Below are 70,169 nucleotides of genomic sequence, written 5' to 3' on the forward strand. Positions count from 1 at the left end.
TCTGCTTTGATACAGGCAGTGTTGGGCAGGTTACTCAATAAGTGTAATAAGTTACTTTTGACTTATTACTCCGTTAAAAAGTAATATTACTTTACTTATTATTTGGTATCAAAAGTAATTTGTTATGTTACGCGTTATATTACTTTAACATCTCCTCCACGAACAAGCTTCTTCAGATCTCGACCACTTAAGGTCCCTCCACAACAGTGTCCTGCTCTGAAATCAAATGTATCAGATGCTTCAGTAAATAACATGTTGTTTTTTTCGCGGTTAAGCATTTTGCTGCTCGCACAAACAACAATGTTCTTTGCATGTTTGACTGGGACAAACTCACTGAGACATACCTCTCTCCCTCATCCTCCAGCCGCCATTCAGCTTTTTTGGCTAGTAGCTGACTTGACCTGCCCTGACCTGCCACGCATACACCTTGTCATAAGACAGCCTACCTAGGACAAAAAACTAATTGCATTCTGGTGACCTAGTAATGCAGCGTTACTTAATATAGAAACTGTAATAAAAAAGCTGATTTTCGAAATTGTAATCCCTTACATTACTCTACTGCTGCGGAAAGTAACACATTACTCAGTAACTGCCCAACACTGGATATGGGGGAATAAAAGGCAAAAAAAAAAAAAAGACTGAAGAAGTTACATGTTGAGGATATTTGATACCACTTTTACTTCTGTGGATGTGTAGATCAACTAAAAAATACTACAAATCATGGTGAGCTATTACGATACACAGTCTGTTTCACATTTCCATTAAAAATGCACATCTGGAGATGGAGAAATGTTGATAAGTCTGTGAGCGTGTACAGTACGAGGAGTACCTGAAGTCAAGTTTCTTTAAGTGGCTGGTGATAATATTTGGTACAATCAGTTTTTGGTCAAGGTGCATGTACATCTCATCAGTATCTTCACAGTAGGTCTGTGAGTGCTCTCCTAACACAAACACCAACAGCTAGTCGTCTCTGTGAAGTTTATTTATCTCCTCCATTTTCTGGCTGTCAGCAGGATGAGGTGTGTTTCTGGCACTTGTCCGGAGGTTTCGCCTCGGACGGTGCTCTGAGAACCAGTTGGAGACGGTCATGGCGAGGCGGAGGAGACCCAGGCTGATGCAGTGCACCTCCGAGGTGATGGGGATGTCAGAAAAGAGGGCGTGGTCCCGGCACATGAGGGCATTGCTGCATTCAAAGTCTTTGACGATGTTGAGGATCTCCTGGCGCTCCGCCTGCCGCATCATCCCCCGTATGTTCAGCAGGGTGGAGACATGCTTCTTCCTGTGGGGAGGAAGGATACAGGGAGGAAGGGGGGCAGACGGGTGTTAATGGAATTTGGGTCTGTTTGGTGTCGTCAAAGTTCTGCCATGACTTTGAGTAACAGTCACATCTCTCTGAGTCATATCATCTGTTTCTGGGAAGGACAGAAATTTGGTGCCTTTTTCTATAAAAAGGCACATTCATAAGAGTTTAATATATCTAACTAAATAACAGTTAATAAATCATTACTAATGCTTTATAGATACTGTTTTTGTATATGTGCATATAATGATAATGCTTTATATTTAGGTCTTTGTATTAAGGGTTAGCTAATAGGTAATAACACATCCTAAAATTTGTATTAACATTAATAAATCTACGTGTTATTAATAGTATCATTAAAACATTTTTGTTAGATTAGAAGGTATTTATGAGCACTTCCACTTCCAGCTTTGTGCTATTGTACTAAATACAAAAGTATAAAATACTGTTATTAGAGTAATAAAAAATCTCTCTAAAGAAATTATTGTAATCTGTCCATAATAAAGAATTGATTCGCTTTAATGAAGTATTGTTATCCCTTTAGATCCAGTAGCTGCAAAAAGCATAGTTAATGTTTTATAGATGCACGATAAAGTATGTATTAATCTTGTCAAGTTTGAAAAAAATGCTTTGCAAAAGTCTAACAATGACATAAATGGTTAGTTAAACTCAATAAATGTTTCTAATGCTATTAAAGACAATTATAACAAACTCATAAAGCTTTTATTAACATTCTTAAACTGTCTATAAACTGTTAATGCGTCATAAGTTCTTATAACTGTCTATAAGTACAATAAAATACAATAAATGTGTGATGCTATTAACACTTAAATAGTCTTATTATAGTTAATAAACATCTTATATAAATTTATAAGGGCCTTATTACTATTAACTTATGCTTTTCACAAGGACCTTAATGTGAATTTGTTACCCATTTGGTAATAACGCACTTGTTGGTAATACTGCATGCATTTCTCACTGTCTAATAAGCCACCCAGTCTGCAGGTGGAAATAGTTGGTCTTATTAATGGCTTCTAATTACAGATGCAAGATATTATCAGCATGTTAACAGTATCGACCAAAAACAGCTTCAAAATTAACATTTCTGCTGATAAGACAGGTCGATAAGATGATGCTTTAAATAAGCATATATGACACGAATCATCGACAAAGTAGTTTTTCTTATTTTTCCCAGTGAATAGGTACATTTTGTATTCAAGTTTTTAAGTGTCCCTCAGAATAGAGTTACAGGGTTAGTGGTTGAAATCTCCTCCTGTGAAGTGGAACAACCATTCAAGACCATCATGTTATCAGTAGACGTTAACAGTGTTTACACTGAACAGATGTGACCGCACATTTGCAATATGTTGTCTTCAGCTCTCTTGCGTTGAGTCATCAATTAAAAAAGAACACTGCTTCATTAGCTAGTCACTATAAGTGCTTTATAGGCCAACATTAGCAACCAGTGCTCCTACCCTGCCAGTCTAGTATGCTAAAGTACTTCACTGGTGGACTTTCTAAAGTCCAAATTTCAGGCATCATTTACCATCAAAGGGGGGGAATGCAACTTTGAAATACATAAATGTAATTCACAAATCAACAGTGATAATGTAACTTTAGCTAGCTAGCTATCTAGTTTGCTATTAGACATTAACAAACTAGTAGTGACTATTTTATGCTTGATATAAAGAAAAGGACCATAGTTTATTGAAACAACAGGAAAGTTCTCATAACCCTCCCCTGATAGCAAAATTGTACCAGACACCTGCATTCGGCCCACACCGCGTGGAATGATGGCATTGGGTGGTCCTCTGAAAAACCTCCATTTGGAGGGCCTAAGCTAACCCTATCCCAACAAGAATCAGAACAACACACAAAACAGAAGCACAGGGCTAAGTTGTAGGAGCATGGGGTGTAATGGGATTGGGCCTTGGTGTTCTCTGCAACATAACATTGGCATTTAGGTACATGTTTGAATAAGGAGGGAAGATCTGTTGTCAAGGACTGACGTGTTTGACCATGTGTAGGCACAGTCACGTGTGCATGAATGGACTCTGCCGGGGTTAAATGAAGCACCCAGAAAACTCAAGGAAGGCCGGCAGCCTTTGATCTCTTAAAATACCAGCAGGGGATGCCATACAGTAAACAAAAGGGTTGAGTCAAGCAGTCAGTTAGCATGTCTCCAGGTCTCAACTACTATGTTTTGCTCTCCTCTTCCACACCTCTCCCTCTTTGATTCCAAGTGGGGCACCAGTCTGTCTCCTGCAGGGTGGCAGGAACAGGAAGTACTCGGCAGCAGCTTCCTGTCTGCTCCGCAGAGGCTTATGCGTCACACGCGGTCGTAGGTTGCCAACCGTCACCTGAGTCTTAATCTGTTCACAAACAGCCTCAGCGGCGGGGACGCCCCCCTAGGCCTCTCAGCCTCATCCATTCTCAAAACAGAGCCGCACACCTCTCCAAAAATAGCAAAGTTAATGTAGATATGTTTCCGTGCCTCTTTTCCTTGTTTTGATCCATTGTGACAAAAAAACAACAAAAAAAACCATACACAGTCTTACATTTTCCTTGCTTTGGCTAAGAGCCAAAAACAGCACTGTGAATGTGTAGCCGTAAGCATAAAAGAATATAGGACCTTCGGGGGTACAGTACAGAGAATATCTGTTTTTGTAGACGCTTCCTGGTTGTAATAGAAATGTTCCAACCCTGTTAATTTGTTAAAGCCCTCACCGTATATCTGGGAACTCTTTCACCAGGACAGCAACCTCCATCTGGATAGAGGGAGTGTCCTCCAGGAGAATGATGTCAGCTAGGTGACTGATGATGCTGTCCAACCAGGATGAGCTCGATTCCTGAGGTAGAGAGAAGACAAAGATGATAGCAACATTTTAATTATTGTTTAATCAAGTATTCGTTAAAATAGCAAAACTTCAAACTTTCTTTGTTCAACTAAATGTAATGTTAACTGCTCTTATTCAAACGGCTTCTTCTCCTTCGTCTTCTTCTTCTTCCCTGTGTTTCTCAGATGAGGCACAGCCAACAGATTAATACCTCTGAGGGCCAGAGGCCAAACATTTAGGTCATTTATTAAGTGAATAACAAACTCCACCCCTGTTTTTCTAGGTCCTGTTTTTCAGTTAAACACTCAGGAAAAAGAAAGCAGAATTCTTGGCTTGGCATTCACTAAAAATAACGACGTCGTTTTTAGACAGCCATTAAAAACTCACCCCCACCCCCATGTTCCCAGTTTCCACAGACACTTCATCCCGCTCCTCGGCGAAAAAGGCCATCAAGGCCATCCCAGAGCCACATCAAAGCCAGCCAGCTGACAGGAACAGGAAGTTCCTTCTGAACACAGCGGCTTCCTGTTGTCAGCCGAGGTGACGGACACTTGTTTGAACTCGCGCACAGAAAGGGGGCAAATGCCTCGCTGTCAGGCCCAGTTGTTTTACACCCTCTTCCCCCCTCTGGCAAGTGCTAACGTAAGCCCGGTTCATCCATCTCCATCTCACTGACAGCAGCCATTTTTCAGAGCTCACTGTATCAACACTGTCTGAGTTATTCCTGACCTAGGAAGTTCGAGGGTCAGGCTCCATTCACAGCCACCAGACGTACGCCAGCTCTGCTCAGTGTTTTTAAGAATCAGCATTTTGGAATTATTTATAATACTGAGGTTCTCCTGAAAGCCAATTATTATTTCTGTTTTGGATGCTCTGGATTTCATTCTCCTTCTAAGGGTCTGAACAGTTTTTTGTCACACTAAAGAGCATTATGTCCAGGTTAAATCAGACTAAATGGCTCCTCTTTAAAGTCTAATACAAGTACAGACTTACCAGATCCTTAAAGAGTCCTTTAAGCTGTTTAGCCTCATCTTGCAGGCGGAAGGCCATCCTCTTCCTCATCTTGGAGGATGTGCAGATGACCCGTCCCCGCATGATGGCTCGGACGTACTCCACCAGGACCCGCCGGTGTACTTCACCCACCAGCGTCTGTCAGTCATTCATACAATGAATCACCCATCCACTATATATATATGACCTTCAAGCAAATGCTGTAGAGTACTTTAACATGTTTGATCAAACAAGTGTTACCTGATATGGTGGAGGGTCCATCCTTCTGAACTTCTTGAAGTGTTGTTTTATGCTGGCTTCAATGGCCTCAAAGGCCTCAGTGTTGTTCAGCCATTTTCTCTTTATCAGTTTGTCGAAAAAAGGCTGGAACGACAACAACAGACCAAGTTCTGATTAACATTTAATCAAATACTGCACTTAAGTGCAATGTTGAGATTTTTTGCTAAATCTATGAGTAAATCTTGTACTTTTTCACTGCACTACATTTATTTGATGGCTGCAGTTACTGGTTACTATGACGATTTTACATGTAAAACATATTATCTTATAAAATATGATGACTTGTGAAGATTAAATTAGTTTAAAGTAGTAACAATTAGTTTGACCTTGAGTTACAACAAAAAAATGCTCCTTACACATTTATGTATCAGTAATATTGATCAAATGAATTTGAACAGGTGGTGCCTTGCATGGTAGCCTCTGGCACCAGTGTAGGAATGTGTGTGTGAATGTTGACTTGTGTTGTAAAGTGCATTTACCATTGATGGAATAAGGAAATGAGTAACATTAAAACTCTGACAGGGCTCATTAGGCAGCATAATGAGTACTTTTAACTTAAGTAAATTGAACAGATGGTACTTTTTCACATGTACTTAAAGCAGCTACATAAAAACTTCTTAGTGAAGGATCTGAATACTTATGTCACCACTATACAGCTGACTATACAGCTGACATGCTCCATGGATGTGAAACTGAAACTTACATAGATAACTGTGTTTCAAGGCAGTGCATTTGATGGCATTTTCCAATGACTCATCTTTTTTGTACTAGACAACTTGTTTAAAAGTATGGCTCAACTAATTCTGTTTCCGCAGTGAGCCCTTCTGTGGAAACCCGTTTGATTGTCTTTTAGAATTTTGATCCAAGAAAACCAGGAAAGGAAGTTTTGAGGTGACGGAAAAGTCCATTCTGGTCATTTACAGTCACACAGTCAAAATTCAATTAATCATGTATCCTGCACATTGTGGGACTTTTTGGTAAGGGAAACAAGATTTAGGATATGTTCTGAGATGGGACTTGCCCATTGACTTACTCACCCTGATGTGCTCAAACAGTCTGTCAGTCAGCACCCTCACTGACTGGTTGATGATCCTGTCCAGAGAGGAGTTGGCTCTCTGTGCCGACTCCTCGCTGCCCTGTGGGTCACACTGCCTGCAGCGCTCCACCAAGGACCTAAAGGATACACAGGTGCTCAACCTTCAGCCAATCACCAAATCCTTTCAAAAAATGTGAAATGAATGAATGAATTGTTATTTACCTGAGAGGAGGGCAGCAGTTGACCAGAGCTATGGTCCTGGAAACATATCCATCCCCTCGGTCTCCAAATTCTGCCTGAGTGTCATGAAACATCTCCACCTTCCTCTGGAAACTGGTCACATAAAGGTTTTATGAGAACCTACAGACTGTACAGACTATGTTAATACAGTCTACAATTGAACAATCCTGTACTGTCCTGCAGCTTGGCCAAAAAATGTGCTCTGTATTCAAGACATCCTTAAATTAAAAAAAACACCAGCACATTCAAAAGAATATATTCTAACATCAGGAGTTATCAACTTTGCACCTGCTGAAGTAAATTTTTATCTTTTTTTTCACTTACTGTCTAGGTTAAGGTTGAATTTTTATTATAAGTTTGTTAAATCGCCTGGTTTTTGGCCTCTCTGATAGCATATACTCACTTGTAGAGAAAGTCAGCCAGTCCGATCAGACTACAGCGGGCCACTCTTGCCCCAAGAAACTGGTTCACAGATGTGGATCTGTCCAAGTCCACCTTCAGCCTCTGAAAATGTGAAAGACATGAGAGATTAGACAGCTGTATGTTACGTGATAAACATCTTTTCATTAATAAATCCCTGATTGGATCCCTAATTCACCATCTATACTGGATTGGACAACAGGATGCTTTCAAACTCATTCTACTAACTGTCTTATGCTTCAAGTCCTGCGGGTTTATTCTGAACTTGAGTTTTTGTGCACCGAGCACATGGTGGTATCTACAAAACATTCCTGAGATGGACACTCTCAGTAGCACTCCTGAGCAATTCAAGACCATGATCTCAACCACTTAGACTCAGTGTGCAATTGTTTTTACTGAGTATTGTTCTTTGCAATGCATATTGTTGTCTCTTGATCTGTCTCTTGATTTGTCTCTTTATCTCAATATCATTGCAAATAAGGGAAACCTCAAAGATGTTTGAGGCTTAAATAAAGGTTTGAATTGAACTGAATGATAAAAAAGTCAGTTTTCAAAGTGCAGATGACATGAGACAATGTACCTGGATGACTGAGCGTGCCAGGTGGGACTGATACTCTTCTATGTGCAGAGTCTGGGCCCATCGTCTCTCTTCTTCATCCAGAACCTGAATGAGCTCTGTTGTCACCTTCTCCTGAAAATCACAACATATAATTAAAAAGTGTCAACCATCCAGATATTTTAAGAAGCAGTCGTGCAAAAGTAAGATCTCTTACCCTGACGATACTGATGCAGTCTTGCTCCAGTCTGTCCACAGTGTCTTGAGGCAGAATGGGTTCCAGTGAAGCATAGCTGATTGGTGTGGTGGTGCCAATGGTTCCAAGGACATCCCTGATAAAAAAATTTATAAATCATTACTGAAGAAGTTAATTTTTTTAGTTTTGTTATACAGGAGAGCCTGGTTGGCTGTCAAATAAGAAACCCTACCTGTTGTAGATGTTGTAGAACCAGTCAAGCAGTGAGTAGACGTCAGTGACCTGCAGCGGGCCGCTGGTAATGGTTCGAAGACGTTTGGCGACCCCTCGATGGTAACTTTCCACGTACACCTGGAAGGCAGTGAACTCCTCTGGGTAAATAGACACAGCGTTCCTCCTCGCTGCATCCAGGTCATCAACCATCCGGTTCCTCAGGCGCTCAAGGTAAGAGGCCAGCTGGCCTGCCTGGGTGTCTACCTGATGTGGCAGGCTCCAGTCTGCAGCCTCCGCCACTGCCTGCCTCCACTTCGTCTTCAGCCGCCGGGGACGGTGGCTGGGATGGATCTGAGGGCTCTCTCGCTCTGGCTTGGTGTGCTCTTTCTGGGCCCAGGCAGCATCAGCATGCTCCTCCTGTTGGATCACCAGCACTACCAGACCAAGGTTGGGACCAGCGCTGGGCTGGCGGAGGGACTCCCGGACTACGTCCCACATCTCCCTCTGCAGGGCCTCATACAGCAGCTCCACGTCCTTCGCCTTCCGCCTGCTCGAGTCCAGTGTTGCATTGGAGCTGAGGGCTTCATCTAAGGATGAGGATGATAAGGTGATCACGGTGGGAGGGGGGCTGGGGCAGAGGGTAGGAGTGTGGATGGGACTAGTTGTAGTCGGCAGGAGGGACAGCAGCTCACACTCTCGCTCCAGCTCCTGAATGTGTGTGTCGGCCAGGAGAAGGTCCCTGTTGTTGACCAGCTGTAGGATCTCCAGTACTGTGGAGAGCAAGGAGAGAAAAACAATATGTTTATTTCACAAAGCGAATGGTTGACCAACAAATAGTGAAAGGGTTTTCTATATTTATGGTTATTGAGTAGTTGTGCGTGTGCCTGACTGACAAACTGGGTTATTTGTTGCTCTTTCTGCACACTCTTCTATTCCTAGCAAGGTTCCCTGTGGAGTCTGTGAACAGTAGCTTGGTAGAACTTCTATCTAGAGGAACCTGGGGTTGGAGGAAGTGCGGTCATTTCCTGATTTCACAGTCTGGTGGTGATTGAACCCAGTGACTCAGGGATCTGGGGACCTCTCAGCTTCATCAGAGAGTTGTCTAGGATTGGGAGGAAGTACTGCTGAAGCTTGACCAGGAGGAGTAAAGTTCTCAAACTTAAAGGAAAGTCCTCGTGGGAGACAGATTTTTCTAGGTCAGTGTAGTTTTTGGATTTTTTTTTTGCACCTGATGTTTCCCTGATTTTTACCTGAGAGGGGCTCTCTGGTTTTCACCACTGGCTCCTCCTCCACTGTTTCCTCCTCAGTCTCTTGGGATGCCTTGTCTGACATGGATTCCCTCTTCAGCTTGCCCAGACTGACCATCCTGAGGAAGGAGGGCCGCCTGGAAGCCTCCGCCTCGCTGTCCGTGCACAGGTTTCCGCAGGGCAGGCTCTCTCTGCGCTCCTCCTTACGTCGACCTGTGAAGCTGCAGAGCATCCACAGCAGCAACAAAGAACATGAATGCCACAGGACTGAACAAGATACACTATCAGACTGCATGATTTGCATGAACCAGTACAATAGGAACGACAATTATGAGACGTGAGCTTTGTATTGTTCTGTACAGTATGGCTCAGTAGCAGCTATGTTTGGAATGCCACATATTCTCACATCTGTTAAGCTGCTGTAAGCACGACTGCCTCAGTTAAAAATAGTCCCATTCAGTGAGCACAGCAAGTACACAACATGTCAGTGACAAACAAAAGAGACTTCCGTAGATCAACAAATTGCTATAGCTTATTACATAACTCGTCAGGAAATAAGCACACTATATGCTGTTCTATTACTGACCAGAGACGTAACAGCTTCTCCTCTGGGACTCTAATTTGTCACACGCTCAGATGTCAGCTGTTCACACAGGCCTTGACTCACACATTTGGGTAACAGTCTTTCTGTGATAGCTGCACTACTGTAGTGTTTGGCATCCTTTTGACTTTCTGTTGATATTATGGGATGTTATTTGCTGCCTATTTCTTTAGATATTCATTTGCAGTTGATTCCTGAAAATGTGTAATTTAGTAAGTAGCAAAGATTTATTTTTATCTTACAAGCTTTTTTGCACTTTTTTATTCTATTTTTTTTTTTTTAATTTTACTTCATAGAGCTCCTGAAAAAGGCTTTCTACCATCATGGTTCTATTAAAATGTAAAAATGCACTACATTTTTTCCTATCTTTGGGTTTAAACAGCACTCAACATGACTGTCATCCACAACTGCTGGAGCATTTAAGATCTTCATAACAGAAATCCAAATTCTTCACAGTTCAGTGAAGCTAAAATCTTCTAAGATCTGAACTCTTCTTCCTCCCCACCCCTCCTCACCGGAGCAGGGTCATAATTCCTTCGGAGCCTCTGCGCAGTCCTTTCCTTTTCTCCCTCTCTGGTGGGAGAGTATTTGAGTCTCCAGGACTGTAGTGAGGAGTGTTGTTCCCCCAAACATTGCGTCCTGATATGCGCAGCCCCTTCCCCAGTTTTCCAAGGGTTTTGAGGGGCGACACTCCACAGATCCTCTCCAGGGTCCCCCTGAGGGGCCTCCCTTTAGGATTCCCTGCCCCGTGTCTCTCTGCGTTCACCTCGTTTTCCTCCTCTTCACCATCACGGGAGGACCTGAGCTGGAGGTTACCCCTGACCTCCCCCATGATGAGGCCCATGTCACCTCCCTTTCTCTCATCCTCATCCAGGTCCACGTCCTCAAAGGGGTTAAGGTTCTTGTTCAGATCTTTCAGGTCGTTCAGCTCCTTCAGATCATTGAGATGATTCAAGTCCCTGAGGTCCAAGTCCAGCCGGGGCAGGATCAGTTCACCGTTCACTCTGGGGAACTCATGGCAGCTCTTGGACCTTCCCGGGAGCTTCTTCAGAATGGGCATGGTTACACTTGAGATTCTAACAAACTGCAATACAAGAGCAATGTCAGCTTTAGTCAGAATGTTCAACCAAACAGCAAATATATGACCATCTGATTATCAAATCAACTTCAGAATGAATTACTTTATTTGGCTACATTTACTTGAATTCTATTCAGTACTCCTTTAAAAATTAAACACAACGCATAGGAATCTGGTATGATAACATTGACACACACAGATAATTAATAACTAATCTAATGTGGGAAACTGTTTTTCTGCTGTAAGCCATCTGAGTGTTTATACAACAGGAATCAAAAACATCCTTTCACATGCTGCTTACGCAACGCACCTCACTACACAAGTAGGAAATATGTTCCCAGAATATTGCTGCAGTTACACGTGCTGAACTACTCTTATATAAATATTTTACAATTGAGAAACAAAAAGTCAATCTTCAGCTTGTTGAGAAAAAAAGAGTAGCAGGAGAATTATATAAAGCAAAATATTCACTGTGAAGAGACTCTGATCCAATCATCTGTTTCTTTGAAAATAATCTGGCTCCTTGTTTGAACATTTCTGATCTGTGGTTAATTTTTCTTATCCTGCAAATTTAGGGAATATGTCTAAAAACATATATCTTTTCTTACTGAATCCAACTATAAGAGCAGTTTTTTAAGATTTTGATCCGGCATCTGTGTTGTTTTCTTTTCTTTCTTTTTTTTGTTGTCATTTTTCAACTCCGTCCTAAAACAACTCTCGTGTATTGACCATATTGACGTTAAAGAGCTTTTGTTGGCTGCAAGCTCCAACAAAATCCACATTTATTTATTGCTTCCTAAATCAACCAAAGCTAACATGAGACACTAGCAGTCTGAGTAAGCCAAATCAAGTGGACTGTTAACTATGAAACTTTGTGCCATTATCCTCTGCAGCTCACTGAGGAAACTGTTCAGGGAAAGACAAAGAGGAAATTTCACTAAAAATACTGCAACTGTGGCTGACAGCTGACTGAGACTGCTGAAGTCTCACATTAAATCCAAACGTAACTTAGAACGCATATTTTCATTGTTACTTCAAAAGTGATCACTTCACAGTAAGTGTTGGCAGGAGGAATAATAACGGACATCAATAAGTGTTTCAAAGTACTTATGAGCATGTGAATATTGTTTTGAGATAGACTTGAAAATGTGAACCTATCCTTAAACACTGTTTTTTTTATATATATATGTGGTCTTTAACAGAATTAAAGCATTTTTTAAAAAGAAAAACTGTTTTTAAAACACCTGTATATTATACAAAAATCAATTCTACTATAGTTTTAAACATTTTTACAATTTCTCAATACATTTGCTTTGTAATAATCCAAACCATGATGTCATTTAAGGTCGTGGAAACTAAATTATGTTATGTTAAGTGTATGCAAAAGTACATATTTAGACTTTAATTGTTCCTTGAGTTTAACACATCTAGGGGTATCTTGAAATAAATTTAAAAAAAAAAGAAGTTATTTCTAAAGCAAATTAACTGCCACATTCCGGATGTTGAATGTCTAAAATCCACATTTTCTTTGTCCACAGCGGGGTTGTGTTCTTCCCTCAGCACCATATATGTGCACACCTGGAAGCTTCCTTGTATAACTACAATCCTCAGCTGCTGCCCAGCTCCAGCCCAGACAGTGGAGATACTCTGTTTTTAGTGGATTCAAAATAATGACTGGTAAAAAGCTGGCTTCTATACTGGAAACAATTAATTTCTTGCCGTTTGAATCATTTATCCACCATATGGAAAGGCTGATCCTTAAAGAAACCATCAGTTCATACAGTCACAGTATTTTTCATAAAAACTTTTCTTTTTCATAAGAACTCTACTGTGAATCAGACTTCTAAATTTATGTCCATGTATTTCTGGTTTGAGTTGTTTTGTTCTAGTTCAACTTCCTGCTTATTTATGGTCTATTTGTTAATACTCAAGTGTTTGTAGTAATTAAAAGAGCAAAGTGGACACTAGCAGTGTTGCATTATAGTTTAAAAATGATAAAACATGAAGCAATTATGAAATGTAACCATGGCTGTCTCACATTATGTAGTGCCACATAATAGGAGAGTAAAGAAGGTATATACTCTGTAATGCTTTCCATTCTTTGTTCAGCTTTTATGCAGTTTGCCTTAGTGGCATGCGTGTGTCATTTTTTACTTCTTCAAAGTCTGTGCCGAAACTACTTAGTTCATCTGTACTGTTCATCAGATATCTCAGAAGAGTGAAGGGCAGGATAACATCTGCAAAAGGCTGTAAAGTAGTTATCAACCAGTACAGGGAACAATAGGTGATATGAAGAGAGCAGACATCATTAAGAGGTCTTCATACAATAGGTCAAAGAATTCAGTCCTCATTAGGTTCACATATAATCATGTGAACTAAAGTCAAACCAGGATGGAGAGAATCTACTTCAAATGTGACTTTTCTTACTTTAACATTACAAGAATACTGAGCAACAAAAACACATCTTCACTTTCTAGTGACAGTAACTATTTCAAACCTATTCCACAAACACAAAAAGGCACCAATTTATGCAGAGGTCAGCTGGAAAATGTGTCCTCTAGAGAGAAACAATCATTTTAACATTTGATCTTAATCATCAATGGATGCATGAATGAACAAAACAGTTCTTTCTATTGACCCAGATTAAAGTTAAAGCACCAGACTCCAAACTCCAACACTGTGCGTGAACACAGAGAATGGGACTTACCTGGTGAGATTGCCTTGCAGTGTTTCAGTACAATGTCATCCTGGAGTGTGCTGGCTGTGCGGGCTGCCAGGCTGTGGAGTGTGTGCATGTGTGTGTGACTGATGAGTGTGAGAGCGTGTCCGAGAGTACTCGGTGACTCAAGAGAGCAATGTGGCTGCCTGTGGTTTCCTGACAGGCTCTATTGTGGTGGAAGGTGATATGTTTTCCTGAGGAAAGGCCCGTCCCGTCCTTTCTCCCCCTCCTACGCCACAGACCCTCCACCCCCACACCCGCACCCTGGGGACCCTTCTAATTACACTAATTGCATTAACTGTACAGTGAAGTAGGACAGAGTAAGACAGAGCATTCCTCTGCAGTGGCTATTTTACTGTTTTATTCAGCTCTGGACACCCTGTCTGTGTGTTTGCATGTGTGTGCGTGTGCATCGTGCCCTGACTGATTTCTGTTGGAAGTACAGAATGAACTATGAGGATGATTCAGTGTCCGTGGCCTTGAGACCAAATTCCATTCCTACACCATCAGCAGAGTATCTTTCCTCTGCGGAAGACTTTAAGTGGACTGACCTGAGCAAAGATGACAATCAACACTGGTGCTGCTGCTATATTGTCTTTGCTTTACAACACAGCTCCAAGGTCACTGTAGTCATGGCAGGACTCGAGTGTCACATAAAGAACAGAGCAGTAAGACAAAACAGCTGAGGGATATATGAGTGTGTGCGAATGGCTCTGTGTTGTATTGTGAAAATTAAAAAATAACCAAACAAAGAAACAAACAGGTCAGCAAGGGAAGAAACCCTGTTTAAACATTCCTGTCCTAACTGCAGCTCCCTCCTGCCACCCAGTGTACAGTCTGGTGTAGGACAAGAGGTCGTGTCCCGCTCTAGAACACCTGACTGCTCAGACATGACCACAACAGGGTGAATGGACTTGAACCAGTTAGTCACCTAACTCACTTTACCAGTCCGTCTCATCATGTGTTGTGTCTTATTCAACAATTGGGGTCTGTAAATTCACACTTATCCACACTTAAAGGAAAAGTTCTACCAAAAATTAAAATTCAGTAATTATTTACTCGCCCAAGTTTTCGTAGTTCACAAAACATTTCTGGAGCTTCACAGCAAAACAGCATTGCAGCATTCTCCTAAACTGAAGTAGATGGGGACTTGGCTCCATACAGCTGGTCCGGCGTAATCCAGGTCTCCAGATGCCTCAGGATCCTAAATTGATGCCCAATGTGACCTTTAATGGTATGTTGAAGAGTCACACTTGGAAGCTGTGTATAAATAAGTGAAGGGTACCTTTAGGCAAAGTCTAGGTCCCATTTTTTAGAAGAATTTATTGACTTATAGGTCAAAGTTTAGGACCATTCTTGAGACCATTTCTAAGAAGTTTTACACATACCAGCCCAGATGAAAAGTGCCATCACCTATCACCTCGGGGTTCTTCTGTGGTGGGGAGGGTGAAGTGTGGGTGGTGCATGTTGGGGCCCAGGGTCAAGTGGTATTTGGTTTTGCTTAAAAACTGTTTTCATGCATAATTGAAGGAAATTGTATTTTTGTGTATGTGATGCCAGTTGTGTGAATATACTGATTTGTGTTCCTGTGTCTCTCCTGCAAAGTATGTGAACAAACATTGGAAGTGGACACTATAGTATGTATGGAGGATGATGCATCATTGGAGTTGCTATTTACTTTACCATACATAAAAAGGATTGTGAAGAAACAACAGTGTTGACATTATGTCAAAGACGTTCATGTTCTGTGTTGCAGAGATGTCTACTGAAGTTAGCATGCTAACCAGCTAGCCCTGGCCCGTCCTGTGTCCTAATACCACTTTGTACCTCAACAGGGATAGTCTGACAGGTCCTGTAGTTTCAGCTGGGAGATTTATTCCAGCAGCAATCACTACTTACAAAGTAAACAAAATAAACTCACAAAATGTCAAGAAAGCAGATACTTCACACCAATGTTTACTTACTAAACAGAAAAATACAACCGTACACCATCTGAACTCAAGTTTCTCTCTTTTACCAAAATAAGATGAGTTCAACTGGAGTTGTTCGCACATTATAAAACAATGCTAGCTAGCTATTCAGCTAGCCCTGGCCCATAATACCACTTTGTACTGGCAAGAAGTGATAATCTGATAGCCCCCGTAGTTTCAGCTGGGAGATACATAGTATGCCAGCTGTTGGTATAATAAACTCACAAAATGTAAAGAAGGGAAATATTCTTTTACTGAACTAAGATGAGGTTAATTGTCTCGTTAACCTATTGTAAAAATACACTTAATTCAAACTGTACATATACGGAATAAAACTCACCAAAGCGGTATTTGTCTTTCCACAATCACCTCTGGTTTGGTTGAAGTAAATCCTCAGTTCAAAGAGTAAGATGTAAAAATATTCCAGCTGTATACATTATTTTTTGCCCGCTGCTGATCCCCAGACTTGTAGTCACGGCCAGAGCAGCTGTAAATCACCTCCATACTGTATCCCCCGTCTTCAAACTGGCATCCGTCTGTGTGCAGCTGTGTTCAGTCCAGGTTCACTGGGAGGTGGCTGAGCCTGGTTGAGCCTGGTGACCCCCCTCCCATCTGAGGTCGTGGTGCAGGCAGACTCCCTACAGCTAAAAGGGCCACTAACCTCTAAGGCTAACTGAGCTACTTGCTAATGGCAGCTAGTTAGAGAAGAGGACAGTAAGGAGCAGTCAGTAAACTAGTATTTCAGAGTTTCTTTCAGACTGTTCAGATAATTTGCTCATTTATACATTTTTATACATATTTTTTGTATATATATACATTTTTTATATTACATTTTATATTGTTATGTTAATATGTCTAGGTTGTTCTTTTTATTTCACTGTGTTGTCATTCGTCTCTGTGTGCTATGCTGCTGCTACACCTTAATTTCCCAGCTTGGGATCAATAAAGTATATCTATTCTATCTATTCTACTCTATTCTAATTAACATATTGTAAGTTCATCCTGCCCTGGAAAAACATTACATGCTGAGGCATTACATGAAACATAAAAGATGCATCCATAGTGAAATAAATTGTTTAATTAGCAACTGCTGCAAAAGACTGCTGTTTCTGACACTCAACATGTAGTAAAAATGTAGTAAAAACACAAGTCTAAAACAGAGGGGATGAATGACAGATATTAAAAAGTGATAGTAAGAGGATTATTTCCAGTGTAATCATGACAATAAATCACATTCATGACCATCGTACTTTTACAGATGTTAAATAAGTGCATCTAATCTAGCACTGTTATCTAAAATGTGGTAAAGCTAAAATGCTAATTTGTTCAGTGGAAGGTGGAACGTACTGTAACTAGTGTCACAGTACAGTTCGGTGTTGATAGTGATGTTTTTAGTGTGAAATCCACCAGTGGACGATCTAATTGTGATGTTGAATGCATAGCAGGATGTTATTTTTAACGTAAGAGTCGTCTATTCTATTTTTTGTTGATGCTACTTTCCTTCATCGAGTTTTATCAGGTACTTTATCGTTAGTGCCAGAAACTATTACATCCAACTATATGTACATGGAGAGTAAGAGTAATTGTAAGCACAAGGTGATGACTCATATTTCCAGTCAAGTAAAGTTGAGTGCTAATGTTTTCATGCTAAATTAAAGTAATTTGGGGGATTCTTTGAGTGGAAAAATGTTCACACTTTCAATTTGAAAAAGTATTTGTACTATGTTTTGGCCATGTCTTTGCCAATCACCACCCATGTGAGCTGTCACAAATAGATGTTTTGGTTTTTTTTGGTTAAGGTGAGGTTTTGAGGAAAGAGAAGACTGATACCACTGACATCTGTCTAACATAATGCCGTGTTCAGACCAAACGTGAAGAGAATATCCGTGCTAGTTTGATCGCGGGGTTATACTTTTTTTTTTAGTTGCGTCTACTCGCAAGTAACGTGAATAAAAATAACCGCGAACCACATCAGGATGAACCCAAAGCGAAGAGATTCCTCTGTGATCCGACTGCAATAAATGGATCAGTAGGAGATTGAAATAACAACATCATAATGCTGTCTGTAAAAAGCCTGAATTCATGTGTCGTCAGCTCTGTCGGCAAGACAACAAGCAAACAAATTTTAAAATGCTTGTTCCCTGAATGGAGTTGTGCTATGCTGTGCAGTGCTGAGACATAATTACAAAACTTATCAGGTAGCCTGACATTCTCACTCACATCCCTCCACGGCAGCTCCTTCTTTTTCCTGTCTCAGTACGAGTAGATGTGTTAATGTACAGGTCTGGGTGTCCACAAACAGCCACGATTACTGATTATTATCCTCTCCTCCATTGTTGTTCATGAATAACCGGACATCAGCAATATTAACATCATGACATTAGTGTGAACGCCGACACCGATAGGCTTTCGGGACACAGCGTCACGCGATTGTCAGTTGACGCAATTTTTCGAGTCATCGCTCCAATCGCGTCGTGCCATTCGCGGCCATTAATCATTGACTTTGTAATTTAGTTGCGAAAAATTTGCGTCGCTTTGGTCTGAACACAGCATTAGACTACCGCCAACAGCAGTTAGCTTAGCTCCACATAAAGACTAAAAGTAGGAGGAAACAGCTCGCCTAAGTCTGTCCAACGGTAACAAAATCTGCCGGCCGTCTTGTTAACATCATTACAAAAACTAAATTGTAAAAATGACACGTTGTGGTTTTATGGCAGGTTATGTGCAGACTATTTCTTGGCCAGGCTCAGTGACTTCCTGCAGTCTTGTCATCACAGCTACACAAGATAAAATGTGTTAATTAATGAGCTTTAAAAAGGTGCTGGTAGGTGGAGCTGTTTTCAAACCTGTCCAGTCTATGCTAAGCTAGGTAAACTGTCCCCTGGCTGTAGCTTCATATTAAGTGCACAGATGGAGAACAGTGGTATCAATCTACTCCTCTTACTAGCAAAAAAAAAAAAAAAGCTGGCAAATTTCAGCTTAAATTTTTACTTCCTTGACATTTTTGTGTTTATGTCATTAGTGTGTATGTGTGTGTGAGTGTGTCTTGGTTGTCAGAGGGTCTGGTTTTGGCCTCGGGTGTGCACGTGTTGCTGTTGGTGTGGGTTGTTAAAGTGGTAGGGCTCATGGCGGTAGTGGCTGTGGCAGATGACCGGATGCTCGATGCCTTCACTCTGCAGCTCCTCCTGCTTGTGAACTCCCTCCAGCTTTTCCACCAGCTCTCTGATGAAGGTCTGAGGAGGAGGAGCAAAATTTGAAGCAAAAAGTGTTTCCAATATGACTCTTTGTCAATACAACTACTACCTGTTATTTGACAAGTATTTTTCAGTCACCCATGTAGTTTCCAAAAAACAAACAATGAATCCTACGAGTGAGTATTTTCTGTATCAAAGCCTGATATATCCTATTCTTCTGTGCTATAGAGCTCCATTGTTGCCTAAAAAAATAATACACCAACGAGCCACACTGTCCCATCATTGCCATGAAGCTAGCTGGCTCTTTGGCAGACACAGACGATGTGAGGCGACACAGTTGGCCTTTGTCACTGCTAGTTCTCTGATGTCAGTTTGGTGTGCCTTGGCTCTACCACGCTGTGGTTTTGAATCTTTTCATGGGATTTGTTGACATTCAGAAAAAAAATAGGACATTAAAAATCTGTTTTTTAATTAGGTCTCTAATGAGGTTCTCTTTGTGTGCTCATTTCTCTAAGATAAACACATCAGAAATTATTACTTTTCCGCATTAGCTTCAAATGATACATTGTTGATTTCAACTGAGACAGTTTACATTAAAGTGACATAATGTAGAAATTGGTGTTTTGTGCAATTTGGCACCCCCCACAGTTTACACCACTGTTGTAAATACACAACAAGTGATAGGGGTGGAGTGGCTGAGACAGAGACACCATTCAGCCTTTTACAAGACACTGTACCATCAAAATGATTTAGAAGCTGTTATTTTAAGGTAAACAAGTTACATAAGGTTGCTTTAACTTAGCACTCTGCAGCTGAGTAAGGATTCTGCCGTTTGTTCCAAGACCAGGGTCAAATTACTAAAACAATAAACCTACAGTCCTTATCAGAACATTAAATAAATAGTAATTATGAGTGAAGTAGCAGAGATGGTGCCAAATACATGTAGTGTTTAGTCCTTATTCACTCTCTTGTTATTGAGTATTTGTATGTCCATAGATGGAAAAAGGCCTTGGTGAAATCCCAGGACAATGACCCAAAGGTCACTGAGGAGGGAGTTTCCACTAAGTCTAAGTGTTGTGCTGTAAATGTGTTGCTCATGAGTTACTGCAGAAAATGGTCAAACAAGACTCCAAAATCTAAATAAGTTACCAGACCAGAATACAGATGCATATGCCTGACGAGAACATATTTTTAAGTATGACATCCAATTCTCCTCTTCTGCTGGTTATTTTGTATAATAATGTGTCTGAGCTTCTACTGTAGACAGATGTAGATGAGAAACACAGTACTGAGATATGTTGTGTTATGACAACAGTACAAGTAGAGGTGGGCAAAACAACCAGCCCCACTCGTTACCAGATGCTGACTGTAAGCATTTCTTTGACTCTGGATTAATGCGGTTTTCTTTTCTTTCTGTGTAGACACAGATCAGCATTAGTAATGGTAATCCTAGTCTTGGCTGTGGCTGTGTTAGAACCTCACTCCAGCTCTGAGCATGTCTGTCAGCCAGCGCCCTGGCCTGTGTTTTGTTTGAGTCTGTTTATATTTTTAGGTATAAACTCAGGAAACAAGATGTGGTATGTCTCTCCCAAACCAGTTCAGTTGCAAGCAGCTCTTAAAGGATACGTTCACATTTTTTCAAGTCTCAAGTCAATACTCACATATTTGTGTGTACAGTTTGTGAAATGGTTTGCTTGGTGTAATTATTACTCCTCCATACTGGCTATTAAGCAAAACTATAGTGCAATGTTTTTGTTAGACTAGTGCTACAACAGCTTGAGAAACAACCCCGACACTGTATATGACATTTAACAGAATATGATCATTTGCTAATCCTTTTTGACATAACCTCAATTGAAAACAGCACAAAGACAACATATTTAATATTTTAGCCCATCAAGTTCATCACTTTTTGTAAATATATGTTTATTGTGAGTTACACATTTGAAACAAGTTGGGACAGGAGCAACAAAAGACTGGGAAAGAACGCTGCACAGGTAAACAGGTCCATTGGTAACAGGTGATGAAAGAGGCATCCTCGAAAGGATCCAAGCAAGGACGGGGCAAGGTTCACCACTTTGTCAAACACATGGTGGTATAAAGAATATTACTACACATGCTCATGAACATTTTTTAAAACCATTGTCAGTAACCTTTTTTTTTGCAAATGATTTTTTTTGCAGAATCAGGGTGATATAAAAATCAAGTTACTATCAAGGTTATAGTCTCCTTCATACAAAACTTCCTTTCTGTGTTACTACCAATGTGCACATAGACATGAAAGTACTGGTTTCTGATATATTTGGAAAAAGAAGTGAATTTATCCTTATCGACACTCCACATCAGAAAGAAAGAAAAGCAGCAGCTACATTGACCCTCCCTGCTCTTTTGCCTGTGTTTGCATCTCTGACCGGGCCACAACATTTGAGTCCAGAAGGACTCTTTGTTTCAGGCTTAAAAAGGAAAGAACAGGCAAGAGAACGCACACAGAGAGCCATTGTTGGGGCATGTGGAATGACTATGGGACGAGATGTCAGAAGATGCAGCTTCAGTTTAGCTGCATGTGACCAGCGTGAGTGTGTGTATATCATATATACATCATATGTAAAAATGTATATCATATGTAAAACATACCTCTGTCTTGTTACTGCACTTTTGAAGAAGCTTCTGTAAAAACAGAAAAATAGGGGGGTGATGTTGTAACAAACCAGTCAAATAATCATATATTCATTTCCAGTATATCATAAACTTATTTCACCTAAAAATCTGTTCCTGTCATTACCATTCAGCAAATAGTACTGATATGAAATCTATCCATGTTGGTGCAGAAACTCTCACCATGAGGTGAAAGGTGATTAATTAATGACAAAAACTTTTTTTTTTTAAAAAAAGAATGTTTTCCTATCTCATAATCTGCAGCCTCTTTTACAGTAAATGTTCATACAGTTCACGTTACCTGTAACTTTCTGACTCGCTCCTCATCAGTGGGCAGGTCAATCAGGTCATCAATGTTTACCTCCTCTGGCATGTCACCTTCCTGAAGTAAGCATGGACACACACACTCACAATGAACACAAACAATTTTAAAGAGTCACCATACACACTCTAAACACTCATCTAGTTCACAACTTTGCTCTTCCCTATAAATCCCCCCATGAATCCAATGCCCCAATGCTTTATTAGGGCACACCATACATCACTTTTATAGCCAGTGGAATATTCTGCAGCAGGTTATTTAACAGCTGCATCAATACAAAATTCTGTGCATAAAGCTTTGTGTGGAAAATAAGTTTCCCTGTAATTCAGCCCACATATCTGATATTGTTTGAGACCTATGCATCTCAATCTAGAATTAATATTTAATATTAATATAAAAATCTTCATATTTGAAGGTAAAGTTTGTTAGATTTTATCTGATCCATTTTGTGATTCAGTGTTAAAGTCTACAGCCATGCTAGCAGCTCAGTGAGGCTATACTACTGACACAATGAAACTTTGGCTAGATGATGGTGCTAGATGATAGGTCAGGGGATCAAAGTTATTTCAATTATCTGGGGACCATGAATGTGTGTACCAACAAAGTCAAACTCATGTTGGCAGTAGAGGAAATCTCTGGATCACGAGAGCCAGCAGGATACATTGTCTGGGCACCATGGATATCCATACCACAGTTTGTGACCAATCTTTTTTTCACTCTGCACCACTAATGTCAATCTAATGGCGGCACTAAGAGAAAGGTCATAGGATTCATCCTCTGGGGATCATGAACACAAACGGCAATTAGGGCAGGACAGTTGATAAAAGTAAAATGTGTCACAACATACTGTTATAAATGAAGCACTGTTGTGCTACAGAGATGCCCCAAGGGACGCAAGGAAACATCCTGTTTTGGGACCGGCCTCAGCAAAAATCACATCATCAGCATTTTCGTATTTTTTCCAGTAAAAATGAAATGCAAAAATTAGCATTCTCATTTAAAATTTGTTTTTTTTGTTGTTGTTTTTTTTCGAATTTTCCATTCAGCCCTAATGGCAGTCCATCTGAGTCAGTCTGGACCAAAGGGGTGGGCTGACTGAGCTCAATCATTTTCAAATACAGTTAATTCCAGGGAACTTGGGGAATTTGTGGGGATGAAAAAACCCTTCCTTTATGTAGCGCAAGGACATAAACTGCATGTGTGACCCATGTGTGACATGCATCTTAATGACTAGCCATTGTAACAAGGTTAGAAGAGATAAGGCACTTCCAGTGCTCACACAGTTACCCAGTATATCCACTAAATAATATTTTCCTTTTTTTAGGAGCAACAGAAGCCTCTGGGTTGAGCCTGCACACACTGCATGTCCATCATTTGTATATTTGGGCTCTGGGGGCTGAATATTCACAATGCTCACGTAACACTGTAACAGTGGTTTGTTCTGTGTGAACAAACAGCCATTGTACCGGCTGAGTGAAGGGACAGTCCCACCCGCCCATCCACACCACTGCACTGCACTGCACTGCCTGTATAATTAGGCCCTTGACACATACAGGAGTCCAACTCATGAGCCCACCAGCTCCTTCTGTACACACCAAGGTAGTCATGATACCAGAATTTTAAACTTTGATACAGTACTTGTATATAAAAAAAAGTGATACTTGATACCTCTTTCAAAACCATATAATATCTGTGCAGCCTTAGGTTGAAAATCTGACTGTCGATTTTTTTTTTTAGAAATCAACATGGAGATAATAATAATAATAATAATAATAATAATAATTATTATTATTATTATTATTATTATTATTACTTTTAACATGAGGTATGGAACAAGTATTTAACAAATATTGAAGTATCGCTACTTTTTCTAGTACACACTTCTCACCGGAAAAGGTCACAAAAAAATCAGGGTTTGTCTGTTTTTGTGTGCGGCGTGACTTGGTTTAACTAAATAACACTTGTCTGAGAAGCTATGTCATCATCATGGGCCATACTAAAACAACAAAACCAATTTAGACCATTAAAATCATATTAAAAAGTTCCAAGATGACAATTCGCCCCATTATATTACAGAAAATTCATGTTTCGTATTCAAGGCTCATGTGAATATGCCACTGGCCTGGGACAAAAACCTGTGTTCCTCTTGTTTCACAAAGCTGCCTTATCAGTGATCATCTCAATTCTATTTTCTGACAGTCAACATACTGTACTTGGCTTTCACAACACTGTCCTGCACTCGTCACCCCACAGACCCTGACCTCCTGTCAGCTGCCTCAGCAGCCAGATGCACTGTGTTTATCTCCTCCAGGGACCTACAATAGCACTTTCCCTCCTCTGTAACCTTCCCCTTTTCCTCCTTCTCATCATTCATCCGTCCCTCAGTCCTACACTGCCCATTTAAGGCAGAAAGGCCCTTGACAAATACAGATCTGTAAGAGGGGGACAGCAGTGGACCCAACATTTACAGGATGCTTGGCCTTGTAAGGAGAACAGCTGCCCCACCTCAACTCCTCTCATCACTCCTGTTGAAATACAATAACTTTCACTTGTATTCATTATACTGCCTTATTCTGCACGTTTTAGTGAAGACAGACAGGTCTTTAAAAAATTAAATACTCTGAAAAGTCTTTTGATAGAACATTATCTTATGATACAACGCTGTAAACAGTATGTAGAAGCAGACCAGTCTAAGCAGTTTATCTCCGGGCTGCCTCCTCTGCGACACACTGACCCACCTGACCCGAGTACAGCCGGTCCAGGCTCTCGTCGATCCACTTCTCCACGTCCAGCCGCTTCTGCAGCTCCTTCCTGTTGTACTTCACGGTGACACGGGCGTGTCTCTTCGGGACATTACTGCCGTGATCCGGAGACAACTCCAAATCTGATGAATGAACGTCAAGACTCGTCTCGGTCCGGTCGGCTGCCATTTCTGGTCTGGACTGGTCTGACTGGTTTCTAGCCTTTTTCAAGAACAGGAGGAGAGAGCGGGGTGGGAGGCGACGACACACACACACACACACACACACACACACTTACAGACAGCAGGGCTCAAGTATTTACATACAGGGTGAAGTATCTGTTCAAACACTGCAGAGCTTTTTTCCATGTCTTAAATCATGTTCTCTTTAAAGAGGAGGCAAAACCTGCATCTGGACTCAGCCCAACAACAGAGGACACTCCGGTTTGGTCCACAAGCTTTACATGTCTTATTTGTGCCTACATGGACAGCAGCCGTCACCAAAACTGTAAATAAATAAACAAATACATAAATATGCAGAAATATCATTACACATAAACTTACAGGCTAGAAGTTACTAGAAGAAATAAACGGAGGCGTAGCTGTGGTCTGCAGAGGTAACTGGAACAGGAAACTGACGTTAATTAAACAGGTGACACACCTGAGTGCGCACGTGCATCAATTAGGCTGATGATGTCATAGACCCAAAGCGTTTGCAAGTGAGAAGCTGACGTCACACACACTACTCGTAAATAGTGAGGGATGTTGTAGAGCGTCACTTGATTGTCTCTTCTGTGACACACAGTATGCATTTGTGTTTTGTGAATATTTTTGATCCCCAGAAATAATGAGACACATTTAGACCTTTGTTACATATTCATGCCCATGCATACACAGCATGCACCCATATCCCAACATCCCTATCTAATTTTGAGTATTTTATATAAATTGTAGCAACAAGCATGTTCGCCAAGATTTTTCAAAGGAATAATAAAACTGATCCTGGAGGAAAGTTTTTTTTTCTGGAGATCTAAGCTTGAGAACACGAACTGGAGAAGAGCTCCGGTTTTACCTCACAGATACTGTATTTCAAACAAGGGTAAGGAAGTACTTTTCTAAGTTTTACATAAAATATACCCTGTTGGCTGTCTTGTTGCTGAGTTTACAGATGTTGATATGTCTTCCAAACAATCTCTTTTTACAGCCTATAATAGTGTCTACTCTCTTAACCTTAAAGTTGCTGTTTGTGTACTGTACTTGTGTACTGTAATACTGCAGACGCTACTGTAATAATGCAGAGGTTACTGTAATACTGCAGATGTTACTGTAATAATGCAGATGTTACTGTAATAATGCAGATGATACTGTAATGATGCAGATGTTACTGTAGTAATGCAGATGTTACTGTAATACTGCAGATGTTACTGTAATAATGCAGATGTTACTGTAATAATGCAGATGATACTGTAATACTGCAGATGTTACTGTAATACTGCAGATGTTACTGTAATAATGCCGATGTTACTGTAATACTGCAGATGATACTGTAATAATGCAGACGTTACTGTAATAATGCAGATGTTACTGTAATAATGCAGACGATACTGTAATAATGCAGATGTTATTGTAATACTGCAGATGATACTGTAATAATGCAGATGTTACTGTAATACTGCAGATGTTACTGTAATAATGCAGATGTTACTGTAATACTGCAGATGATACTGTAATAATGCAGATGTTACTGTAATAATGCAGATGATACTGTAATAATGCAGATGTTACTGTAATAATGCAGATGTTATTGTAATACTGCAGATGATACTGTAATAATGCAGATGTTACTGTAATACTGCAGATGTTACTGTAATAATGCAGACGATACTGTAATACTGCAGATAATACTGTAATACTGCAGACGTTACTGTATTAATGCAGATAATACTGTAATACTGCAGATGATACTGTAATAATGCAGATGATACTGTAATACTGCAGATGTTACTGTAATAATGCAGATGATACTGTAATACTGCAGATGTTACTGTAATAATGCAGATGTTATTGTAATACTGCAGATGTTAATGTAATAATGCAGATGTTATTGTAATACTGCAGATTTTACTGTAATAATGCAGATGTTATTATAATACTGCAGATGTTAATGTAATAATGCAGATGTTGTTGTAATACTGCAGATGTTACTGTAATACTGCAGATGTTATTGTAATAATGCAGATGATACTGTAATACTGCAGATGTTACTGTAATAATGCAGATGTTACTGTAATACCGCAGATGTTACTGTAATAATGCAGATGTTACTGTAATACTGCAGATGTTACTGTAATAATGCAGATGTTATTGTAATACTGCAGATGATACTGTAATACTGCAGATGTTATTGTAATACTGCAGATGTTACTGTAGTAATGCAGATGATACTGTAATACTGCAGATGTTACTGTAATAATGCAGATGTCATTGTAATACTGCAGATGTTACTGTAATACTGCAGATGATACTGTAATACTGCAGATGTTACTGTAATAATGCAGATGTTACTTCAATACTGCAGATGTTACTGTAATACTGCAGATGTGACTGTAATAATGCAGATGTTATTGTAGTACTGCAGATGTTACTGTAATACTGCAGATGTTATTGTAATACTGCAGATGTTACTGTAATACTGCAGATGTTATTGTAATAATGCAGATGTTATTGTAATACTGCAGATGTTACTGTAATAATGCAGATGTTATTGTAATAATGCAGATGTTACTGTAATACTGCAGATGTTACTGAAATAATGCAGATGTTATTGTAATACTGCAGATGTTACTGTAATACTGCAGATGATACTGTAATACTGCAGATGTTACTGTTATACTGCAGATGATACTGTAATAATGCAGATGTTACTGTAATACTGCAGATGATACTGTAATAATGCAGATGTTACTGTAATACTGCAGATGATACTGTAATAATGCAGATGATACTGTAATACTGCAGATGTTACTGTAATAATGCAGATGATACTGTAATAATGCAGATTTTACTGTAATACTGCAGATGTTACTGTAAAACTGCAGATGTTATTTTAGTACTGCAGATGATACTGTAATACTGCAGATGTTACTGTAATAATGCAGATGTTACTGCAATAATGAAGATGTTACTGTAATACTGCAGATGTTACTGTAATAATGCAGATGTTATTGTAATACTTCAGATGATACTGTAATACTGCAGATGTTATTGTAATAATGCAGATGTTACTGTAATAATGCAGATGATACTGTAATAATGCAGATGTTACTGTAATAATGCAGATGTTATTGTAATACTGCAGATGTTACTGTAATCATGCAGATGTTATTGTAATACTGCAGATGATACTGTAATGATGCAGATGTTACTGTAATACTGCAGATGTTACTGTAATAATGCAGACGATACTGTAATACTGCAGATGTTACTGCAATAATGCAGATGATACTGTAATAATGCAGATGATACTGTAGTAATGCAGATGTTACTGTAATAATGCAGATTTTACTGTAATACTGCAGATATTACTGTAATAATGCAGATGATACTGTAGTAATGCAGATGTTACTGTAATAATGCAGATTTTACTGTAATAATGCAGATAAAGATAGCACTCTTGAGTATGTGATCAGCTTCATCAAACTATATGCAAAATGTTTTATTCACAAACAGAAATTCTCCAGCTCACTTCCCAAATTTTCACTTTTTCTCTCAGAACTAAACTCACTACTTAAATAACTTAAGTTAATAAATAACAAAACTGTGGTGCATTTCTGTGTTATTTTGAAACCATTTACCCTGAGATCTGTTTAATGTTGTCTATATTGATCTATACACTGTATGTACCCATCTGTCTGTCTCCTCAATTTTAAATTTAAAAAACTGTGAACAACTCCACTTCAGTGGTTTAGCCACTGTTCACTGAAACTTTATTTCTGCTGTATTTACTTTAGTCAGTTTTCTATGTGCTCTTGTTTATTGTCCATAGATAAGTGTCTTATCATTGTGACAGTATCATGTTCATCATGTTTGATTTCACAGACGATATTACAGTTTGTCCCTACACGTTTCTATATGTTTCTTGAAACTACAACTCAATTTCTAAAAACTAACTACAGTTAACCCCTCTGTCAAAACAACATAAGTCTCTTGCAAAATTAAAAACACTGCACTCAAAACCTCTCTTCTCTCATGTCAAAACTGATTCTTCCCACCACAACTATTCACACAGCTATCCCTAACCTATATGAACTTACAGAACATGAATTCAAACACTGGTGTGATACATTTTAAACACCATCAAAATTCTTAATGTTAATTATTCAGATATATAAAATTGTCTTATTGTTTAATTTTTCTTCTTCTTTTTTTTTTTTTACCATTTTTAGTTTGTGCCCAAATAGGTTGAAATGTTCTGGTACATACAGTATAAACACTGTGGCTGTACTGTGAATACTGTGAATATATCATATAAATATTACACTGACACAATCATATCAGAATAGATACAGGGCACATCTTTTTATCCACTGAGCTCAAATTGTTCTAAACTCACTCCAGCTCCCAACAGTCACACTGTAAACTTACAGTTGATATTGCAACATTGTCAGAGTTCAAACCGAATATGGGAGGTTTTCATTAGAAATGTTGGCTCACCTTCCTCTTCCTCCCCTTGCTCCTCTTCTTGCTCTAACTCTCTTTTCTCCGTGCTGCGCCATTTTTTCACAACACAGTCGAGGTCACCCGAGGCCTCTGTTACACTCTGACAGGCGGTTGAAGTGCGAATTGAGTTTAAAAGTTCAGAAGTAAGTGAGAGTAATCGGTAATTAGGGTGTGGCATTTTGAAGGCCAGTGTTTTCCAGGGGAACAAAGTGCTGCTAAATGATATGATTTGTATTCAGAGTTTTGCAAAAATGTGACTCAGAATGTCCATTTGAGTGAAAACAATGGACTTGCACTTATTTGGCAGTTTGGACTTACCAAGATTTTAGAGTTGTGTGCAAAGTTACAGTTTTTGTGTGTATGCAATGGAGAAAAACTGCAAATGTTCATCCAGCACTTCTCGGTCCTCTTCACAGTCTCAGGAATAAGCTGTGCCTCTGTAATCAGCAACCTTAAAATAACATCTTCTAAATCATTTTGATGGTACAGTGTCTTGTAACAGGGTGAATGGTGTCTCTGTCTCAGCCACTCCGCCCCTCATCACTTGTTTCTGCACTGTGTATCTTCAGTGAGAGGGTAGGCTCACAGTGTTACATACATGTTTACTTCAACATACAAGTTTTCAAGACATTACAATGTTACGGCGTAATTAGTTTTATTTGTAGTTAGCACCTACATTACATCTGACACATTATTACAGACCTGGGGTTTGTACTTACAACAGTGGTGTTGCACTCAGAAACTGTGGGGGGTGCCAAATCACACAAAATGCCGATTTCTGCATAATGTTGCTTTAAATAGAGCTACAATAATTAATTAAGTCATTTTGAAAGCAAAGAAATTCTAAATATTATTTGGTTCCAGCTTCTCAAATGTGAGGGTTTGCTGTTTTGTTCTGTTTCATTTCTGTTTCACAGAAAATGGCTGGACATAACAAGCAGCTTGAATGCAATTTTACTATTTTCTTTTTTTTAAAAAAAATCTTTTTTTAACATACTATTTGACTGAGCAAATAAATAAAAAGCACCTAGGCTTCAGATCGTGTAAGATATGGCTTAACCAGGGCCGCCCAAAGTAGGGCCTGTGGGCCAAAGTTGGCCCAAATATTGCTGTTTTTTTTGTTTTTTTTTTAGGTAAAAATGCTCTTTCAATATGTAGGATCTCAAATTATTAATTATCATAATCTGAAATGGCAGCCAGAGTGACACTTTGTGCAGGAAATCAGTCAAGTAAGGGAGCTTTGGATCCTGGACACCTGGTCTATAAGATTGTAAAAGATCACAGTTTTCTGATGAAATCTTAATTTCCACTAATACAGCATTCTGTCTATGAATACAGGTACAGGATTCAATCCTGCAGAACAGAGACTTCAATCCAGAATTGCATCAAAGCAATATTTTATTCCACATCACAACCACAACATGATGAACTTAAATAATATGGATGAAAACGGGACATAACACAAACTTTGGCATGAACACAAAATGGCACATGAAGGAACAATGTGATCAGTAGTATATAAACTATATATATAAATTACAGTAATGGCTGACTTTGTGTGGTCAAACACACTTTCTTTATATCCCTGCATTGAACATCTTTGGGATATTTCACACAGCCTTCACAGCCCATAAAACATCCAGGTACAACATCAAGTGTCGGTCTTCATTCAGCATCATATAAATATATATCTACATCTGTGACAATCAAAGTGAAGCCATAAACATAAGTTTTCAAATAAATAAATAATATAAAGAATAAAAAATGATGGTGCGCACAATAAGGAAATAATGGCCAAAGGAAGATTGAAAAGCAAATCAAAAATTCTGTGTTTAAAAAATGGGAAACAATTAAACAAAGTGAACATATTCAAATCAAAAACCCAATGAAACATATTTTTGGGCAGGTTTTCCAGAGGTGGCCAGAGTTTTGTGACTTCCTGTATTTGGTTCGTGTTGTAGGTCCATGAAAAGTGGTTCGTATTATTAGTTTCTTTGGGTCTTAAACATGGAAGAGCTTTGCCCTATATACTTTGTCAATAATCTTTGTAAATCATCTTCATCACAATAGTTCATTCATCAATATTGAGTTACTTTTGCTTACATTTTTAATGGTACATTATCTTCATCATGAGCAGAGCACTCTTCAGCTCATGGGTCTGCTCCTCTCCTCACTGTGCATGAAGAGAGAAGAGCAACAAGTGCTAATATTCTTCTGCGCCTGTGTGCACGTCAGTGTTGTCCCTCTGTTTCATCTGAGCCCTGCTCCAGAGCCCAGGCCGGCCTCGTCCCTCCACATGAAGTCCTGACGCTCGCCCCTGGCCAGGCTGCTCTCCACGGGACTGTGCCTGTACCCAGATCTGCCATCGGGGCAGAGGGAGAGGCTGAGGCGGGCCGTGCTGTTGCTGATCTTGAACAGGCCGTTAGGACCGAGGAAGGATTCTCTTTCACTTCCTCCCAGGTTGTTGACCGTATCCAGGTCATTGTAGACTGCGATGTCACTCAGCTGCTTCCTTCCCTGAAGTCTCCTCCTCCTCCTCAAGAAGATGATACCCGCCACCAGAACCAGCACCAGGACGGCCAGAATGCAGGAGATGGTGAGGGTGGCAGAGGAGGGCTGGGACGTCTGCCGCAAGGCTGGCTTGAAACTGGGCTGGAGCGTGAACTCACAGCTGGGACCCATAAAGCCCTTTGGACACTGGCACACTGGCCCGGTGAAGTGGGTGAAGCAAGTGCCACCGTTCTGACATGGACGTTCACCACAGGCGTCTGAGCGCACGCTGCAGTTCTTGCCGGTGTACCCCAGGGTGCAAGAGCAGGTGTAGTCATTCACACCGTCCTGGCAGGTTCCAGCATTCTGGCAGGGGACTGAGGCGCAGTCGTCAATGTTGACCTGGCAGTTGGCACCAGTGAAGCCTGCCTGACAGCGGCACAGCACACTTTGGCCGAGGTCCAGACACTCACCACCTGCAGAAGGGAGAAATGTTCAGTTCAGCATTCAAGAGATCAGGGACAAGCACTCTTTTACAGCAGGAGTGTTAATAGGATTACATTTCACACTCTCTGTTGTAAATTGCTGCAAGTGCATTGATGCAGGAGTGCTGACAGCAATATTTATTCACACAGAAAAGTGAACAACTTCAGCCACAAGGTGTCGCCAGATGGAGGGCCACTCACCATTCAGACAGGGCCTGTTGCTGCAGCGGTCTAGCTTCTTCTCACAGTTTGAGCCGGTGTAGCTGGGAGGGCAGCGGCAGGTGTAGCCTCCAGTCATCGTCTCCACGCAGGTGCCGCCGTTGAAGCAGGGACCGTCAGCACACGTCATTGCAATGATCTCGCAGTTCTTTCCGTAAAAACCCTGTGGGCAGGTGCAGGAGTAGTCGTTCTCCAGGTCCTGTGGACAGAGGAAGAAAAACCTTCACGTTAGGGAGGAAATATCTACAGACAGAGTTGTTTTATGTGTGATGTGTTACTGTATGTGGGATTTTGGTGTTAGTAAAAAAGATTTTTTTAAAGCTATTTGCAACTATTTTTAAGTGACTTTTGTTGTATTTCTGCTGCTGTGACACTTGGATTTCCCTGCAGGGATCAATAATGTTTATCTGATATTATCTGTGATAGCCTTGTTTCTTTATTGCAACCTTTTTAGTATAGTTGTACCTGTAAGGGGAAACACTACAGGTGAAACACCATGGTCACATTTGAGATTTTGGGCTATTTTGCTTTCATAACAAGACTTTTTTTCAGACTAGAGAAAAGAAAATGTCAGAAATACACATTGAAATGTGTATGTTATTTGAGATTTCTGTTTTCTGACCATTTATGCAAATTGGTGCATATTTAATTAGGTAGTCTCATTTGCATATTTAAACAGAGCATATCACAAAACTTGTAATACAAAATATAATTGTCTAAATGCAAGAAGTTTAATGGGGATATCTATAAGTTTAAAATGTTTTACTCACATTGCAGCTGCCTCCGTTCTTGCAGGGGTTGCTGTCACACTCATTGGTCTCCAGTTCACAGTTGGTGCCTCCGAAGCCGGGCCGGCAGGTGCAGGTGTAGCTGCCCTGGCCTGTGTTGGTGCAGGTGGCACCATTGGCACAGGGCTTGTGGTTGGTGCAGTAGTTGAGGTCCTGGTCGCAGAAGAGGCCCCCCCAGCCCTCCTGACAGTTACACTGCCACGGCTGGCTGCATGTCCCGTGGAGGCAGCCTGGGTAGCGGACGCATTCATTACAGGAGGGGCCCTGCCAGCCCATGCGACACGTACAGCCCCCTGGGGCCTCGCAGTAGCCGTGCTTCTCACTGCAGTCCGCCGAGCAGATGGCTGGAGAGGAGAGGGGAAGGGGAGGGTGTGTGATTACAATGGGCACGCCTTCTCAAACATCACACACACACACACACACGTACAGGGCCCCCTGTCTGACCCCAGCCCGGTTCCAGACTTCACTGTTGGTTAAGTATTAAGCCAAGCAGCTGGCAGGCACACTGCCGGAGAAAAATGCTTTCTTTTATCTTCTCTCTCGCTCCCTCGCTCTCTCCAACACACACACACAAACACACACACATCACCTTGAAAAATGTGTGTGTGTAATGGGGGCCACGGCTCTTTCTCTCATTGTAACAGAGAACAAAAGGCAGATGGATCACTATAGACCGCCTTGCAAAAGAGTAAAACACAACACTACGGGACATCTCTCTGATAAAGGAAATACTTTACAGTGCTTGAAAAGATTCCTGCTCATTGAGTGTGAAAGAGATGAAACATCAGCCACAAGCTGAGTAGTAAGACAGACTCACTTTTTATCCACACCATGACACAACTTCAGTCTAATCTTCCAATTTTACAGGAGGAGAAAGGGTTTGAGAAAGATTCAGTCCTTTCACGTTACTGTTTTTTTTTACTTCAGCAAGGAAGTTTTGTTTTCACCCTGTCTGTGTGTTATTATTATTATTATTATTATTATTATTATTATTATTACTTTACATTAAAGTTGGATGGAGGATGGGTCTCGGCCCAGAACAGACCCTGTTAACTTTTGGTGTCGGATCTGGATAATGGGACGGATCAAGGCATTTTGTCTCACTTTCGTTAACATTGTGAGTTAGGGCGTTTTTTTAACATTTTGGTTAATTTCTCAGGGAATGATGCAGAATGTTAATGAAAGATTTCTTCACGTTGTTTTGTACAGAAGACAGTCAAGGATTGGAAACCCCTCACATGAGCCATTCTCCTTTTTAAAAATAACAGCTTCCAACAGGAAACCATTTATTTTCTAATGTTTTTAAGGTATTTAACAGCTCTATATAAATAAACTTTATTTTATTAGGCTATTGTTGGACTTCTGACGCCTTCACTAAATAAAGTATAGTAGTACTAAATATTTCAAGATACATTTTTATTTATATGATGCCATACGAGATGACAGTCTATGACAGATAGATACTAGTACTTCAGACCCATGTAGAATGTGATGTTGAATTCTGGGACATTACGATTTTTCACTTGCTCTCTCCACAGGTTAGACACTGAACTGCACCCAGGGAACTACAGCAGGATTCAAGTGTCTTGCTCAAAGGCACACAGGTAACAATTAACATTCACTTACGCTCAGAGCAGTAGTTTCCCTTCCAGCCCTCCAGGCAGATGCGGTTGCCCTCCTCGTCGCAGGTGTAGTGGCCCAGCGTGTCGTCTCTCGGCCTGCAGTATTCAGCGCAGCCGTCTCCAAAGTAGTACTCATCGCAGAAGACGTGGTAGGAGTAGCGCAGCTCGCTTTGCTCGCCGAAGTGCACGTCCTGGGACCAGTCCTCACCGATGGCCAGTCTCCTCCTGGTCGCCAGACGGCTCACAAGGTTGTTTTGGTTGTCTGAAGAGAAGGGGAAGCTTTTTAATAAATTATCTTGCAAGGATGCTGCTTGTATCACATGGATGTGGTTCATCTTGGTTTGAAAGAAAGAAAGAAAGAAAGAAAGAAAGAAAGAAAGAAAGAAAGAAAGAAAGAAAGAAAGAAAGAAAGAAAGAAAGAAAGAAAGACCTACCTGTGTATTCAGTCGGAGATTCAGCGTTCCAAGCTTCAATGATCAATGAAAATGTTCCCTGGAACAGAAAAAACGCGTTTAGTGTTTGGCAAGAGCAGTAAAGGTGACGCATATAGTTCATGTGGTGTTTTACGCAGTCAAAGACTTTGATAAACTATGAAGGCACAAGATTAACGCAGTCCTTACATTAAAATAAAACCATATTCTATCCCTTCCAAGACCTCAACAACACTATTATCACTATGTGTGACTCTGATTTTCCATTTACCGGCCACTTGAAGTGGAAGGGCACCCTGATGGGAGCGCTGCTGGAGATCGAGGTGTGATCGGCCCTGATGACGTTGGTGTTTCCGGTGCCAAAGGTACAAGGTGGCTCTGCGGAGATCACATCCTCTGGATGTTTCAGGCAAATCCTGAAGAATATATGACAGTCCCTGTGTCTTCTGCAGATGCGCTGCGCCGTGTGGAAGGAATGGATCTTCAGCTCAAACACACCAGAGGAAAAAACCTGCAAAAGACAGAAAAAAGACATCAGACGCGCTGTGCGTAAAGACATTTTGGGATTGTTACTGTGAGCAAAAACAGAAGCCAACTTACTACGTGCACCAAGGCCAAAGCCAAGAGGTATCTCAGGTGTAGATGTGCCATGTCTTCTCAGAGTTTGCTTCCCACTTCTAACGTGGATGTCCGCATTCGTCGTGCGCAAAAAATATTCCCAAAAGATGTAGAGGAAAAACTCAAAAAAGTTTCATCACTTAGAAACTCTGTGATCCTGTTAGTGTCTCTTAAATCCGTGTCTTCTCCTGGTAGTCTTCTTCTGATAGTCTTCTCCTGGTGGTCTTCTTTCCTACAGTCCTCTTGTTTTGGTTCTGGTGTGTAAAAGACGCTGAATGGTTTTATACCCTCAGATGCTGCGCGTCACAGGCAAGGAGGTGGAGCCGGAGCAGACCTCAGGGGAGCAGCCTGACACGGGGGGACCTGCCTGGGGATTTAGACAACCCACATTACACCTGGACAGAGTTCTTAATAGGAATATGCATAAGAAGCTGGCGTCAGGCCGATATGTTTAGTATATGTGCATGAATCTTCAGAATCCAGAAAAGTGGAAACTAAAGTGGCTGATGGAACTGAATGTGGCCAATTTGAAACCTTCTAACAAGAAAGTTAGTTTCAGTGATTCTACATTGAAGAAACATTTTTTATAACGGGAAATGTGATTGTTGGTTTCAAAACTGGCGACTTTGATGTTAAAATCATGTCATCCAAGAGTTTATACTGTTATTTAGGCGTTCAGATTCTGAGCATGCCAGGACACTTTCTAATGACTGCCCGCATTTCATCAAACACACACTTCAACAATTAACTTTAACACTTTAACAGTTTCGGGCTCACAGATCATTGTTTGAAAAGGTTTTTTTATTTTTTGGAGCTTGCCTACACTAAACGAAGATCAGAAGGAAGCGGGGAAGAATAGCGCATAGCCCTTTCTTTCTTTACAACCAACATTATAATTGTCCTGACGCGTGTGAGGTGACAAAGAGTGGGCAGGCCCCGGATAAGACCGCATTGTGCGTCTAGCAGCTATTCAGACCTCTTCTGCTGCGCTCCTGAGCCTGGAGGAGGGCGCGGGGGGAGTAAAGAAAAGGGGGGAGTGTTGGTCGTGTGTCTGTGTGCGTGTGTGTGTGTGTGTGTGTGTGTGTGAGGGGGGAGTCCTGCAGAGTTGGGACTATCATGTTGCCTTTGTCTGGACCTCATGCGAACAGCTGTATGGTAATCAACGGCACATGGTCGACCGTGTGGGGCTCCAAACCCGGCTATTGTCTCCTCATAGCGTCCCCCACCAGCCCACCCTACACACACACACACACACACACACACACACACACACACACACACACACACACACACACACACACACACACACACACACACACACAAACCGCTACCCCCTTATTGATTTAGGGAGGAGGACTCAGCACCTGTCGCTGGCAGGGATGTGGTGGAGGGTAAACACACCTAAACTGTTCTTTACACACTGGATCTGATCCAGCCATCAACACTGATATAAACATGTATGACCGACTTTAACAGAGCAACAACACAGCTTCCAAATGATTGTTCCATGAGGGGTTTTAAGAGCCTGAACAATAAATGAACTTACTGAGTTGTGTTTGGTTATTTTCTTTAAGGTGATCGTCGCCTGGAGTTGAACACTTTTGTATCTCGACACTGATGATCGCTGACCATCAACACGTCAGTGATCACTAATAGATGTAAAAAGCGAGTTTGATTCAGACTGTATGAATGGAGTGAATCAAGTCATCAGAACTCCAGTGGAAAAAAACATCTGAGCAAACTGACACAAAATCAAAGATTTCAACATGGGAACTAAATTCAGTGTCAGCAGTTTTGTTATTATTCATCTCACACTATACACACATGCGTTGTTGTGTTGTGTGTGGCAGTCGGTGGATGGTGATGGGGGTCTGATTGATATTATAATGAGAGGAGAGGACGCGTGCCTGCAGTGGCCCCCTGTATCTCCTGGCACGCTTCCCTGCAGCACAACAAGGACAAACGTGGGAGGAAGCTGACAACACAGTTGTATGTAAAGTAAGCTCCGTTAAGTGGCTGGACTTGTCTTGTGGTTTTTATTTCAAACTTTGAGTCCAGACCTGTGGTTCTAAAAAAGGGTCCAAGGAGCTCTGAATCACAGGGGGTCCCTGACAACATTTGCACAATTTCACTACAATTCTCATTTAATACAGTCAATGTGAAAATGGCAACCCAATGATGTGTGAGCAGTGGCCTCTCTCATTTCATTTTTTGAAGTGTACTGAGTGTATTTTCGAACTCAACTCTTTTATTTTCTTATATTTGTTTATTAGGTTTTGCAAGCACAGTTCATTGGATACAACGTGAGTAATGGGAACATTCTGAATACAGTACACACTAGAATGACACTCCAAGGCCCAACAGTCCCCTTGAATTCAATCAAGCCTAATCCGATATCAAATAAAACATATTTACATTTGCTGAATCGGATTTGTATTTGGATCTACATCAAATTGTACTCAGTCATAGATACCAACCACCTAAATACACCTGCATTTTTACATCAAGATCCATGCATTGTTCCAGGAGAAATTAACGGAAATGTTGAACAACACCCTATCTCATAATGTTAACAAAAGTGAAGAAAAAAAATTCCTTGAGCCACACCAAAGACCCACCCTCAATCCAAGATTCACGTAAATCCTTTCAGCAGTTCTTGTGTAATCCTGCTGACAAACCAACCAACAAACAAACACCAAAAATGTGTATGTATACGAGAAAAAAAACTGTGTGTGTGTGTGTACGTGCGTGTACATGTGTGTGTGTTTCTGTGTGTGTGTATGTGTGTGTGTGTGTGTGTGTGATAACATTTTGTCCAGCATTCTTTGACTTTAGGTATCTCCATCTTCTGGAGCAACTGTTAAGGTCTTCACACAGTACAGGACAACTATCCAGGTTTCTCAGTGAACCTTTCATTTATAAATCTATTCTTCTCTAGCTCAGTGTATCATATGTAATACAATATATTATATAATACATCCCTGATCCATCTACTGTGGGTATGTGAAGATACATGTTTCCATTTAAATCATCAATTTGTAACTTGACTGCATGACTGAATTAACTGAATAAACAAACTGACCTTAAATGACAACGCAGTTTCATACTGTTTTACTTTGTTTATATGTGGCGGACCCTGCCACCTTTCTAGCTTCAAACAGTGTTCTGGGACCTTATTTTCCTCTGGGAACAGCTTGTTTATTCACTTATGGAAATATTTCTGAGTTTGTATTATAACCTCATTAATATTGTAAATATTACAATTATGAGTTTGAATTTCTTCTCCAAACTACATAGTGCCCCTTTAAGATAATATATTTATGGAAAACACATGAAAAATAAATCAAACAATATATCAGACAAATAATCTGAATAAAGAGCTGGTGGGAGGGGAAGAATGAAGTGAAGTATAAATCTGGGATGTGAAAAGATAAAAGCTCCTCTCCTGTTCTCCTGAAAAGAACTGATTACAGTCACTTCAGCAAAAAGACAAAAATACACAACCCCCACCCAGAATCATTTTCATACAGTGCCCGGCTGAACACACCTGTTTCAGAATTCATAATTACATTTTTGACACTTGTATCAATCGCTGTGTGTGTGTGAGTGTGTGTGTGTGTGTGTATGTGTGTGTGTGTGTGTGTGTGTGTGTGTGTGTGTGTGTGTGTGTGTGTGTGTGTGTGTAGCACATGTTCCTATACATCATATCTCTTACATCCTCCAACCCTAATGTCACACACATGGCCTCATACATCATCTTCTGTTTCTTAAGGAGAGACACTAATGCTCATTCTAAATGTGTGTGTCCATCTACAGTACCTGCTGAAGCTCTGTGTGGAGGAGGATGTGTGTCTTTGTGTCAGGAGAGCAGATGGACAGTGTACCCTCTCTGCTCTTATCATGTATATTACTTGCAGGAGTGTGACATGAGCGTGCCACGGGGCATGGGAACCAAAGAAGAGTCATGTCATCCCCCCGGACCTCCCATTAGTTCGAGTGGCCGGCATCTGCCTCATCTCCAGCCCACAGCAGCTTGGAGATCCTTCTCCCTAAGGACTCTTGGAGAAAGAGAGAGGGGGGAGCTGCTGCAGATCTGACTCAGGCAGGCCCTCAGGGGAGAAGTCGGCCTGCTGTGGCCACTTCTGCAGCCCCAGCCTGCTGTCTGACTTTGGGACAATAGGAGGTGTGGAATGGGTGTCTGGTGGGCTGTGATGTTCTGTGTGTGTGTATGTGAGTGTGTACATGTCTGTGCCACAAATGTATGCATGTCATTTAGTTGATTGGTTGGTCTCATTAAGATGCTGGATGCTGAAGCACTGTAGGGTACCAAAATATGCACACAGGCCTGCCACATTAACAATGAGTGAATGTATGGGCTGAGTCAGAGGGGCACGAGGTATTATTAGGCAAATCACTGGCCAACAATGATACAGACAGAATACTGTACTGTGTCTTATAACTTCTTACTGTCTCTGCCTGCTCACAGGTTATAAAGTCAGTGTTTGGAAACTCTTTCTTGTTTCCTCAGGCCATCTGTGCCTACTTAGGCAATCTACTTTTTCTTTAGTCCTCCTCCAGACTCTTGCAGGACAGCTGGCTTACAGTATACAGACAGGACTAGTAAACGTTTCCTTAGTGTCCCTTCTCCCAGGTTGTTAAATCAGTGTTTTAGGCCTATTACTTCTAATTTTTTCAAGCCATCTGTGCCTACAAGTATAGAAAAGCTACTTTTACTTCAGTGTTCCCCAGGACTTTCCCTCTCACCACAGACTGAACCTTCATTTCCTCTTTTACTATCATGATGACAGTTGATTTATTGATAGGGAACACTGAAACAGTAATAAATGTTGACCAAAGTGCTTTAAAGATAAATTAAAAGTAAATTTTGATCATTCAAACACATTTTGCTCTGTGTTTCATCAGGTCAGGTTAAAATAAAACTATACATTCAGTTACGTTGATAATTGCAGACTCTCAAGAAACAGCCGCAAAAACATCATATGATATGAAAAAGTTGTACTAAAGGTATAATTTGTAGAATATGGGCAGAATTCAAGGGCAGCTCCGTAACCATAAGGGGCAGCATATCACCAGAGTAACCGACAACTGCTGCTCTTTGCTAGTGTTCCTTGTCTGTAGCTAGCTACCTTTAGCAAACTAGCTCGTGGCTCAGTTAGCCCTGGAGCCAGCGGCTGTGTAGTTTGAGCAGACTGGAACCGAACAGTGTGATAACGCTTGTCTAGTTCGATAAAAGAGAGAAATTGAATTCAGGTGTGTGGTTGTGTTTTTCTGTTTAGCAAGAAACATAGAAGTAAAGAAATATCATTTCTTGACAATTTGTGAGTTTATTTTGCTCATTTATTAACATTTATATAACAGCTGACGTATCTCGCAGCTGAAACTACGGGACTATCAGACTATCGCCTCTCGCTGGTACAAAGTGGTATCACGAGACAGGACGGGCTGGGGCTGGCTGGTAGACAACTCTAACTTCAGTAGCCATCTCTGCAACACAATACATACAGCAGACGTCTCTGACATAACATCAACACTGTTTCTTCACACTTGGTATTAATTCAGGTTCATTTTTAAATGTTTTTAAAATTCTGGTCATATATTACACATATTGCTCCTTTAAAATGCTAGCATTAAATGTTAGCTACATTTACTTTACCATTACACAAGTCAGTGCTACGTCCTGTCTCTTTTGCTGCGGTGGTTCTTTTACATTGTCCATACTAATGTTTAAAATGTTGCTTTGTCTGGTATCGAGACATGCAGGCCAGGTAGATCATGCATGCAACATACATGCATCGTCCCCTGTGGTAAACTGGACCTGTTGTCTCAGTTGTCTCCTTTTTGGCTCACTATCACGGTACAACAGTGGTTGGAGAAGTATTCAGATCCTTTGAATAAGTAGGAGTATAAAAACACTCTGTTAGAAGGTAAAGTCTGGTACTTTACATTTGTATTCCAAGTAAATAATAAAGTAACAGTAGACTTTATGTTAAATGGTTCCATTTGAAGATTATATGCTGAATATCGCTGGACCATTACAGCTGAAGCATTAACATGTGAGCAGCATTTTAATGATGCAGGTGTTAATGTGCTCATGCTGTGTGGCTGAGAGGTTATAAAAGTCAAATCGTAATCGACAAAGTAACTCTTGCTGTTATATAAATGCAGTGCAGTACAATGTGTAACGAGGAAATGCAGTGGTGTAGAAGTATAAAGTAGCATAAAATAGAATTACTCCAGTAATGTACAAATACTACAAACATTAATTGTAGTACTTCAGTAAATGAGCTTACTGTAGTTACGTTTGACTACTGCAATATAAACATATACATTAATTTAATATGATCAAACATTAGGTCCACCAACACAAAATAAAATTATGACATGGTCATGTTGCAACCTCTTCAAGTATGCAACCATATTAATGCTAATCTGTGTCGAAGATCGGTAAGATCATTTGAGTTATAGTCAGATCACATGAGCAACATTCTTGAATGATCTAAAGTAGGATCTGCTGTTTGTATACAGTGGATGGACAATTCAGTGTTTAAAATGTCATTTAACTCTTTTTATTGTCTCTTCATCGTCAGTGCTGCAGTAGTCTTTCATTATATGTAGTCAATCAAGGTTCATTCTCGGGGTAAACCGATTATCAGCCCTGCTTGATTATCAGGGCTGATATTCAGCATTTTTCCGAATATCGGCATCAGTGATTCTTCTGTCAGATTGCCAATTACATAGACTTATTTAAAAATGTGCTACTTTGGCTCTGATGCAGCATCTTCTCACACAATGTCCCGCCACAACAATAACTGATTGTTAACACATCACAATAGCCTATAAACACTGAGTAATCTGAATCTGCAAAGTAACTAGTGACTAGATTTATTTATTTATATCATTATTATATTTATTACATTATATTTATATGTTTATTTCATTACATTTATCACATAATTGTAGTAGAGAGGAGGTATAAAGTAGCAGAAAATGGATATACTCAAGTAAAGTACCTGACAATTGTCCTTTAGAACAGTACTTTATTTAAATGTATTTAGGTTTATTCCATCAGAGTTTCATTTTTACTGCAAATGAAAATTTTTGGTCTCCCTGATTTCTAATAATCGGTATCGGCCTTGAAAAAGCTATAATGGTCGACCCAACCGGATCAGCCTGCATGTCAGACTGATACTTTATACTTACTGATTCAGCCCTGCCTCTAATAATCATCATCAACTTTTTAAGAACAATGCAGAGCCTCATTTGTTGAACATTGAAAGGCCATACGTGTTTGAGTTTCTCTGGATGGTTTGAATGGGTTCCATCATCCATAAGAATTGTTGAGTTTCGTCATGGTATAGGGGAAGGTGGCTCTTGGGTTGTGGTTCAAAAAGCAGCTGAGTCAGAGTTTCACCCAACAGCAACGCAATATAGCACAGGTGTTAATTTGGTGTGTAAATCACAATTCATCAGCCAGGTGATGGTGTGCCTCAGGATGTCTCCAGAGATTCAGTCAAAATGGTACAATAGTTACACACAGATCACAACCTGTGGACCACTTCTCTGCAGTGGCTGTGTACGGGCCACTATAAAGAAGAACATTGACAAACATTTTGTAAAGCGGTCTTCTCAGACACAATCTGATTATTCCCTTCACATATGGAACAAACAAATCTGTCTCTGTGAGTCATTGATCACGTCACAAATCCTCCCCAAAACAACGGCTAAGATGCGGTAAATAAAACACAACTGTTTGACTTAGCAGCAGATGTATAATTACTCTTTTGTTGGGGCACAAAGGGAGGCATGATAATTATTTAATCCTGTCCACACAGAGCAACAAATCTGCCTGCCTTCAATCGTACCTTTCCTCTCCGGCCCAGACTCTGTCCTGCAGCAGCCTCAGCGACAGATGGGAGATGAAAGAGGGAGCTGGGAGGAACGAGGGAATGAGAACAGGTGGGGGTTCAAACTGAAGAAAAGGAAAGGGTGCAGGGGTCAGCAGGGCCAATAGAAAGGGGGAGGAAACTTACATATAGACTTGCAGCAGGACAGATCGATAGATAGATTATTTTTTTTCCGTTTCATTGTGCCTCTCTAAATCTGGGTCTCTTTTGGCCAGATGTCGACCAACTCTGCTGAAAGGGGAAAAAATACCTTCAGGATAACGCTTGGAGAGAGATGAAGATGGGAGCAATGTATTTGTTCTGCTGATGTAGGACTGGTTCAGCCACATGAATGCAATGTTTCATGTGGAACAGTACAGAGAAATGCAGCCTATAAAGGAATTTAATAATTGAATTTAATCAGGCACAGGTTTAGTGTAAATATTCACTTTCTAGGTAAAACAGACCAAGTCGTATTTTATTCTGAAGAGAGGCGAGGGGGATTACAATCAAGTAGAATAGAGTTTTATAGGTACTCAAAGTGAATAATGCCCTTTCAGAGAGGCTTAAGTCTCAGGTTTAAGGGCTCCATAAAGAACTGAAGGTAAATGACTGGCTCACAATGTGAATACAGCTGCCTATTCAGGAGCCCAGCCCCCCAGCCAGACACTGATGCTGCCCACTGCCTTCCTGCAAAGGAGGAATCCCCCAGCAGACTGTTGAACTCCCGCTGCATGCTGCCCTCCTCCCCTCCCTGCTGCGGCACGCCGGGCCGGCCCTGGCAGCTGTTTAGAGCAACTGAGGCAGAAGGGTCCGCAGGGGAACAATGCAGTTTGACTTAACTCAGCCGCTCTCTGTGTGTGCGCATGTGTCTGCATGTGTGTGTGCGTGTGCCTGGTGTATGTGCTTGCATTAGTATTTTTCACGAGTATTTGATTAAGAATGGAGCAATAGATCTGGCAACCCCCATCCTACAATCCTAACATCATCCCACACCAAAGTTCAATGGTAACACTTTATAATAACCATCATTAAAGGTGCACTATGTAGTTTTTTAATGCCTAAACAATCTAAAAAAAAGTAAAAAAAACTGTCTTTGTTTTCATGACTGCATAAACAAACTGACCTTAAAGAACAACATGTCATACTGTTTTACTTTGTTTATATGTGGCGGACCCTGCCACCTTTCTAGCTTCAAACAGTGTTCTGGGACCTTATTTTCTTCTGAGAACAGCTTGTTTATTCTGTTATGGAAAAAATATATGTTTGTTGAGTTTGTATTATTACCTTATAAATATTGTAATTATTAAAACTCTGAGTTTGAATTTCTTCTCCAAGACTACATAGTGCCCCTTTAATAAATGGTACATTTATGGTAATCAAACTTTAGTTATTTGACTGTTGAACAGTTATTTTAGTTATTGGACTGTTATGAAATGCTTTATAAACCATTTATTAAGCAATTGTAAAGGTTTATAAACAGAAGTTGCAACTTTATAACAGCCATCCAAATAATGTTTATAGATGAACAGTATTTATTAACCATTTACAAAGTATTGTAACAGCTGTAGTTAATTAAACTAATGTTTGATTAACTACAACTCTACCATTTATTGATGATTTCAAGAATTACCACTGACTGTGTTTCCATTTGACAGGGTTGGCTCTTTTACCAGTCCTGTTTGGTCATGTAATGTGTCAGCTGAAGACATACTCTGATATGAAGCTTTTAGCACAAGTTAAAGCATGTTCTATGTATGATTCATTTAAAATTTACCTCAGTAGTCAAGTGTCTTTCCTGGTTGAACATATTCAAAGGAAAACTGGCATGATAAAATGTTCTATAAGCCGGGGATGTTCAAAAGTTTTCATGCCATCCTTAAAAGAATTATTTAGATTGTATGTAACACTGCTGCACAATACAGGGTAGCGAAGAATACACTGTGAACATGGCTTCATCTTGTGTATCAGCAGTCTGGCCTCACAAGACTGTGCAGCAGAGCCCCCTACTGACATTTACATGGACCTGCAAAACTGGCTGGACCTTCAGTGTCAAGATGTGTTTCAGTGAAGGACGATCAAAGATATCACACACTCGCCATAAAAAGACAAAAACCAACAAGGTGTAAGTCTGTCTGTCCCACTCCCTCTTACTGAAGTCAATCTGTAAATCTTTAAAAATGGATTACAGACATATACTTTCATTTTTATAAGTCTCAGTAAAACACACAGGTGTCATTTACGTACACTGGGGACACTGAGGACATGACGGCATCACTTTTTGAAAGTGGTTGATTTTGTGCATCACTTTTTAAAAAGCGTAATTTGTTAAAAATGTTCTGAATGTTCTCATAGCCTGCACCAATAAATGTTAACTAACAAATGAGAGCACCTCGCTCTCCATCAGCACCTGTTCAAGCTGGCTGCTGCTGATTCCGGTGCAAAATTCAGACAAAATCTGAACCCAAGACATAATATGTAAAGTAGAACATTATAATTATAATTATAACTGTTCAGTATCAGTATATACTGTAAAATCATAATATATTAGATGGACTAATTAGCTAACTAGCTAGAATGGTGATTTATATTACAAGCTGCTGCTTGCTGTAGTTTCTAATGTCTCCTCAGATTCCTCTTGGACATAGAGCAGTTGCTGTAGATGAGGCTACTGCACTTTAAAAGAAAATGTGTAGCGAGTACTTCCTGTAGCAGCCTCTCAGTGAGAAGATTGACAGGGGTGGTATTTGAATTTAACTGTTTGAAATGTATGAAGAAATCTGTGTGCAATTTTTGAAGAATTTATTAAAAAGTTTTATTTGAAATGATTATGGATAATCAAATAGAATAATTGACTCCCCGCTCCAGTTTAATTCATGTTCTCACACATTTAAACCTCATAAGGATAAGGACTGATGATTGGTTGAACTTGACTCATGAGCTCTTGTGAACTGTTCCTCAAATGTTAAAACTGTACGCAGCATCAAAACAAGAAGGCAACTTAACATCTGAAGGTGAGGTGGATTTAGCATCTTTAGTTAATGTTGTTAAGATTACTTGAGTTGTTTCTTTTGTCATATTTTAGGGCAGTGGCATTGGATATTGTTACCACTGGGCTGAGTGATATGCATTGTTGCTGTCTAGAGTAGATGTGATGTTCTGCGGTCAACATCGAGTGTTTCCATACTGTTGGCTCTGTACTAACCTGCCCTTTAGATGCACTGTTACACAATTTTTCCATAATTATCTACCTCAGACACTCCCTTCATCACATTGCCAAATATCACATATGTAAAAGACCACTTAAAAAATGTTTCTTCATCTGGGCCATTATGTCCTCACTGCATTTCAGCACAAAGTGTTTAAATGTGGTGGGTAAACAGCTGGGCACCACAGGTTTTGGAAAGTGATAACTCAAAAAGGAGGAATGTTGAGGACTATTTTTAGCTGCGGATGATTACGCATATCGTGCTCTAGTGAGTATTTATGCCAACAGTACCGTTACGTTGCAGTGTGTTATCCAGTGCAACGGTGTGGCTCACTGATCTGATCATTTGGGACAATAATGAAGCTCTATGGCACAGAGGAAACAGATATATCAGGATTTGACAACACAGATTATAGGATCAATTTATTGTTGGCTTTGGTCTTTTCATGGTACTTATTGACAAAAAAACATAATGAATATCTTTATCCTTTAAGGTCTACTGTATGTGCGATTCTTATTACACATTTACTGTTGTGTGAACCGGCCTGCATCAGAAAGTCTGTGGAAACAGCTGAAGCTTCATTAATATGTTTGAGGGTAAAGTCTGAGCACAAAAGAAGTGGGTCTGTGGGTCTGTTGTTTTAAGGATTCTCAGTCTATTGGAAAATCAGACTATGAAGCAGTTAATAGTTTCAAATTTAAGATTTGAAATGTAAACTCTACCATGATGTCATATCATTTTATCAGCAAAACATCAAAATGCATGCTTTTAATCAAAAGTGCAGCCCCCAAATCCAGCTGGATTTAAACATTGTGATCACTGGAGTTCTGAGGCCCAATCCCAACGTCCACACTGATACAAGACTTTGAGGTGCAACATTTTCTATTCACAAACAGAAATGTTCCCTGATCATTACCTCAGATATGACATTTTCTCCTAGAACTGGTTCTGGACTTAAATCACCCAGTAATAAGCTTTTGAAACAATACAGAACTTTTTCCCTCAGACTGAATGTTTATATTTTTGGTTGTTGGTTTTTATTATTGCATACTTAAAAATGTAAAAATAAAAGTCTCAATGTGTTCTTCCATTCCATTCCAATGTATAACATTTCAGCCCCTTGCAGTCTCTGTACCCAGACACTGTGAAGGTGTTGCACTTATTAGGGAAATGACTTATGTTCTGTTTAAATACATGAGGGGTTTATTTCATATTTAAAAGAAATTATTGAAACTTTCATATTCAAGTGTTCATGTTTGCAATGTAGAAAAACAAAATCAGACAATCACAAATTATTCAGTTACAAGTATTTTCAAAGTATCTAACTTAGCTTTCAGACGTATAGACCATATGATGGTCAGGTGCGGAAATCCACTCACCATTACAGTACATGTGATAACCTCCAGACACTGATGCAACTACACCTTATACAAGGACACACAAATGGATCTGACTGACTGACTTTTGCATGTCAACATTAAAAGAATGGAAAGGCTTTAATTGTGGTGTATGCTTGATAAAAAAAAAAAAAAAACAACGTGGTAGAAGTCTCACTTTCAGTAGCAAAAAAAACCCAAACTCCACATATTATTTCATTATGGCTAACATCGGTTATCTTCTCAATCCATTTTCATGTAACCTCACAGACAGTGATTCCATCAATACAATGTTTCTACGAATACAGTTTTAAAATATAACCACAGAAAGTCTGTTGAGTACTATCACAAAGTACAGTAACCAGCAGTGGAGTCCACAGGAACTGAAAGGTTCCTGCACCTGAAGGTCATGTATGTAGTCAGTGATACAACTTAACATCTCTGTCTGACACTTTGTTGCTATAACGCTGGTCGTCCATTCAGTTTGTCATGCATGAGAGCAATGGCTCCGCCTGTGAAGTCTCTGAGAACCTGCACTGTCTCCCGCTGGAGCTGCAGCGACTCACGCACAAACTCCTGCTGAGTCTCTGCCAGCTGCTGCACCGACTCAGACAGAAGCTCCAAGGAGCGTGAAACCGTCTCCAACAGGATGTTAGTGGCGTGCTGCTCTTGAAGGCTCAGCGATGCATTATGTAGCATGCTGTCTCTCGTGTTCTGTGAGGGCTGACCTGGCAATGGAAGCGTGGTGGCTGTTGATGTTGAAGGTCCGGAGGACGTCTGAGGATGTCCTTGTTTCTGGATGCCGTTGTTTGCTTGGTGATCCTCTGTTGGTTTTGCTGCCTGAGTGGAGGGAAGTACGTCATCCCTTTGGTCATCGTCTGAGTCTCCAAACGCACCTTCAGTATCTAGAGTCAAAGAAAAGTTTTTTCTAATTAATAAAAAGATCTTGCACATATTCAAGATCTGTCTTCATTTGGACCCAAATCTTGACAACCTACCTTCTGTTGGAGGTACTTCATACTGAACATCAAAGGCAGACTGTGATGAGTCTCCTGCAACATTCAAAAATGAGTCACCCATGTGCCATAAATGTGTATCTTGTTGGCAAAATGTTAGCTCAGCAGTTGCACACAGTACTCTGGGAGGAAGGTGTTATGGCTTTGTTTAAATAACTTGGTGTGTGTTATGCAGGTATAAACTTCACTGATGTTTAGGCTGCAGGGCTGCAAAGTCAATTTTTTTTTGGTTTAGCACTCACTCATGCTGTAGGAGGTTGATGGGGGTATGTCCAACCCGCCATTAGGAGAACTCTGCATTCCGATCATATCCTCCTCTTCCATTTCTTCTTCCTCCTCTGGTACATCGTCGTCATCTCCCAGTGGGCCAAAGTCACCTATGCTCTGATCTTCGTCGTCCATCTCCAGAATCTGGAGAACTATTTTCTCTGTCGGATTAAGGTCTCTGGAAAGACGTGAGTTGAGACCCCTGTTGGGCACTGTCCCTGACCGCATGGCAGCCACTTTCCGTTTGGTGTCGCACTTTAGATCAGACCACTTCTTGATGACCTCTATGATCTCGCGTTGGCACTCTCCGATCTCATTGACACGTGCGGTAATCTCTGCCCATGTGCGCTTCTTTATGTCTGTTGGCACACCACGATTAAACTTACCTATGGGGGGAAGAAACAAAATGATGTCAAGCACTTGTCCTCAAATGTCATTGTGTCAATGATTGGCTACATTTGATTATTCACAGACCTACTGTCATTTCTATTATACGCTTGATTCCCAAGCAATTTTGTTACCTTTGCTTTGCTTTCTTTATGTTTTTATTAACCAGCTATTGTGCAACCACTCATTCATTTTCTGGGAAACCCCCCACACAATACCTCAATGCACAATCTCTTCATTTAGAAGGTGAATGAAAGCATCCTGGAAGGGATAAGCACTTGAGACACATACCTACAACAACCATACGATGCTTCCTCACTTCATCCAACAGTATGTGCACTTCACTGAAAGAGAAACGAGCTTTTCTTTTCTTGAAGCGAGTAACACTGTCTTGGCTGTAGTATAATGGTGAAGACATCCTCCACACGCAGTGTCAGTAGGTATCCAGCTGCTTTGTAGTCTCTGCTGTGCTTCAACTTCTCCAGCTGTCTGAGACTTGTGTCGAGAGTCTGATGATCAACAAAGTCAGAGCAGCGTGCGAGGGTTAATTGTAAATCTGTTCATGTGTCACTACTGTATTGTTTCATAAACTCAACTTTGCAATTGATATTTGGGAATGAAATTAAATGTTATGAAGTTACACAAAATGTTGACTTGATGTAAGCTAGGGTAAGTAGCATCATAATACAGAGATAACACTACACTCAACAGCTGAGCTATGACAGTGTGTGCAGGTCTAGTTAGTTCATTAGCAAAGTAACTAATGAATGAATATTATCAACGACTTAACCATAACGTAGTTGCATGCATAAGTCTTACTGTTCTCACATCGTTAAGCAGGGAAATAGAGCAGGTTTAGCGTGATGAAACTATGTCACTGAGAATGAGTGAATGAACAATGGACGATGCTACAGTCAAGTGCTAGTGGTTTTACACACGCGACAGCCTAGTTAGCTAGCTAGCTAACGTTATATCTACAGCCAACTCTAAGCTAGGGACAAATAATACCGTCACCTACAATACACTGATTATTTCAAAGCGTCACAACTATTTTATTTAATCATAAACTGCTACACGCATTTAGTTAGCTAGCTTTAGTCGAATGTTACACAACAGCACACACTAGGTTAGCTCTCTTTGCAGCAAGACAACGAGAGCTAACGCTACATTAGAGTCAGAAATGGCTAATGAAGCACTTAATTCACGTAACCGCACTTCACGAGGTATACCTTGATGACAAAAATAGCTAGTGATGCGGTGAACATACCCCCTTGTCAAAGAAGTTGGGATTTGGTCCAGAAACGTAATGATAAACTTCCTTATCGAAAAGATAGCTATTGTCAAGCTAGCCAGCATGACGCTAACGCTACACAAAAGATGTCCGGTTAACGTTAGCTAGTTAGCTAGCTACAGCAGCTGCTCAGTAGAATTAGACAAGAATTGTAACAAGGTCAGGCGCTGTGACAATGGCGTCTGACCGTTCACTGATGGTTTCAAGTGTAACGTATAACAATAACTATGATTAATGTGAATTATTCATTAACTGCGTTGCTTCATTTTATTTCTTGTATTTTCGCGTTGCAAAAACATGCTTTTATTTTGAAGGGAGCACGCCTGTTTGCTGGTATCGTAAGACAGGGTGACTTGATCCAACAACCAGCACAGAGACACACCAAGAGGAATCACTTTACAGCAGTGACAGTTTGTGTTGGATACCTTCATGTGCTGTCAAAGCCCTGCAAACAAAATATCATGATATTATGAGGATTTTCAGTGTGAGCACGTCTAGTCTAGCCATGATCAACATTTTAACTTACCCTCCACATACAGTATGTATTAAGGCATACAATAAATTATTTAGCATGCGTTTGCAATATTTGCAGAAAAAATGTAAACTTAAAATGGCACCTACCCCTTCTCCCTCAAACATTTCAGAATATATAAATATGAAATATTTCATAAGTTTAACTGCTAAATATTGGACCAGGATCAGCTTCTAAACTATTTGTGCTCGTAGGCCTGCCTCTTAAAATCAGATTTTCATTGAGCACAGAGAAAATTTACAATTGTTCCATTTCGAAATAATGTTTTTGTTTGGTCTGAACGGTCCAGAAGTGAGAAACTTTTAGTCACTGACTAATGAACCCTAACCCTTGCCAGAAACGACTGTTAGCAGTTCATCAAGAACAAGAACGACACATTTAACATTACCCTTTTATTGCAAATGTGGCACAGGCATTTATTTTACCAGGCATTTTCAGTAACATTTTCATAACTTTGGCTATAACTACATGGTAAAAACTCTTAATAATGGCATCTTTGCGATTGGCATGCATTAGTGGCATACACATGTTATATATTATCAATTTACATATTGTGCTGGCATTATTTGGTGCAGGCATTTTGAAGTAAGCAGTACAAGAAAAAGTGATCTGTAAGCTGAGACATAGATAATACTATGGCCAAGTTGTATTACCAGCATTAAACATTAAATGGAAACATATTAGCCTGCCCAAACAACACACACTGGGATCCCTGGCTGCTTTGCATATACAGTATACAGTGCAAGTCTGATGCAAAATAATGGGAGTGTACTAATCATTAAACCATGATCTGCTTACAATAGGTTGTGATGCAAGTGTACCACAGTTCAAACCTCTACCTTACTGTTCTTTAAGCTGCAACCAAAATGGCGAGCTGTTGTTTTTGTGAACAGGTATCTCCAGTCAGTGGCTGGTTTCACAAGGACTATAAATGAGACTGGGATCTACCGAATATTAAAACTTTAGATACTTTTACAAATCTGTCTAGTTCGTGTCTGTCATAAAGTCTCTGTAAAGACATGGTCCACCCACACGTTTACCCAGATTAGACCTTTTCTTCGGGCTGCTGGGCGTGTAAAGACTGACAGCAATGTCCCCAACATTCCTGTTAGTTTTGTTGCACCTGTTTAGGTTGGACAGCCTTACAATTCTAGATATTTTCAGTCAGTGTGAAAGCTGGTTAGTCATCCACTCAGGTTGGAGTCTGGTGCAGCTTTTCTGAGAATTTATGAGGTCGCTAAATTCCATGCACTTATATGAACGCTTAAGGTGTACATGTCCCCGCCCCAACAGGTAGCAAAATGAACAGCTAGGAGATGGAAATGTCAATCGTGCAGTCAAAACACGCCCAAACAGCTCTAAGAAGGATATAATTAAGCAAAATAGGTGGAAACAAAAATGTTTTAAAAAACCAAGGTACAGCTTCCCACTTAACCTCAGTTCATTCCAACAGAAAACTTTGTTAGTGATGAAGTAGATCTTCCTGTTTTTGTCAGCAGGTGAGACAGCCATTTTAGTTTGACTGTCCAACGTCATGTTAGCGCTTAAACAGCTACCCAGATAGATTGACCGATGCACACAGACCTCTCTAACATACAATCTTTATGAAACCAGCCACAGCCACACAGAAATGGGAGCTTTCACATTTGTTTTTTCACAAATTTCATCTTAATGTTGGCCTGCCTCCTCGCGGGCCAGTTTGACTTGAGGGCATATGGGCAAGTCAAAAACAAATGCCAAACAAGCGGACCAAGTGACACCTATTCAACATACTATTATCTTTAGGCAACTGAATAATGTTGGCCACATACTACCAGAACATTCAGTAGCATTGATTTCTGATCTGATTCTGATGAGTACCATTGTGAGTGCAGGTTTGTAATTTTCTGGGTTGGTAATACAGCATCTATGCTGTCTTGCATGTATTATGGAACATCTGAAACAACACTTGCATTTCATTAACATTCTCAATAAAACCTGAACACACAAGGGATTTGCTGAATAACAGGAAGTTGTAGGGATGGTTGAGAAAATATTTTGTACGGTGTAGACAAACAAAGTGGTTCTGTGTAACAAGCAGAAGAGACCTCATCTGGACTCAAGAGTACATGGTCAACTGAAGCCACTGAAAAGAAACAAGAGCAGAGAAGATGCCTTTATGTAAACATGTGTATCAACTGAAACAAATTATTAAAAATCTGAATTTCAGACAAACTGATATTCCAGTTCACTTTACCTCCTGAACATTGACTTTGATAGTCCCATTGTTATCCTTATCCAGAGTTTTGAAGGAACCTGAATCAGAAAAGAAAACACCTTCAGTTCATGAGCCACTTGTTCTTATCACACACATAAAGCTGCTAGACCAGGAAGTAAAATCAATCCATTTTAGGACTGCTCTTTCAACTTACGGCACATGGCATCCAGCCTCACAAGGCAGCCAATGTAGTTGTCAAAATCCATGTTCCCACTTTCATCGCTGTATCTGCGAATTATCATCTGGAACAGCTGGTCATTGAGGGGGAAGCCTAAGGAAGAGACGACACCACTGCATTGAACTTTTAAACAGAATTTACACAAAGGGTACACGTACAGTACATACGTACAGTACATACGTACAGTACATACGTACAGTACATACGTTTAAGGCTGCACTGTTACACACAAATATACACCCATCAGTCAGAACATTAAAACCACTGACAGACAGGTGAAGTGAGTAACATTGATCATCTTGTTACAATGCAATTTTCTGCTGTTCTGCGGTCTTTGCCTTCATGTGGAAGCAACTTGACATAATGATTATCAACCCATCCAGCAGCAGCCTGAAGATGAGGCTTTCTTTGAAGGGTTAGGGTTTGTAACTTGTAACAGTCTGCCCATGTCCATCAAGGTGTTGAGATAAATGAGATAAAATTATGCCAGCCAGAGCCATAATAATAATAATAATAATAATAATAATAATAATAATAATAATAATAATGAAATGATCATATTTACATGCAGGTTTCTGTCTTATGAAACAACTATCCAAATCCAGTCTTTTCTGTGTTAAATACATACACAACCCACATGGCTGTAGATGGTACATCAAAAACCCTATCATAAGTTCTCACTGCATCCATGGTTATCGCTTAACGTCTATTGTTATTAAACGTACTAGTAAAGCCTTGTTTTACCTCTACTTTTCAGTTGCTGTGTAAACATTGAAACAACAGTAGGGAAAATTTTAAAAAATTAACAAAACTCACCAGCAGCTCTGAAAGCATCTGGCAACTCATCTGCACCAATGACACCGGAGCCATCTCTGTCATGGGCTTTATACACCCCCTGAAAAATAAGAGTATTCAAAGCATTTACAGCATCCAAAAGTTTTCCTGATATTACAGTACTGACGCTATACGAGAAAGTCTTGAATATGAATAAAGTTATAACTAATTTTGTGTTTTTAGTTTTTTTCTTGCACTGTGGGCTTAATTCAACCAACAACCGCAAAATACGTGTGTTATTACATATTACTGACAGAGTAAGTTGTTGCTTCTAAGATTCGTTTGACAGGAAATGTAATTATATGTTCCACATGTAAACAATTTAATATTGTGTGCCCTTCAAGAAACACACAGATTATGTCTATGTAAAGGAAAAGGCAGTTAATGAGAAAGAGTTTGGTGGTTTGGTTCACTGTATGTTCAAATCAAAGTCACTGCTAAATCCAACAGACAGTTGACATTGCATATGCTTTAAGATACAGTTTCTTCAGTGTTCATTGTTACTGGAAATGGTTAACACTAACCACAGGAATGTAACAGAAACAGATGTGCCACACAAATAAAACAGGACTGCTGTACTTGCCTGCCACTTCTTTATATTGTTCCAGAGGTGTTTGAATTCGTGAAAGCCGAGTTTTCCAGTGCTGTCACTCTGAAATGGTGTTAAGGACAACAGATGTCAAGTCATCAAGACCAGCTTAGACAAACAATCGGTTTACTTGTAGGCATGCTGTATTTGCACAAGGCGGATGTTACGTCCCTTTTTCATTCATGTAGTACAGAATATTTACTTTTTATCCGACCTGCTCACCAAACTGCAGATGGGGTTTTACTCTAAAAATGAAAAAGATAACATAACTCCCATTTTGCTACATTTACACTGTTATCTTGTCAAATGTGCAATTAATATTGATTATTAGATAAACATAATTAAGAGTTTGCCACAGCTTGCATTACAGAGCTATGAATCCTGTCAAGTCTAAGCAAAGTCTCAGTGCTTGGTTTGACCAAATCTTTAGGATTGTCCCCTACTTTGGGAGCAGTGTGTTCAAGGTAATCTGATATCTGCTCGGTGCTGAACCCTCACACATTTCAAGGTCATTAATCCTCCCCATCTGATGCTGCAGGCCAAAAAGAGACCAGGCTTGGCCCATTCGTTAAAATCTGTTTTCTGTTTGTGAATCATGGCAGTAATTGGCCTCGATGTTGAAATGTATGTGTACAGTAGGGTTGGCATATGACGATGTCCAGTGAAACATCGCAATGGACATCATTAACACTGCACTAACAGGAACCTCCAACCTGACTCACCCCACCGAGAAAACTTTCTCCAGTCACCAGCGAAGGGAGTCAGATCAACTATGCCTAGTGCCTATCTTCTGACACACATCCCAGTAAATGGGTCTTTGTCTCCACACCACAGGTCTGTAACTTAGCTGTTTTCAGCCTCAGAAGCGTGAAACAAAGTTAGGCTGCTAACTATACTGAGGAAGCTACGCTAAGGAAACACACATAACAACGGTGCAATTGAAAGAAACACACTAACAATGACATACAGAAAAGAAACACTGCTGCCAAGCAACAAACTTCTTTCCATTTTCTCCCCCACATGTCACAAACGCCAACAACTCCCGCCTTACAGCAACTCTGGGGGGACACACTACTTTTTTGTGCTCTCTGGAGGGGGGGCTTTTGAATCATAATGTTTCAATGCAAGGCTCAGCGGTTGGTGATTGTCAGCCATTGGCCATGGCATTCTCCATTGGCCCAACCCTAGTCTGCAGCCTTAACGAGCTGTGGGTGTGATGAGCAAACACATCTCTTTAAAGCCAACTGTTGATGTATTTGTTCTGTTCTGTGTTTCTTCACTGTGCTGTCACTGACAGCTTCATACTATCACCTGGATTACACAACACATAAAGTCTACTAATGACAGAAAGGATACATCCATGACTGCCACCATGCTCCTGCAAGACTCAATGCTGAAACCATCCGTCTTCAGGTCCCCATCTGAAAGACAAGAAAAGAGTCAGTCACCATGTTGTATTTCTTTTTTAAAGACTGCATCACGACAGAGTAAGGTAGACCACAAAGAACAACAAGAACTACACTCAGTGACGTGTGAGAGATAGACAATACATATGATCCACACAAACATGTCTTACGCTTTGTAATGATTCTGTTCAGTATGTTCATCAGCTCTGATGGGCTCACTTCCATGTCCTATATGACAAAGAATCAACAGTGTGGACATGACAAAGCCAGCAGAAACCTGTACAGACACTCGCATACATGGTGTTACAAAATGGCAGAGGTAGAAACATTCTACAGTACAGTTACTGCAAAAAACAACATATCTGAAGAGAAGTACAGGGAGACATAACTCACCTCCCCAGCCAGTTGCTGGAAGACTCTGCGAAACTGTTTCTCCTCATCGCTCTCATGCTGCTCTGCATATACAGCGGGTCTACGTGGCGGAGGCTACAAGACAGAGTAACAGCAAATCTTAGAATCCAGACTTAGCAGAACAATGATGTCAAATAGCGTTTTTAATGTCATGACTGTTACTTACAGGGTCAGAAGGGACAAACTGGGCTGGGTCGATGTTGCTACATAGAGAGGATCAACAATAAAGAGAGACGTTAGGCCACAAAACCACCTTTTTAGGATTAGTTAAGCAGTTTGTGCAGATTCTCACCTGACAACATCAATGATGCCACCAATAAACTTTTTGGCAAAAAACATCTTCTGTCAACTGTGAATGCAGAATGTGACAAAATTAGGCAAGAAATTTACAAGTTTCCTTGAAACATAACTTGACTTCAAACTTCAGCACTATGGGATAAAGATTTGAAGATAAAAGTTGAAGTTATGGCAGCATTGATCAGTTGTGGCTAGGGTAATTTAAGCACAACATGATATAAGATACAAAACCGATTAGATCGATTAACTAGATCTTAATTCCAACTCTTTTCCCTCATAAGGAGGTGTGACTTTATTGTCTTGATACAGTGCACAGGTCTGTAACTCAGGAATCTTAAGCAAAACCACAATTCAGTATCTCGTTCATTTTTAATAATGGAACAATTGATAAGAATCCGAAAAGTAAAAAAGCAAACATGACATACATAGACAATGTAATGTGAGTGTCCACCATTACAAACGTGCACTGTTTATAACGTCCTTCACTATTCGGCCCTGTCATGTACATGCCAAGTTAAATGGTTTGGTGTTTCAGTAGCTAGCTTAGCTACAGCAGCACTGACTGAGCTTGTCATCTATCAAGCAATGGCACGTCCTGTGTTTTCTTTGATTAACGTTTCGCTGTCTAATTAGCGGCACACCCACTGTTCTAAGTCCAGTACAATTCTTTCCTGTTATGGAAAAAAAAGAGGAATGCCGCACCCAGACTGCGAAAAACAGGTCCGATTAAAAAGGTTATCAAAGTGCATCATAGGTTTGAAATGACATCTTTGACATTAAAACAGCACTCTGTGAGCCAATATATGTGCTTTAAAAGCCCAGACATTTAATAAGTTAACGTTAATGCAAGTTAGCGGACAAGTTACAGTCGAAGATTAGCTTTAGCGTTAACGTTATGTCAGTTTAGCTAGCTTTTATTCACTAAGTGCTAATCAAATGCGGCTGACTGACATCGTTAAAACACTGTCTTAAACATGTAACCTCTTAACTTAACAGGACAGGTTTAAGCAAGGACGAACTGACGATAGCCTGAGCTGCTAAGTAACTTTAGCTTTAGCTAAGCTAATTTACATGCGGAACGTTAGATAGGCTGCCTGTGAAATTTAGCAAAACTCGGAATTACAGTGACTAACATTTATCTCATCATAGCACATCCACACGGGGTTTAAGGCAAAGGATACTTTTGTCGTCTAGACCTCGAAGTTCATATTTACCGTGAGGAAACAGCACTTTGATGAGGCTGAGGAAAGGGTGTTTAGCTGAGTTCCCGAGTTTAACCACAGCTGGCAGAAGGCTCCGTCAACACGCCCCAACTAGCGCTACGGAGAGTAACTGTTGTGCAAGAGGAGGTGTGACAGTTGTTTCCGTCTTTGCTTCGGGGTTCAGCAAAGATTCTTGTTCGCACACACAGGCTCAGTACGACGCGATACCCCCCATTTATACAGTACCCGTCGTCTGGTTGTGCGAACAGCGACGTAAAAAGGGCCTTGAAAAGCGTAAATGTCAACCATGTGTGGATATTTTTTTTAGGCTTGCGCAATGCAGTGTGCAACTCTGGTGAGACATACCAGCCTGGTTATATTGTGTACATAAAGTAGAGTTAGGGTTTAAGAGTAAGAGTTTAAATGGTACACTTATAAAAATCCAAACATTTGTCGTTCAGTGTGACTCATCAAAATGATGCTAGAATTAGTTTGACGGTCGTTTAATGTAATAGTGCACAGGTCTACGTACCGTGTTATCAACAACAACAACACTTCCCACCGGACATACCATTTCTCTCTTTACACTAAAACCATCTTTGTTGTATTTGTCCTTTTTCTGATGTATTCATTTATTTCTGCGCGGTGTGTGAACTCAGTTAAATATCCTTCCCTCATGTTTCCTCTCAACAGATAGCTCCAGTGAACATGCTTTGAGGTTTTTTAGCCCTTCCCCCCAGATGATACAATTCCAAGACAAGTTATTAACTTGTTCTACAACAACAATAACTCAAGGAAGTTTAAACACAGGAAAGATCTGTGGGCCAGCACCACGCTTTAAAAACTAATGATATCTATTTTATACTGTTCCACCTCGACGGTCATCTTCAACTTTGACTTCTACACAGATATAAAAAATATTTTGAGGAACTTTTAGGTCTACGGATATAATATGCAATATACATAAGATTAATGTGAGGGTTAGGGTTTTGTTGTAGTATTTGTAGAGTGTTATTCCTCCTTTAATGAAATTGTGAAATGTGTTATTGGAACCAACTGCCTCATGTGGTTCTCAGACTTTTTGTGGCATGCCCCCTTCGGAAGCCAAAAAAGTTCACATGTCCCACCCCCCAATTTTTATCAACAATAAACAATGATAGGGGAAACAAAGAGAAAAAGATCCAAGTTGGATTTTACTGAAATAAAGGTCAGTGCGATAGCATCAGCAAATCTCTTGTTTTTCTATTTTCCCTAGATAAATCATATTCAATAACTTCCACTCCATATTCCCCTTGTCATCCATTCCATTTGAAATTCATCATGTGTTTTCTGTGTGTTGGAAATATAGATTTATATGTGCTGTACCTCACAGTACTTCTCTCACCTGAGAGTAACAGCCTGATTGTATCAGTTTTGTGTCAGGCATTCCAATCTGATTTGATCTGGCTGTCTTCACTGCAGAGTCTGAGCCCTTCGATCAGGAAGGTCAGTCTGTTTGTCACTCTGCTAACATCACTGAATGCGACAGTAATAAAATGACATTGATCTTCATTTGGCTGAAGACCCCCCTTGAGCTCCATCGTTGACCCAGATTGGTCCCTGCAATGTAGTCTGAGAACCACTGCACTATTTTTATTTTATCATATTTCACCTTATCAGAATAGTCATCTGAAATGTGTTTCTGGCTCAAGATGTACACTGTCCAAATGGAAGAAGCTGCAACTGTTTGATCAAGGTAAAATTATATGATTTGTTATGATGAAGTACTGTAGCACTGCAGAGATGTCCTGGCCAACAAATCTTGTTCCCCTGATGTAAGAAAACATTTTTGTTTGTCATGACTCCAACAAACGTCACATCATCAGGATTTTAGTAGTTCTTTTTTTGTTGTTTGTTGGTTTTTTTGGTGAAAATGAAAATTGTCATGCAGAAATGATCCTTCCCACTAATCATGAATCATATCACAATTGTAGTATCTGTCATGATAATTGACAGACTGAGGAACAAAAGAGTTGTGGGACTGTAAATCTTCTGTTTGATGGCAAAAGCTGGTATTCCTCAAATAAAATGTGAGAGGTGTCAGATGTAATATGACCTTCAGAGACATCATACTTTTAGTATAGGTAGTTTGAAAACTTGACTCAAGCGTTTGACACACAAGCTGTGAGCTGATATGTAGTCGACGTTTAAGCTGAACAGAGAAATGAACTGTGTTTGTACTACTGTTATAGATTGAAAAGATATTACCAGGATCTGTTTGTTTGCTCCATGTACTTTGTCTCCTCAGAAAGTAAATGTGTTGTTGTGCCTTGCTACAAATCTACATGTGCGCTCCGGGATAAAGCAGCTATTTCCCACAGATGTACAAATATTTGTACAATCTGAGAGTTATGGGTATGAGTTAATAAGAACACCACAAATCTATCCATACAATACTGGTGAATACAGGATCAGCTTCAGTGCCTTACAAAGACAACAATGTAGTATCATCTGAAAACTTCATTATAATCATTTGCAGAATCAGTTTTATTATCTGCGTATAGTGTGAAGAGTGGAGGTGAGCTCACACACTCCTGGCCTGCTCCTGAGTTGGTAACAATGGAAGATAAATATGTGAGATTAACTTTTATTATCTGTGCTCTATTTGTAAGAAATTAATGGCACCACTGAATCAGATGAGGATAAACCTCCATTTGAATCATCTTCACCAGTAAGAGCTCTGGCTGAATTGTGCTGAATGCAGCTGTCAAATCTCAGAGAAAGGCCCCAGCTGTAGGGTTGTCTAAATGCTTTAATGTTACATGTATCAATGTTGCAACTGCGTTTTCTGTGCTACGATTCAGCAGCTATTACATGTGAGGTTTTCCACATTTCACAAATTATGTGGGAACAAATAGGCTGCCACACAGGCGCAATGTTTGGAAAGTAAATGCACTGAGGTTATCTGGTCTTGTGGCCTTTCTCTGATTTAAATGTTTAAAAGTGCTCCTCACCTGCTCAACATAGACACTATCTATCTGCCTGCACAGGTACACCTGAATTAAGTAAAACATATCCAGTTGATTTGCAATCTCTGTGTCCTTATCTGCCACTAATGCTTTCTGAGTGGTCACAGTCCAATCAGTCTCTTCACAGTGTCACATAATCGTTTGGTATTGGAATTGTAGCTTGTGTTCCCTCTTTGCGTTTTGTAATTCAACCCATTCACCAGAATAAATGTTGGTAACGTACATTTCTGGACACCACAAGAGTATTTGTCTATGTCTATGTTAAAGTTTGTTTTTGTTCAATTTTCAATTTTATGTTGTGACAACACTGGGCTAATAGTCTGATTAGGTTTAGACACAGAAAAATACTTCTACCAATGGTACCAATACTTCCATGAGCTAGGTGCATAGGAGAGGGACGAGTAGACCAAAAGATGCGAGCAAACTCCCGCACACTGTCCAACTCGCAAAAGTAGATTTATTTGTGATGATCCGGTACATTCCTAAATGGTGACAGACTTGCAGTCACTCACGTTAAGATGGGTTCTCTTTGTAACAACTTTTTTTTCCTGATGAAGGTCTAGTACCAAAATGTCACACCTAAATGTATTTTTGCAACAGTGTTCAGGAATTTGCTTGCAACCTAAGGTTTAGGCACGCAAACCACTTGGTTAGGGATACCTAACCTGGTTGTGATGCCACAAACAGCCTAGAAATTGTCATCCAAATATCAGCTTTTCTGCCACTAACACGGCTGGAAAATGGCCTGACGTCTCATTAAAAAAAAAGTTTTTCCGTGTTTACAAATGTTCAAACATTGTATCGAACAGTGATCCCTCTCTGGCTTTTATGAAACGCACACATTTCACATATCCGTGGTTTGCAGAATTGTATGATGCCAACATTTTATTCTGGTGACTGGGCAGCGTAAATTCCCCATTAAATATTTTTTTCTACACGTTGAATTCTCTTGAGTCCCTGTTCTCAAAGGCAATCTTGCTCAAATCCATAGTATAGTTAACATCCTTAGTTATGTACATCTTGTTATTTGGATAGATTTTCATCTCCCTGGTTGGTATCACTGACTACACAAAAAACTCTGTGTAGTCTGCTGTTACTGTTAGTGACAGCCAAGGCCCCACTGGAGCTTCGGCACGATGTTTTCCCTGCCATAAATCATTCTGTTTGACTTTGCTATATCTATAAATGAGAGATTTCTTTGGAAAAGAATATTTTTATGTCAGTTAAACAATTTCATAGAGGAACTGGGATGCTGTTAAAAAGCCCTAACAGTCCCCTCTGAAGATTTGCCAATGGACTTGGGGCATGTTAAAAAATGATAGCACACCACATTGAATAATTAAACACAGCTTAATGAGAACGGAGAGGAAATTGTGTTTTCATTTATTTTGACAAAATCCCATTCTCTGATAATTGGATCATATAAGCAGTGATTACCCCATACTTGTAATGGATTGTGCCAAACTGCCAAGGTTTTTGTTCTGTGATCAGGACTATGTAGAATAATATCAAGGAAAACTGTCTTTGTTTCTGCAGATGGAGAAGAGCCTGAAGTAGTCACAGATTCAACTGTTAAATGTTACACTTCATCCTTTGGAGTGCACTAGGGCACCTTGGAGTCTAAGGTGCTGACCATGAACCACATCAGCCCTGGTTCAAGTCTGACTTGGGAGCCTTGTTGCATCTCATTCCCTATTGCTCTGTCTCATCATTTCTTGTAATCTCTCGAGTGTCGACCCACTAATAAAGGCACAAAAATGCCCAAAAATTATTTAAGAAAAGCCTCAAAATCAAATCCTACAGTTTATTCATTCTAGTTAATTTCAAATTCAAGCACCACCCAATCCCCAGAATAAAAATTGGCAAAGTGTGTTTCTGCAAAGAAGTTAGAACTTTATTTTCATTTATTTTGCAATTATGTACTAAAAGTTGAATTTTAAATATTTCTCTTGTCACAACACTGGTTAGGTTTAGGCTCAGAAGACATCATGTTTTGACTTAAAATACCGGTTTTGTCAACACAAACACAGCTGGAAACTGTCCCCAGGGTCTCCTTACAAATATCGAGTGGTGTCTTGTTCACAAATGCTTAAACACCGTGGTCCCTCGTCAAAAAATATCCAGTGGTTTAACACTTACAAATGTTGAAATGCCGACTCGAATTTTGGTCACCGGCTAAACAGTCTGTTGCCTGTAACCTCACCACAGTCCCCTCCACCTCCCAATATGAAAGTCATGTAATTAACGAACGTAATGTGAACATCAAATGACACATTTCTGTATAAATGTCGATACAGTATGTTGCCTATGACAGGTGCAAATTTGAACAGAAACATTAACTGCTAACACTTTATCCTGGTGACTGAGCTAAAGCTGAGATAAATCAGTTTATACAGTAGATCAGTCTGTAATCTTTACAGGCTGCTATATCAGGAACCGATCCTTGCAAGCTGCATGTTGTCTTTTAGCTTTACAGAACATGTTCCTGAATTTTCTGGCCAACTGGCATGAAAATGGTCGAATATGAAAAATTTGAATATTGGCACAAAGATCCAGAGCTGGCTTTACTTTTCTGCCTCTCCTGCTACAGTTCTACACGGGCCAGGAGGGTCTGCCACAGAACAGCACCCCCCTCAGGTTTAACTGGCACAACACAGATCTGAACACCAGCTGAAGGACAGAAACTGTTTGCTCACTCTGCTGCCAAAGTGGCACTAGAGGCATTCAGAAATGACAGGTGATGTCATTTGACATGCAGATTTTAATATGGGTGTTGTGTGTCTGTCTGTGTGTGTGTGCGTGTGTGTGTGTGAGTGAGTGAGTGATATGAGTGCAGAATAAGACCAGCAGGTGGAGTAAGAGTGCGTTTGACAGAGCTGAGGTAAAGCAAATACATTACTGTATACTCTGCATTCAGCATGCAAGGTCCAAGTCATTTACATAAATGTGGATCAGTCTACAATTAGCTGAATGTAGCCATGGCTGATGCCCCTGTTTCCTTTGCTGATGAACCATTCTGCACTGCTACATTTTAATCAGGCCTATAAAGCTCTGTCTGTCTGTATTTCTTTTAACATAATGAAGCGGAGGTTGGCGTCCAAAATTGCCATTTTAAGCATGACAGGGCTCCTGATGGATTAAAATAATATTTTTTTATTTCACACATCAGTTCAAAAGAAGGGCCTCCCCACACACATACACACGCACGTGCGCGCGCGCACACACACACACACACACACACACACATTTGTATCACTCAGCTACAAACTAACCTCATATACTGATACCAATCAGATATTTGTGCCTATAACCTTTAAAATCTTCTCTCCCTGCAAACATTGCAAAAAGATCCTGGCACCACTCCTCAAGGTCTATTTCTATAGATTCATGACACCAATGGCCAATAAATGTGTATTTATCTGGCTGACTGTCCTTTCTCTCTGTATTTTTACAATCCAGTCTCTTGTTTCTTGACTTCCAAGACACTGGCTGAGTTTGTCTCAGTGCTGCTCTGTTTTTATCATAGCTACATCTCCTCTTAATCCCTCGTGGCCAGCACTATCATGGTTGCCTTGACAGTGCAGACACTTCTCCTGCTCTCCCCTCAACTGATAAGTCTCAGTACTACTACCCCTCAGTCACACCGCAGACAGAAAACGGATTCATAAATTCGACGGCAACATGTCCATGAACGATGTATCGATTCACGGCTGCCACTGCTTGCAGCAGTGTTCCATTTTAAAACACCTTCTGTCAAAAATTCACGTGGAATCATAAAGAATCTGTAATCGTTTCTCACTAAAGTTATTTCTATGAAAGCATTTCTGTCATATAATCTGCCAAACAATGGGCTTGATTTTCACAGCAGTTGCTTATAAGGTTGCTTAATGATATAGAAGGTCAACCATTGCATCGCTGACACCTGCCTTGATGCTGTGAATGCACTATTGTTCCTGCAAACAAAACATCACATGTGTCAGTGGCCCGCTGTGCAGTGCATTACACTGAGGGATGCGTATTATCTTCACATGACATATACTGCTTTTAAAAATGTGACATTAATTGACTTTTTAAATTGCATGTGTCTTAATATATCAGGAGCTTAACCTGATATTTAAGACGTGATAATGCATGATGTGCAGTGTAGAAACAGTGATATCTATCCTTCAGATCCCACTCCAGCTAAAATTACTCCAGCCATGAAATAGAGGTATCCATGGTTACATCAGGAGCCATGTTAAAGGGTGCCTCAGTGTATCTCTATTCTTCAGCAGTCCCCACCTTTTCCCTCATTCATCATTTGAAAGAAATCACTGTGCCACCCCAAGGTTTCCGACAGCGACGATTTGCTTTTGCAAATGAGCTTTGCAGTGAGTAAATTCAATAACATTGATGAAGATAGACTGGCTATTAAATATCTCTAAATTATGAATGCAAGTCATATTACATCTGCGGTTACCTGCTCAACATTGAGGGAGTGAAATGCAGAGCTGGGGTAGTTCAGTGCTACACAGGCTGCAGATTGAAATATTGTATAGGAGCATCCCCAATACGACGTATTTGCAGCCTTCAGAACAACCTGTTACCTTGACAACGCAATTTTATCATTCAAGCCCATTGCTACCTTCTCTCACAGCAGGAATCAAATGTGCCTTAAATGTATACTGCTGCAGGGTTTTACACATCAATTCAAGATAGAAATGAGACATTGGATGGGTTGAGATGTGCAGAAAATGTTGTATTACTCCGTCACTGCACAAAGGACAATGTAAGATGATTTTCTTCCCTTTACAATGGGAGGAATGTGCTTTTTGTCTACAAAAGCAGAGTGGACAGTAAGATTAATGGTTTTGAAATAAGACAATTAAGACTGAAAATGCTGCTGTTTTTCACAGTAAACCACATAACAGATATTTTAAAGCATCCCAAATATTTCTGCATCGGCATGGCATCAGGAGGGATAAACTGTCAGGGGATTAGAGAGAGGAGTTCATAAATTCAAATTGGCACATTCAATTCCCCAAATAGCAGTGACCTCAGGCTGGTTACTATTTCCAATGACTTACTCATGCAGTTATATTCCTATTTGTCAGGCCATATTTGCAAGTTAGTTAGTCATTCTGATAATTGTTATGCAAACCACATGCAAGCTTTCCACAATTCAACTCCATCTGCTGTTGTGTCTCCTACACTGAATTCAAAAACATCCAGGAAGGAATCCAATGGCTTTCTAAAGGTATCTTAATCAAATTAGCAGGAAATGTTTCAGAACAGTTCAGGAAAGTAGATACTAAGATGTGACTGAATGTTGTTTGAACAGTCTGTTCTTTTTCTCCAGCAGACAAGTTTTATCACACGCCACAAACCAATAAATTAATTAGGTTTTTGTGCGTCTATTTGTTCACCTGTTTAATTAGAATTTTTGTTTTTTTAAACGTTTATTTATTGGCACCAGTTCCCTGTCTTCATCACAGTCTTCTTCACACTGCAGCACTGCCAGGAATAACAATATTGTGAAGAAAACATGAGGCTAAAACATATTGGGACCAGTTAAAGAATCCACCATGGTATATTACGTTTCGACTGTAGAATGTAAACTGCATCCCTGGTAGCTTAAACAACTCAAAATCTCAGAGAAAATACTGCAGACAGGACCTCAGTATAGCTACAGCCCTGTATATATGTGTGTGATGTCACCTTTCCTTGCTGGTGTGGCTGAGCTCAGAAGATTAGGGATGTATTTGCTGGATAATGAACAAGGTCAACCAGTGTAGGAGGACTGGCTGTGTGCTGGATGGCTCATGGACGTCATTACATAAAAGTCCCAGCAGTCTGACATGTTGTAGAACTTTAAATAATTTTTCACTAACTTGACTTTAGCTCTATGTAGAGTAGGAGTGATTGCTCAGAGCTCATATAGAGTCTGCATTCAATTATATAAAATATGGTAGGCCTATATGATTTCAGAGTGCATTTCACTGGGTTGTGCACCATTAATCCAGCGTCATCCCGGTTCAAGCTGTAGTCTAACTAAAGTATTGACATGTACTGATCATCCCATTAATATTCAGTTGACTATTACTGTTGGTACAAACCAGATATACAAGGCTTAGATTGCTATAATTACTATTATTGGCTCAGATTGAATATGAGATGTTAGTCATATTACACACCTCTAGTAAGATATGCAACATATCTAACAACATCTACAGAGACTTTTCACAAATTGAAATTAACATATTCAACTTAATTAAACAATAAAGGTCTAATCAGTCCCAGAGTCACTTTGAATAATGTCACCCTGACAGGTTGAATCACTTTGTTCGAGACTGAAATATCTCAACAATTATGATGGATGGATTGTCATTAGACTTTGTGCAGACATCCATGATGCCCAGAGGATGAAGCCTACTGACTTTGGTGACCCCCTGACTTTACATCTAGCACCACCACGAGATTGACATTTGTGGCCCCGAGTGAAATGTGGCAATAGTTATTGCTCAGATTGCCATGAAATGTGGTTCAGACATTCATGTTACACTCAGGATAAAATACGATCATTCTGGTAATCCCTTAAAGCAACATAATGTAACTACTTTACCTTAAAATAACAGCTTCAAAATCATTTTGATGGTACGGTGACTTGTAATAAGGTGAACTCTGTCTCAGCCACTCCATCCCCCTATCCCTTGTTTCTGTGCTGTGTAACTTTGGTAAGCAGGTAAAATCACAGTAATTCTACTTGGAGCGCCACGGCAGATTTGGACCGCTGCAAGGAGGTTTTCAGGTCCAGAACCAGAACCAGGCAAGTGGGCAGCGGAACCAGCCTCTACTCTCATGACAGAGGCGAAAAGACCGAAGAGGATGTTGACTGAGTAAGCTAATAAGATGAAAAGAGAGCGGCCAAGTAAGAGGCAAGAGACAAGAGTAGATCTCAGACTGGCTATTTTTGTCGTTAGCGACAGTTTCGTTTCATGTATGACTGCAGCAGACGCAGAGCTGGACTTGTTGCTGTTGAACGGTAAGTAACTTAGCGGTAAGTTATATGTCCTGTTTTGTTGCACTTGCTTAATATTTGGCTGTGTTAGCAAAGATGTCAACTTGTCAAATTTTGATCTTAAGCCAAGTCAGGAAGGACTTAGCTGGTAGCATCTTACAGCCAGGTGTTACTGTCTCTGGTTCACCTGACGTTAGCTCAGCGTGTTACTGCTCTGAGTTGTGTGCCGCACCATTGCACTTTTTGTTGGGCATTTATGTTTACTTCAAGAAATATGACATAACATTAAACATCAACTTAACATCAGCTGTCCCATGGTTTACACAAACACAATTAGACCTTTTCTCAGGATGTGGAGGTGTGTACAGACTGTGCTTGATTGACACCTTCTTCACTCTCCTGAGTGTTTTTTAGTCTGGTATTCCCAGCATAGCTCTACCTGTTTAATCAGACAGAAGAAATGAGAATACCTGTGTGGGTGTGCTGGGTGTATAGGTGCAAAAATAGTGGATTGGTCTTGGTTTGTAAAATCCCATAATCTTTCAATTTATTTTACCTGTGTTCAAAGTGTGATCACAGAGGAAACTAACACTATTCCTTGGTTGTCTAAAGGAAAATTTACCCAAAAATAAAAATTCAGTCATTATCTACCCACCCCCATGCTGGTGGAAAGTCAGATGGTTTTTGGGGTCCACAAAACAACAACAGCAATGCAGCATTCTCCTCAACATCTTAAGTAGATGGGGACTGCTTTAAAAAACAGCATAAAATGGCTCCACACTGTACAGCTCGCCCGGTGTAATCCAAGTCTCCGGAAGCCCAGAGATCCCAAATTAATATGAAAAGACGTTATTTACACACTTTTGTTAGCTGGAATCTTTAATGTAGCTGCTAAGCTAGACGCCTTAGTGCACACCCCGTCTGAAGCGGGTGCATGAACTCGATGAGGGAGTAAATAATGTCTTTCAAATCATTTGGATCTCTGGGCCCCTGGAGACTTGGATTACACCAGAATTTTCAGT

The 70,169-nt window shown here is 40.2% G+C and overlaps 5 protein-coding genes across 7 annotated transcripts in view; all 5 read right to left on the reverse strand.

Moving 5' to 3' along the window:
* exoc3l2a (exocyst complex component 3-like 2a) overlaps positions 1-13,810 on the reverse strand; it is a 14,020-nt gene extending 210 nt beyond the window's left edge. The window contains exons 1-13 of the mRNA XM_073479480.1: positions 13,722-13,810; positions 10,452-11,020; positions 9,339-9,556; positions 8,108-8,858; positions 7,897-8,011; positions 7,704-7,814; positions 7,107-7,207; positions 6,686-6,796; positions 6,465-6,600; positions 5,389-5,511; positions 5,131-5,286; positions 4,028-4,149; positions 1-1,279 (exon numbers count right to left, since the gene is read on the reverse strand). The exon at positions 1-1,279 is cut by the window's left edge and continues 210 nt beyond it. Of these exons, the coding sequence (XP_073335581.1) occupies positions 961-1,279; positions 4,028-4,149; positions 5,131-5,286; positions 5,389-5,511; positions 6,465-6,600; positions 6,686-6,796; positions 7,107-7,207; positions 7,704-7,814; positions 7,897-8,011; positions 8,108-8,858; positions 9,339-9,556; positions 10,452-10,996 (2,808 nt within the window). The 5' untranslated portion in view covers positions 10,997-11,020; positions 13,722-13,810 and the 3' untranslated portion in view covers positions 1-960. The remainder of the gene's footprint in view (positions 1,280-4,027; positions 4,150-5,130; positions 5,287-5,388; positions 5,512-6,464; positions 6,601-6,685; positions 6,797-7,106; positions 7,208-7,703; positions 7,815-7,896; positions 8,012-8,107; positions 8,859-9,338; positions 9,557-10,451; positions 11,021-13,721) is intronic.
* A 2,951-nt stretch (positions 13,811-16,761) lies between these two features.
* Positions 16,762-25,233, reverse strand: ppp1r14aa (protein phosphatase 1, regulatory (inhibitor) subunit 14Aa). Its single transcript, XM_073479299.1, has 5 exons — positions 25,179-25,233; positions 24,613-24,837; positions 21,854-21,934; positions 21,532-21,564; positions 16,762-18,936 (listed from the first exon to the last, which is right to left on the reverse strand). The coding sequence occupies exons 2-5, from the start codon at positions 24,802-24,804 to the stop codon at positions 18,757-18,759; spliced, it is 486 nt and encodes a 161-aa protein (XP_073335400.1). The 5' UTR covers positions 24,805-24,837; positions 25,179-25,233; the 3' UTR covers positions 16,762-18,756.
* A 6,219-nt stretch (positions 25,234-31,452) lies between these two features.
* Positions 31,453-36,019, reverse strand: dlb (deltaB). The gene is made up of 7 exons (XM_073479834.1): positions 35,969-36,019; positions 35,640-35,879; positions 35,372-35,429; positions 34,942-35,199; positions 33,298-33,659; positions 32,510-32,726; positions 31,453-32,299 (listed from the first exon to the last, which is right to left on the reverse strand). Exons 1-7 carry the CDS (start codon positions 36,017-36,019, stop codon positions 31,584-31,586), a joined length of 1,902 nt encoding a protein of 633 aa, XP_073335935.1. The 3' UTR covers positions 31,453-31,583.
* Positions 36,020-48,055: 12,036 nt separating this feature from the next.
* On the reverse strand, positions 48,056-51,583 carry LOC141007133 (uncharacterized). Of its 3 annotated transcripts, none has more exons than XM_073479476.1 (5): positions 51,413-51,583; positions 50,437-50,654; positions 49,734-50,144; positions 49,474-49,527; positions 48,056-49,380 (listed from the first exon to the last, which is right to left on the reverse strand). In XM_073479476.1, the coding sequence occupies exons 2-5, from the start codon at positions 50,561-50,563 to the stop codon at positions 48,935-48,937; spliced, it is 1,038 nt and encodes a 345-aa protein (XP_073335577.1). In that variant the 5' UTR covers positions 50,564-50,654; positions 51,413-51,583; the 3' UTR covers positions 48,056-48,934. The 3 variants fall into 3 exon arrangements, with proteins under 3 accessions (XP_073335577.1, XP_073335578.1, XP_073335579.1); XM_073479477.1 differs by lacking the exon at positions 51,413-51,583 and adding an exon at positions 51,375-51,401; XM_073479478.1 differs by lacking the exon at positions 51,413-51,583 and adding an exon at positions 50,974-51,298.
* A 762-nt stretch (positions 51,584-52,345) lies between these two features.
* capns1a (calpain, small subunit 1 a) lies at positions 52,346-59,477 on the reverse strand. Its single transcript, XM_073479359.1, has 11 exons — positions 59,155-59,477; positions 57,936-57,992; positions 57,810-57,846; positions 57,626-57,718; positions 57,403-57,460; positions 57,183-57,247; positions 55,821-55,889; positions 55,220-55,298; positions 54,380-54,496; positions 54,205-54,263; positions 52,346-54,093 (listed from the first exon to the last, which is right to left on the reverse strand). Exons 2-11 carry the CDS (start codon positions 57,980-57,982, stop codon positions 54,067-54,069), a joined length of 651 nt encoding a protein of 216 aa, XP_073335460.1. The 5' UTR covers positions 57,983-57,992; positions 59,155-59,477; the 3' UTR covers positions 52,346-54,066.
* Between the last annotated feature and the right edge of the window lie 10,692 nt (positions 59,478-70,169).

This window comes from Pagrus major, chromosome 13 (genome assembly GCF_040436345.1).
Source record: "Pagrus major chromosome 13, Pma_NU_1.0".
Classification (NCBI taxonomy): Eukaryota; Metazoa; Chordata; class Actinopteri; order Spariformes; family Sparidae; genus Pagrus; species Pagrus major.

Excerpts from the sequence above, each read along its gene's own strand:
- LOC141007133 (XM_073479476.1), bottom strand. The coding sequence starts at position 50,563 with ATGTCTTCACCATTATACTACAGCCAAGACAGTGTTACTCGCTTCAAG. Across the intron at positions 50,145-50,436 it reads GCATCGTATGGTTGTTGTAG|GTAAGTTTAATCGTGGTGTG; the intron begins GTATGTGTCTCA and ends TTCCCCCCATAG. Across the intron at positions 49,381-49,473 it reads TGAAGTACCTCCAACAGAAG|ATACTGAAGGTGCGTTTGGA; the intron begins GTAGGTTGTCAA and ends CTTTGACTCTAG.
- dlb (XM_073479834.1), bottom strand. The coding sequence starts at position 36,019 with ATGGCACATCTACACCTGAGATACCTCTTGGCTTTGGCCTTGGTGCAC. Across the intron at positions 35,200-35,371 it reads ATCTCCGACTGAATACACAG|ACAACCAAAACAACCTTGTG; the intron begins GTAGGTCTTTCT and ends CCTTCTCTTCAG. Across the intron at positions 32,300-32,509 it reads CAACAGGCCCTGTCTGAATG|GTGGTGAGTGTCTGGACCTC; the intron begins GTGAGTGGCCCT and ends TCCCTTCTGCAG.
- capns1a (XM_073479359.1), bottom strand. The coding sequence starts at position 57,982 with ATGTTTTTTGCCAAAAAGTTTATTGGTGGCATCATTGATGTTGTCAG. Across the intron at positions 54,264-54,379 it reads GAGGCTGGATGCCATGTGCC|GTTCCTTCAAAACTCTGGAT; the intron begins GTAAGTTGAAAG and ends TTTCTGATTCAG. Across the intron at positions 54,094-54,204 it reads TCAAAGTCAATGTTCAGGAG|TGGCTTCAGTTGACCATGTA; the intron begins GTAAAGTGAACT and ends GTTTCTTTTCAG.
- ppp1r14aa (XM_073479299.1), bottom strand. The coding sequence starts at position 24,804 with ATGGCAGCCGACCGGACCGAGACGAGTCTTGACGTTCATTCATCAGAT. Across the intron at positions 21,935-24,612 it reads ACCGGCTGTACTCGGGTCAG|GAAGGTGACATGCCAGAGGA; the intron begins GTGGGTCAGTGT and ends TGCTTACTTCAG. Across the intron at positions 18,937-21,531 it reads AGTGCAGTAACAAGACAGAG|ACCTTCATCAGAGAGCTGGT; the intron begins GTATGTTTTACA and ends CCTCCTCCTCAG.